This window comes from Micromys minutus (genome assembly GCF_963924665.1).
Source record: "Micromys minutus genome assembly, chromosome: 9".
In the NCBI taxonomy this organism is placed as follows: Eukaryota; Metazoa; Chordata; class Mammalia; order Rodentia; family Muridae; genus Micromys; species Micromys minutus.
Window position 1 is genome coordinate 8,759,073 of NC_137978.1, and position 72,089 is coordinate 8,831,161.

The window sequence follows — 72,089 nt, forward strand, 5'->3', positions numbered from 1 at the left end:
TTGCTTTAACCATGAAAGTTTGATTAGAAAGTGGTGCCTACATAGATTATTACTTTAAGTTACATAATGATTATCAGACTTGTTTTAACAACAAATATTTGAATCTGCTTATAAACTTTGGTCCATTAGATTAACAAGATGACACACAATATTATAAAATACTTAACTGTAATTTAAAATTACAGTCATTTTCAAAGGATAAAAATTTATTTCAACAAAGTAGAAAAGAAAGAAAACATCACATCACAGCAAAGACTCTATACTGTTTAAAAATAAGGATTCTATCTCCTAATTCTGATGTACTCTTAAGAGGTGTTGGGCTTCCACACGTCATCTGAGAGCATGTTCAAATAGACTTTCAACACGCTGGATGACACTCATAATAAACACCACCAATGACCAGGTACCCAGAACAATGAAACTTTTCTCTCATTGTTTGTTTCTTACAGACTTTTGTGATTCAAATTTAAAAATTGTTCATGAAATGTAATATTCCTCCTGGTGCATTTCTGACTGCCAGCTCACTCCTCTGGTGCACGCATTGCTCCTTCAATGCATCCCTGCAGTGCCATCCTTGCATCCCTACAGTACCATCCCTGCATCCCTGCAGTGACATCCCTGCATCCTTGCACTGCCATCCCTGCATCCCTGCAGTAACATCCCTGCATTCCTACAGTGCCATCCCTGCATTCCTGCAGTGCCATCCCTGCATCCCTGCAGTGCTATCCCTGCATCCCTGAACGGCCATCCCTGCATTCCTGCATCCCTGCAGTGACATCCCTGCATTGATGGGTTCTACATTGAAACATTGAGCCTACATAAATCAATCTTTCCTTCCTTCCTCTCTCTCCCTCCATCCCTGAATTCTTCCCTCCCTTGTTCCCTTTTTCCCTCCCTCCCTTCTTCCTTTCTTCTTTATATCTGCTTTAAATCAGGTACTTTGTTACAGGAGCAACAGAAGTAGTTAATAGAGAAAGAAGCTCTAAAGATCACCCTTACATTCTAAGGATTAGATTAATGAGTCATAAATTCATCACTAATTTTGTAAAATTAGAAAAACTAACATCCCTAAATACAAAATATAATGTACCTACAAGTTTCCATAAAATTTTGTAGAATTACATGACACCTTAAAAACCACTGACCTAATGAAACATCTACATAAAACAACAAATAAAGTAAAACAGTAACCTAAACAATAGCAGTTCAATCTGATTCAGATTGGATTCACTGAGAATGATTGTCATCCAGGGGCTGCATCCCCTTTGAATGGGTGGGGGTTGGTTTCATCACACAATTTTAAGGTCCAAAAAGCTTTATGTGAGTTATAAAGCATATTCTTAGTGATTAATGAAATAGTTGAAAGTCTTAAAGCTGATATAAAATAGGGTCTAGGGAGCAAGTCACTGAGATCGCTAACCATTCCAGAAAGAAGTGATTTATTAATATGAACACATCTATTTAATGTATGTATGTATCTATATATCTATCTATTTATCTATTTAGTACATGTGCTATATATAAATGATATAATGTATACATTCCTCTAATATATATATATGTATATGTATGTATGTATATATATGTATATGTGTGTGTAGTGGTGGTATGTGTGTGTATGTATGTGTGTTTTGTCATTTACATTTTGATTTCCTTGTTTCCTATGGCTCTCAAACAATTGAGATGCTCTAGACAAATGTGTTAGACATAGCTTTGTCTCACAATGTCTCTTCTACTTTTCATACAGGCTTTCTCTTCTAACTTCTCACTCAACACATATTCATTCGGAGTCTTTAGTGATAGGTGCTGGTGATAGAATTTGGAGGTGGAATGATAAAGCAATATGATCTAGGTTAAAGCCCACTGGGGGGTGGATTTGGACACATAAAATGTGTAAACCCTGTTGTAGAACCCACTTTTTAAAAACTTTAGTATTTGTCTTTAAGTATGAATGCCACCATTTAAAACAAAGAAGAAACAAAAATGACCACCAATAGGGTAATGATAAGAATTGGGCGCAGAGTCTGAGTTAACATATTTTACAATTTAGTTTCTGGTGTTGCCTGCATTTGAGGTAAATTTGCTGGTCGTGTTGCTGGTCTGGAAGCCCCTGATTTAGCTGTGGTAGGTTACTTTCATACATCAGCTCCTGTTCATGAGAACATCTTCCCTCAGCTATTTCAGGCTTTTCTTCATCTCCCTTCAGGACACTCACTGAAGGGCATAGTAAAATGTATTTTGTACTATTACAAGCAAAAAAATCCTTTGCCAAGAATTTAGCTCTGATTTGCTTGGCACAGCAAAGCAACCGAGGGAGAAATGAAGGATTGCAGCAATTATAAATGGGCGAACATTCCACTGTACTCCAGAAGAATAGATCTCAGGCCAGGCTGCAATGAAAGATCTGGGGGGAGGGGGAAGTTGCACAAGTGACTCCATTCAAACATGGGAACAAACCCTCCTAAGAATGACTACAGAAAGAAACACCTGCCACCCAATTCTTCACATGAGAGCTTGGCAGAAATACAGTGGGCAATTTGGAACAACTTTTATTTTCCAAATTAAAGGGACCGAACAAGAGAACTATACAAATTAATTCCTGAAAATGAACTCTTACAGTTCCAACTGCTATCTAATCTGATAGATCAGAAGTCAGAGGTCAGAGGTCACTTTTTGTTTTTTGCGTCTCAAACATATGTGTTTTTTTTTTTTTTTTTTTTTTTTTAATTCGGGATTTTTTTTTTTTTTTTTTTTTTGGCATCTTTAAATAGCTTCAGGGGTCTGAAATGGTCTGACCCTTCCAGAGTCTACTCTTTTTCTTTTTCAGCAGTTGCCTCAGATATTCTTGAATTTATGGGACTGTTTTTCTCTTCCTTTATCCCTCTTCCTCTCTGTGTCCATTTTGCTGGTTTTTGTCTTTTCATTCGAATCACACATAGATTTCATGAAATGAAGTGTATACAAATTTGACAGGGGCAGTAGGCAGCTGGTGTAAGCGCAGACGCCTGTGTAGACACACCTCTGTACAATTCAGAATGCTGAAGTCATCTGCACCTACAACTCCCATTTCTACTCCAATCCATAGCTGTTACAGACAGAGGATGACAACTAGTTTTCTATTTTATTTATTTTTACATATCATCTTTTATGGAACTAGAATTTTGAATAAATATATTACGTATTTATATATTACATATGCTTTCTACATGGCTGATTTTCAAAGTTCAACCAGGTTGTTGTGTGTGTCTGAAATTTATGGTCTTGTGAGTGATCCTACATTGGGTAAATATTATTTATTGTTAAGCTGCTTGCTGGGAATATGGGGTAGGTAGCATTCAGGTTTGTGTTCTTATGAATAAAATAGTTATAAAATCCCTTAAATATATTTAGTTTGCAATCATAAATAATATTATTGCACACTTTTATTAAGTTTATTTTTATTATATATATGTGTGTGTGTGTGTTTGTATACATATATGTACACAGAGAAAAGATACTTTTTCAATACGGAAATTTTGTATATTACCTTAATATCCACTACAGCTACATTATCAATTCCTAAAACTCCTATATAGCTAAGTATTGTTTATAAATAAAGATGATTTTACTTACTATATTCCTACATAGACATTTTATTATTTTCCCTTGTTTCACTGTATAACTACAACCCCTTCTGACAATTGTAAATGTAATTATTTACTCTAGCTAGCCCACATAACAGATGCAGAATTCAGATATTTAATTTATAAGCTCTAAGCCTACATTGGGCAGGTTTGGGGGTCATTGTAACTTACATTCCAGCCACATGGCCCTGGTAAGCTGTTTTTCTCCTGCCCATGTGGTTATGGTCCATCTCTTCCCATGATGGTCTCCTCCTATCTTGGTTTCATTTCTTCTTTTCCTCTTCTCTATACTAGGGAGAAAAATTCACACTTGAAGTGTACATGAGAATCCATCCTGGGGATACAGAATTTAGTATCTAAATACAAGCAGCACCAGACCAAACTCCTATAGACAACACTAAAAACATTTCACTGTATTCATTAAATGTGTCTTCTCCAATATTTCCTTTTATAACCATTAGAGTGTTTCTAGGAAACTTAAATTTTAGAGAGTTCTAATACAGATTAAAGTTCTGTTGAATGCCATGTCTTTACCTATTAAGACTAATGTAAACATATTCTTATTTAAAAAAGAAATAGATGTTTTATCTATATACTATATGCTGATTATGTTTTACCCTTTCCCAACTCTTCAAAGACTGTGTGGCATAAAGTTTTTTTTCAGAAGTTTACTGCATTATTAAATTTTGATATCATTTTATAATTGTGAGAATAATGGTGAGTAGGTATGTTAGACTATTTACTATGTGTTAAGCATCTAATTTTTATTCAGTATTATTTCATTAACTAACACTTCAGCTAACTCCTGCCATTATGTAAAAACCTAGTAGAAATATTCTCCTACATATAACTGTAGTTAGGAGCAAGGGGATTTGTTTCTGAATCCCCCAGCCTTGGTTCTGTATACACCCATGCCTATCATTTTTTGTATACTTTGAATCCTCTGGGGAGGTTTGTGACAAGTAAACACATTAGAAATAGAAGTTGTACTGTGTTGTTTAGTGACTAGTCATAGCAAAGAAGTGTTTGTAGATTACAGCACACATGAATTGTATTTCCCATGAATAATATAGACTGCCCCAATCATCAGCACAGACCTCTCCTAACTCAGGTTGTAAATCACAAGACTATACAACCTCAGATACTAATGTGGGGCCAGAGATCCTCCCTCCACGGAGAACTAGAATCTCTGTGTTTTCTGCCAGGCGAATCTATTTTCTCTTTCATACTTACTTATAGTAAGTGTATGGCTTACTAGCCAATACTCACGATCACTTACATTTGTGGGGTTGTTTTTGCCTGTTATCAGTGCTTCAAGTCTCATCACTGGAATGTTATCCATCTCTCTAACTTTATTTTTATATGTGCATATTTTAAAACTTTTTTCTTAGGACTGTCTTACCACAGTTGGTTTTTTTTTTTTTTTTTTTTTTTTTTTTTTTTTTTTTGTTGCTGTTTTTATTTCTCTATGCTAATATATTTTTCTTGTAGTATTTAGTATAATAAAACTAGTTTTATTGACTATTTGCTTTGTATTCTTTAACATAATATGACTATGGGGATATATCAAAAGTTCATGTCTACTTCTTTATCTAAATTTGGGGAATTCTTTTCCATAATGTATTTCAATAGTAAGCTTGGTTTGTTCAATTTGTCATAGACCTCTTGAGACATTCTGGCCATATTTATGAATGTTTTTCTTTATATATGTCTGTGTGTATAGATGCTGATTTTGACCTTGACATACACTCATGAGATTCATTTTTCTTTTTGGTCTTGTATGTTGATGTTGTTCTTGTCTATTGCTGTTTGTTTATGAAGGGTTGTTGGATTCTCTCAGCATTTTTTCATTTTTTCTTTGTCTCAGCTTTCTTCCTGAAATTTTCCTTCATATATTTTAAATATTACTTTCCATGATACTGATTCATCCACTTTGTCGAATTTCTTGGCCATGTTTTGAGTTGATTAAATAACGTTCTTGTCTAGACAATGAATTAAGTTTTTTTACCTGCATATTCAAGTCTTCTATTGAACAGTTTGTCATTTTTAAAGTAAGACTCTAAAATCTTTTCTGGCATTCTATTATCTTTATCTTCCAGTATTTGAAGCTTTATAGTTTGTGGGACTGTCATGATGGAATGTTTTTATGTAGATTGCTTTCCTTCTTTATACTCTGACTCTTGTTCCTCCTCCCACAGCTCTTCCAAGAACCTCTGCACCACTGCTCCCATACAAAGTCACAGCTTTTTTTTTCTCTCTCATTAGAAAACATACAGAAATATAGCATTGTAAAAAAGTAAAATATCATCAAATAAACACAAAGCAGAGTAACATAAATCAAACAGAAGAAAGAGAGCCAAATAAAAAAGCAGAAGAAACATCTAGGTTCAGAGACACATGTGTTATCACACACAGAAATCACATAAAATCACCAAAACATGAAAACATGATATGTATGCAAAGTACCTGTAAGAGAAAAAAAGTAGCCTGGCAAAGCAATATGAGACAAATATCTACAAACAAACAAACAACAACAACAAAAAAAATGTCTTCCTATGTGTTGGTCAGATACTGCTGAAAATAGAAGTTGCCCTTAACAAGATCTGCCCATAAAAGTGTTTGTATGCCCAATATGACTTCATTTGTGGAAAACTATTTTTTGTGGTTATCAAGTGGAGATATCTTCTAGGTTGGGGATGGAAGCATGTATCCAACTTCCCCTTTCATCATTGGGACTCCATCTGGATTATTCTGTTCAGGACTATTCATGCTACCAGTCCGTGTGACTTCATATAAACTGCTAGTCCTGCTGTTGTGAAAAGGTCTTCTTATTCCACACAGTTCCCTCCTTTCATCCATCTAGGATACCTAGTTTCTTTCTTCTTTGAGAAAGATCAAACAGGCTTCTTTGTTCCCTGTTATTTGGCTTCTTTAGGTATGCTGATTATAGTATGGCCATGCTGTACTTTTTGGCTAGAATCCACTTATCAGTGAGTACATACCATGCATGTCCTTTTGAGTCTGACTTACCTCACTCAGGATGATACTTTCTAGTTTTATCCATTTGCCTGTGAAATTCATAATATCCTGAGTAATATTCAATTGTGTAGATATACCACATTTTCTGTATTCATTCTTTAGTTGGGAGTCATCTAGGGTGTTTCCAGTTTCTAGCTATTATGAATAAAGCTGTTAAGAACATAGTTATCAAGAATCCATGTGGGATGGCGAAACAACTTTTGGGCATATGCCCAGTAGTGCTATAGCTGGGTCTAGAGGTAGAACTATTCCCAATATTCTGAGAAACTGGCAAGTTGATTTCTAGAGTAGTTTGGACAAACTTGTACTCTCACCAGCAACAGAAGAGAGTTCCTTTTGCTCCACATCCTTGCCAGCATGTGCTGTCCCTCAAGGTTTTAATCTTAGCCATTCTGGTAGCTATAAAGTGGAATCTCATAGTTGTTTTGATTGGCATTTTTTTCTGATGTCTAAGAACAATGAACATTTATTCAGGTGGTTCTTGCCTATTTGAGATTCCTCTGTTGAAAATTCCTCTGTTTAGTTCTGTATCCTACTTTTAATTGGGTTATGTGGATTGTTGGTGTCTGACGTCTTGAGTTCTTTATTTTGAATATTAATCCTCTGTCAGATGTAGGGTTAGTGAAGATCTTTTCCCAACCTGTAGGCTATTGTTTTGTCCTGATGACAGTTTCATTTGACTCAGAAACTTTTCAGTCTCATGAGATCACATTTATTAATGCTTGGCCATAGTACCTGAGACATTGGTATTGAGAGGAATGGATGGAAGAGGAACATGTGCAGGGATAGCAGGGGAGAGAAAAGGGAGATTGGCTGTGGCAGCAGTTTTTAGGACATGCCAGAGACCTGAGATGAGGAGAGACTCCAGAGGCTATAAAAAGGTGACTCTTTCTGAGATCCCCAGCAGTGGGGGATCTGAGGTTGATTCTGAAGTGTCCATTGGCAGGACTCATGATGGAAGGACAAGGACATACAAAGCTTACAACCCAAAATGTGTCCTGCCTACAAGATGTGCATGGACAGAGAGAACAGAGACTGGGAGAATGGCCAACCAATGACAGCCCCAAATTGAGACCTATCTCAGGGCAAGAACCAACCCTGACACTATTATTGATACTCTATTATGCTTTTAGATAGGAACCTAGTATAACTATCCTCTGAGAGACTTCACTCAGTACCCAATGGAGAGAGATGTAGATATTCATACTCACTTAGACAGAGCTTAAGAGTCTTATAGACGAATTTGGAGAAAAACGGAGGGACCCAAAGAAGGTAGGATTCCCACGGGAAGACCAACAACTAACCTGGAGCCTCGGGAGCTTCTAGAGACTGAATCACCATCCAAATAGCCATCACAAGTTGGACCTAGGTCCCCTGTACATATGTAGCAAATGAGCAGCTTGGTCTTCATGTGGGCCCCCAAAACAACTGGAGCAGAAGTTGTTTCTGAGCCTGCCTGCCTATGGATCCTACATCCCTATATGGACAATCTTGTCTGGCACAGTGGGAGAGGATGTGCCTCATTCTGCAGTGACTTGATGTGTACATGGCTGGGTAGAGGTTGACAGCCAGAGTGGGCTTCTCCTTCTCAGGAGTCAAAGGGAAGGGGAACTGGGGGGAGGACTTGTGTGAGGAGGTACTGGTTGAGTAGAAGAACTGATATTGGTTTGTAAAGGGAATAAATAAATATTTTAATACAAATTTTAAAAAGGTCTGTTTCCTTTATGTCTCCTATGCATTCTTGCAATCATTTTGTCTCCTCTTCTGCAAAATTTCCTGAGGTCTGAGACATGATAGACTTGATGGAGACATCTTGACTTTTTCATTCAAACTTTGGTCACACAGGAGATTTTCTTGAATCTGCCATGTGTCAACTGCAACTTTCTTCACATAGACCTTCAGCTTACTGACTCTTGCATTCATGTTGTTTAATTTTAAATCATTTCAGGAATTTTAAACTGACCATAAATCAAGAAAGCCTAAATGTGGGACAATGGAAACCCATGAAAAGAAAGAGTTTGAATCTATCTGCTTCATCAACAAGAAGTGGATTCTGAAAATTTAGGCTCTAACAGTGAGTTATAGTAGTCTCTCACTACAACTTTTTGTTTAAATAAAATTTAGTTTGATCTTTAATTTTAAAGAACATTAACTTTCAATCTAAGACCTTAGAGTTGTTTCTTCATGATCTTTCATTGTCCAACTCTTCTAAAGTCATACTTCAGCTCACACTATGCCCAGGTTTTAAATTGATGGTATTCCCATTTTCTATTATTACAACCAGTTTGATTCATCTTTTAACATCATTAATGTGAAAGTCTAGGGAGCAGACTTTTACATGTTCTAGGAATGAGAGGGGCATGAAGAAAACTGATTAAAGAACTCTGTTTAACAAAAAGACTCACTAGTATAAACAAACACATCCAGACATCATGAGATGGACACAGATCCGTCAACAGGTAACTTTAGGTTAGTTGCTGCATATTTCCAAGCCTTCATTTTGATATGTCTTCCCATCTTTACGATGGAGAGGGATCTTGCAGCATTGTTGTCGAAATAACTGATGGCATAGAGAAGTGCTGAAGCCACTGCCTGAACTGAGTGAATCATGTTCAGTAGGATCAATGGGAAAATGCCAGAGGACTTTGTTAAGCACAAGTGACAAAGTTATCTTCACACTGACTAATAATATTGAATGGGAATTTGCAACTAGCTCAGGAAAAGTAAAAAGGATTTGAAAATATTAATGTTATACAGATTCCTAGTAGGGAAGGAATGTAGATGATAATGCTGGGGAATTTTATTCAACATCTCATCCAATTCAATTAAATTACTTTCAATTTTATCTGAGTTTCTTTCAAGTATTTAATGTTATTGATTCATAACTTTAAAAAATGTAAAAATTTTCCATGAAAAACCTCATAGCTTAATGAAAAACAAGGCCAATTAGCAAGGTAGCATGGGATTTGTTTAGATGTCCAAAATCTGGTACTGAATGAATTAACTGATCTGGAATCTTTATGTCAGCACTCAGTTATTTTATAACCCTTGACAACTCTGTAATTTCACTATGAGCTTTTATGTTGATGATATTAATTCTGCGTGAGATAAAATATCCATGGCTTGATGTGTGAATAGTTTATTTTTGTTTATACATATTCCAAATGATGCTACCTGTGGGATGCTGTGACTGTACTTCACTACAAATTGACTCAAGGACAGAGATAGCACAGGAAATCGGCACCCAGGAAACAGATAGGGAAGAGACAGGTAAGACAAATGTGCACATCACGGATCTTTGTGGACTGACTTAAGATTATATCTATATCTGTGTTCTCATAGAGAACAGAACAAGTTGTCTAGACATGTACCAAGTCAGAAGGGTCAGTAAGTTCAGCAAAATACCCACCACCCTCTACTATATCGTTTCCCATGTGTAAAATCCAGGTAATAAAATATGTGTCTAACTGTTATTGTAAGCATTCAATGAAATAATGCCACACTGTGCCCAGCCCAGACCCTGATCCGTGATCTGCACTTATTACCTTTGCTGCTTATATTTTAAGTGCGATGATAAAGATTTGGAGTTATTTCATGCAGTGACTATTTGTAAGGCTTGACTCTTCTATTATCAGAAATATATATTACCAGAAATTTCACACACACACACACACACACACATTGTGGTCCAGATCTGTATCTTTAGGATTATCTTCATATCAGCCAATCTGTCCTCCTGAATCTTGCTATCATTTTTACTGCAGCTTCTCCTCCCTCCTCTCCTTGCAGGCCTTCTCTCCTCCTCCTCCTCCTCCTCCTCCCTTTATTCCATGAAAAGGGGAGGCCTTTCATGGATATTAATCTGCCTTGGTATGTCAAGTTACAGTAGGGCTAGTCCATCTTTTTCTACTGAGGCTGAGCAAGGCAGCCCAGTTAAAGGAAAGAATCCAAAGGGATTCAGTGTATTCCAAAATAGCCCTTGCTCCTGCTTTAGGAATCCCACATGGAGACCCAGATACACAACTCTTACATATGTACAGAGGACATCATGCATGTTCAGTCTTGTGCATGTTGTATGGTTGGCAGTTTAGTCTCTGGGAGCCCCTATGGGCCAAGCTTAGTGGATTCAGTAGTGTGCTTTGGCCCCTCTGTCTCCTTCAACTCTGAAAGTAGGATACTTTATTTCATCTCTATGAAACACATTTTCTTTGTTATTAATTTTGTGTTTACATACTTTCCATGCAGGTTAAAACTAAGTAGTTAACAAATGCAAAGCACACAGGACACATCAGGTAAGTGGTATTCTCCTGTTCATTACAAAGGGTTTTAAATGATAAGGGCAGGCTAGGCAAACCCCTAATAGCTTTTCAGACAAACGATAACTAGTTTTTACTCCCTCAACTGTGTGTGTAAAATAGTCAACCAGTGTCTGCAAGATATCCAAGTAGGTTTGTGGGGGTAAATTAAAAGGACATCCTTCTCTGTGTACCCCAATTGTGGTTCTGGACATGTATATGATGTTGGAAATTTTTGCTTTCATGTCAAATGCAGCCTTAGATTGTGAACACATTTTTCATTCTATAGCCCTTTGACACTCTGACATTTGGAGATCATTACAATATAATCTTTATCTCATAGGTTTTCTGAAAGAGTTGCATTATATATATGAAACTAACGTTTGACTCAGAGCTTAGAGGACAACTGATCATCCTTTAATTGTTACAAAAAATACCTGAGTTAAGAAGCAGTAGAATCCACATAAATTTAAGAGTAGAGGGAGTTGGTTTCTAATTTCCCTGAAAGTACCCCTTGTACTTTATTTTATATGTGTTTCATCAATGTGATCAACCTAAAAATGTCAGCTCTTAAAGTATTGAGTATATATTGCTAACAGGAAATTTTTGGGCCCCTCCTTGAATTTCTATTTGATCATGTCCTATCCTGACAGTAATGCAATATTGTTTAAAAATACCATTAATGTCAGCCATTTGATTGAATAGGAAAGACTTTTGTAGTCACACTACCATGTAGTGGCTATATGGAAACATACACACACACACACACACACACACACACACACACACACACACACACACACATATATATAACTGATTAGAAGAAAGAAAACAGGAAGAAATGCTGCCTGCTTAGTAAGACCGGGTTTTTGAACAACCTTTTCGTTGCAACTCAATTCTCTTTTGAATCAGAGATATTAGTTGAATTCCCTTGGCCCTCTTGCTAGAGTTACTATTATCAGGTCCAAGCTAATCATTCCTCAGTGTTTCATCTTTATCCTTTTAAAGTTCCTTCTCTATCCTATGTGATGTTTTGAATAGAGGTATAACTTGTGGTATCCTGTAAAATATCTTCAGGACTTTTCTGTCACTTTCAAAATAAAATATCTGTGTATGTGATGATGGCGTCCAAAGAGTATTCCTCTTCTGCTTCTTTTCCATTGTTATGCACATGACTTATGGTATTCATCCTGTGCTCTACAGTCATTTATTTAAAAACTCTCTCTCTCTCTCTCTCTCTCTCTCTCTCTCTCTCTCTCTCTCTCTCTCTCTCTCTCACCCTTCACCTTTTACTGTTTAACCTCCAGGGTGAATCACCCAAACCTGAGCTGATTCTGCTACCAATAGTTTGAGTCAGGACTCATCTCATGAACAAGATTTGCCAAGTAGATTCAGTGTATAATCAGAGAGTAGACCCTCTCCTTTATTTTTACTGACTGCACCAGAAGAGTTTGCAGCCATGCAAGGGCACTGAGAGAGCATCTGCACCTAAATTCAGATTAGTCCCCTCTGTACAAAAAGATCCCCAGGCTGCACAAGTGTCTATGGTCAAAAAGAGAGTTGCTGTCACTCCAGTATCACAGACAATAACGAATTCTAATGAAAATCAGTAGAAACTGGGTTTGTTTGACTTTCTTCATACAAAATAATAAACAGCACGTTGTTGGAGTTATGAACCATATCTAACATTCACTGATTACACAGAGGCAGTTGGAATTCCAACAAAAGAGTTAGCCCCTTTCTGCCTGAGCGAATAGAAAGGTTAATGTGTGAAATGAAAGCAGTGATTTCAAAAGTTAACCTGGATTAAAGTAGGTTTGGAGAGATGACAGACATATGATAAAGTGAGTAGTGCAACATGCTAATTGTGTGACTTGAATGACAGGAATCTAGGTCTTCAAATGAAAACATTGTCAGGTTTCCTATAAATTTGAATTTTTTAACAGTGCGGTGTTGGCAGAGGGTCTGGACAGATGGCTCAGCGGATAATAACACCAGCTATACTTGCACAGGGCCTGAGTTCCATTTGAGATGTTGGAGCAAATGTCATTCCAGGCCTTAGCACCAAACCACTCTGTAAAAGATGCTGAGCAGATGATAAGGGTGTTGACAATTTGCCAGTTGGTTCTGATGCTAAGATGAAGATCGATCATGATGCTCTGAGGTGCTCCTTCTTCCTCTGAAGAGTATTGTGCTACATGAGTGATCCTCTGCTTGGTGGCACTCAGGGGCAGACAGAACAGTGGCTGCAAAAAGCTAGTAGATGAGCAGCTTGTGCACATCCAGACACAGCAATTTTTGCTATTGTTAAACATGGTCAGTAAAGCATCAGGTGCCACATCTAGAGTCTTCCAGGAGCCCTGAGTTTACTGTGTGTTACAAAAGGTGGATGTTATCCAGTTATGTATATGGTTCTCCAATGGAAAGAGAATGGGTGGGGATCTAGTTCAGAGGCGGGCAAGTCCAATTATGAACATTAAACCATATGGTTTGTTAATGACCTGTCTATGAAAAGTAAATAGACTTCTTGGCAGAAAGCAATCCAATAATTGCTTTAGCTAGTTGTTTAACAAACATTTTCTAAGCACCTACTACAACTAGAACCTGGGCAAAAAATCAGGCTCTTTCTGGAAATAAGTTAGCAGATTAGTGGGTTTGTATTTTATAATATAGTATATTATATTATTTTTTAACAAACAAAACTAATATTGTAAAAACTTACAGTAATCTCTTGGAAGATAGGCCCTCCTCCAAGTCCAAGTCCACAGGCAAGAAGATCAAAAAAAAGTTTCTGTTCAAAGCAAAATAGATATTTTAGAGAATGAAGTCACCACAGAGAGTCACAACAATTTAGATGAAGGTAGCTAATCATAGATCCACCTTGCATGTCATTTTCTAGTCTGCCCAACTAAGAAAGTATAATCTTGGAAATTGCTTTTGCTTTGAAAAGATACTGCAACAAGAAGAGTCTGAAGAATGCCTAAAAAAGAATAGTATGTAGCCATCTGGATATAAAGTATGGGTAGAGAATAGAACATGAAAAAAAAGAGGTTTCATTTAGGTAACACTATTGTCCAGTTGAAGATTGTATAAGTATTCTGGCTCACCATGGGTCTTGTAATAAATAGGAACATAATTTTAAATATACACACCTCCTCACTGTTACATATCCTTTGAATAGAAGGAGTCTCTATAGAGACCAACAATCTAGCCAACAGACCAGTATTTGCCAACTATTCTCCCAGTAGATATCTTGTACTTGGCTCAATTCAAGGGTACAGATACATCTTATATGTAGCTCTTCAATCCAAATGTAATATATGTGCCTTCATGACCACAAATCACACTCATTACCCTTGATTGTGCAATTTTACATTTTAGGATCTCTTTGGTTTTGGCTGTTGAGCTAGGTAATTATTCTTGACGTCCCTGATTATTCTCAAGGTCCAATACAGGGACATATGGCTATGAGTATTTCTAATGGACATAATTTCCAGGACCTTTAAGAAGGCAATAATGCAGACTGGTACCAGAAGAGTAGGATAGTGACTAATAGCATTGATATTCTTATTTATAGTCTTTAAAGCCACCATTGTCAAAGAGCTGTTTCTAAACTTTCTGTTTTCTCACTTAAGAAAGACCAGACCAGAGAATCAAACAACTCTATTCAAAAATGGGGTACAGAGCTAAACAAAAAGTTCTCAATTGAGGAATATTGAATGGCTTACAAGCATCTAAGGAAGTGCTCAACATTCCTAGTAATCAGGGACATGCAAATCAAATCACCATGAGATTCCACCTCACACCAGTCAGAATGGCTAAGATCAAAAATTCAGATGACAGCAGATACTGGAGAGAATGTGGAAAAAGAGGAATACTCCTCCACTGTTGGTGGGGTTGTAAACTGGTACAACCACTTTGGAAATCAGTCTGGGGGTTCCTCAGAAGATTGGACATAGTCCTACCTGAAGACCCAGTTATTTTACTTTTGGGCATATACCACAGAAACACTCCAACATTCAATAAAGACACATGCACCACAATGTTCATAGCAGCCCTATTTATAATAACCAGAAGCTGGAAAGAACCCAGGTGTCCTTCAGTAGATGAATGGATACAAAAATTGTGGTATATTTACACAATGGAGTACTACTCAGCTATTAGAAACAATGACTTTATGAAATTCCTAGGAAAATGGATGCATCTAGAGAATATCATCCTGAGTGAGGAAACCCAGTCACAAAAGAACAGACATAATATGCAGTCACTGATAATTGTATACTAGCCCCAGAAAGTTCTGAATACCCCAGAAACAACATACAGGCCATATGAAGCTCAAGAAAAACAAAGGCCAAAAAATGAAAGCCTCAGTCCTTCTTAGGAAAAGAAAAATATGTGTATAGCACCTATTCAGAGTGTGGTACACCTAGACTTTAAATAAATAATAATCCAAGAGTTAGGAATAAAGCCTTGAGGCAATTTTTGATATTCAAAGATCATTATGTTTAATCTATATAACCCAAGAAAACTGACTGTTTCCATGTTACATTCTGTTCTATATGTGCTTTATGCTTATGGTAACTAGTAGGATTTCAATGCAGGCTATCAAACCTCTAAAAGAATTAAGCACTGACACAAATATATTCATACAGTGTTATGCCAAAGTGCTTTTTAAAATATGTACATGTATCTCTCTTTTTTAAAGTTGTATGAAAAAAAAGACCACATAAATTCAGAAGGTAAAGACTTTTCCCCATTCTGTAGGCTTACTCTTTGTTTGAATGATTATATCCTTTCTGTAAAGAAGTATTTTTATTTCATGAGGTTCCATTTATGAATTATTAGTCTTAGTGCCTGTGCCAATGAGTTTCAGTATATTTCTCTACTATCAGACTCAAGGTATGCTGAGGTTAAAGATGTTTTCTTTACTCCAGTGTATAGTTTTTATTTATTTCTAACAAGAAAACTCAAAAGCAAACAAAACCAAATAAAGGTAGTCCAGGTATCTGTAGATGTGCAAAATTATATCTGTGTCTTTAATTTTATTACACAGTGCTTTGATTCTGTAGATTGTTTTGGTAGGATAGCCATTTTCATAATATTAATCCTCCTGATCTATGAGCATGGTAAATCTTTCAATCTTCTGGTGCCTTTCTCAGTTAGTGTCTTAATTCTTTTATTGTACAAGCCTTTCCCTTGGTTGTTCAGATTTATTTTAAGAAATGTTTGAAGATAATGTGAAAGGTGTAGTACAAATGGTAAGAGAAGACTTTAAAAACTGATCAACCTCTTTAACAATTAAGGAAATATAAACTATAAGTACATTGAGATTGCATCTTACCCTAATCAGAATCATCAAGATTAATAAAACAAATTATAGCAAGTTCTGGTAAGAATGTGAAAGTGGAAATATTTATTCATGAACGGTGAAATTACAAAATGGTACAGCCATGGACATATACTCAAAGGAATCTACAGTTGATTATAGAGACATTTGCACACCCATACTCATTGATGCTCAATTCACAGTTGCTAGAAGTTAGAAAAATCTTGGATATTCATCAACTTTTGGATTATTTCATCAATAATGAAAGTGTAGAACATTTCCACAATAAAATATTAGTCATTTATTAATGAAAATGAAGTTATACATTTTCAGGTAAATGGATGGAGTCAAAAACAATTGTGGCAACTCAGACTCAGAAAGACAAACATTGTATTTTTTCCTTTTTATGTGGACATTAGCTTTTAAGCTTTATATATGTATGGTTCATTCAGAATGTCCATGGATCTAAATAGGTAGTAAGATACTAGGGTGAGAAGATGATCTTCCTAAGAAGAATAAATAGTATATAGTGTATAAAGAGGTAAAGGATAAATTAAAAGAGGAAAAGTAAATGAGAGAGGGAGCTACAAGGGCCATATAGAATATATGAAAAGGGATAATTAACATTAAATGAATTTTGAAAGTCTGTATCAAAACTACTATGGTATTTTCCTAAATTCACATGTATGTGAAATACTTAAATGAAGTCACCATATAATGCAGAAGACAATACCTTAACTAGATATCATGTGCTACCAAATCAAACCCATAGAACAGAAAAAAATGAATTATATCATTTTGAGCTATCAGCCAAAGGAATATTATAGACTAACACCATCTCAAAACATAACAGGTGGTTTCTAATGCTATTGGTTACCTGATAGTAAGGCCCTATGGTGGAATACATCAATTACTTATGCTATCCAACATGGAGAAATTTAACAGGTACTCAACGATAAGTTTCACTCCTATGACTAGCATTAAGGGTGCTGAAAGTACAATCCCTGTTACCAAAGGAGAATCACATTGTTACAAACACTATGAACTATAATACAAGCTTGCCTGCAAGACATATCCACTAGTATAATAGTAGCACAAGTGTCATAAAAAATAGCCAATTACTTTGTATAAGTTGAATTTAAGGCATGTTCATGTGATTGATCCCATACCTGATTCTGTTAATAAGGCTAGAATAAGACTAGATAGTGCATGGACCATGGGGTAAGACCCACCATTATTACATTAAATTAACATAGCAATGCGACAAGTCCAACTGACATATTGGTATTTCCATAGATTAAAGCAATGCTTGACCCTCAAAGAAGCTTATTGCAGTAGACAATTAACATAGACTCTCACAATTGAACGACATTTAGAGAGTGAGAAACATTGGAACATTAATCCCTAAATAGAGTGATTTATTACAACCCTCCCCTCAAGGCTCAAATAAATTTATGCACAAGAGGAGGAGGAAAATTGTAAGAGCCAGTGGTCATGGAGGATTTTAAGGAAACAGCATTTTTTAAGACACAACAGGCTGGTACCCATATGAACTCAGAGACTGTTACAATATGCTCAAAACTTTCACAAATAGAGGCCAGAAAAAATCATCACACAGAGAAGGGGAAATGACTCAAAGTCCCATGCTGAACAGTGGGTAACCATCACAATTCAGTACAAGACCCATCCATGCTCAAGGGAAGTTGCTCAACACAAAAGGTGTGTGTGTGTGTGTGTGTGTGTGTGAGTATGTGTGTGTGTGTGCTTTCTTTGTAGAACACATGCTCGGCAGTAGATGGTTAACAACAACAACAACAACAACAGCAAAAACTTAGTTTTATAAAGTTCATATCTCATATTGTTTTGTTTCTGCATTTTTATTTACTTATATATTATGATTTACACTTTTGTGTTTCTGTAGAGGTTTTGTGTGTATGTGTGTTTCTTGTAATTTTCATTTTTAAGTTCTCTTTTGTTGCCTGTATTTTTTTTCCTAGAGAGACAGTAAAATAAAGGTTGTGGAGCTGGGCAAGTGTAATATTAAGTAAGATCTAGGAGGGGTTGGAAGAGAAGACACTATGATCAGAATATATTTTATGAAAAATATTTCCCATTTTAAAAAATGAATGAGAGAGAGAGGGGCAAGAACATGATGTTGGGTAGGGAGGGAGTGGGGCAGATCTAGAAGGAGCTGGGAGAGAGGAAAATGATTAAAATATACTGCATAAAAATTGTTATGAAGACACTATCTCCTGTACAGAAAAACTCAAGGAGCTAAGGCTGAATGAAGAAATCAGGTCTCAAAGATGATGGCATTTCTGAGACCTGTTGTCTGTCTGTCTGTCTTTTTATCTATGTATCTATCATCTATGTATCTATCTATCTATCTATTATCTATCTATCTATCTATTATCTATCTATATCTATCTATCTATCATCTATCTATCTATCTATTATCTATCTATTATCTATCTATATCTATCTATCATCTATCTATCTATCTATCTATTATCTCTATCTATCTATCTATCTATCTATCTATCTATCTATCTATCTATCTATCTATCTATCTATCTATCTATCTATCTATCTATCTATCTAATCTATATCCATGCTAACACAGGCTATCACCAGCAGACAGCCTTGGTCTGTTTCCAGGTCTGTGGACAGGTGGAGAGTGCATTTTTTCCTTTTAACCTGCCTCACTAAATTCCCATGGCCGGCTGTTGCTGTGCACACCCCTTGCTTCCAAATTTCTGTGGCTGGATGCCATGCTCTGCCCTACCTTTCTCTGGAACTCCGTTGGGTCGCCAGGTGAAGAAAACACCATATAATCTTAGTTTAGAATCAACAGGTAACACAATCACTGGGCCTAGAATCTAGCATCTTAATTTTACAAATTATTCTGTTAGAGATCCTCTGGCTCCTCGAAACAACAGCCTCTGGCTTTCTATATTCTGTCTGCGTTTTGTTCTCCCTCCAGAACCAGCGCTGTCCCCTCCTCCTGCCTTCTCTTCTGCTTTCAGACCCAGAAGTCCCGCCTACTTGCCCAGTGATTGGTCCCTTAAAAAAATGTTTATTAGGGGAAGATCCTACCACAGAGACCAACACTTGACACCTTAAATCTGAGAATATTCTTCAATATACTATAGAAGTCTTTGACTTTACTCTGTTGGTGTGGACAATTGTGTTCAGTAACAACACTAGTGGGTTCATGAATTGCTTTGAGAGAAACACTTTTTGTGTTCAGGTCAGAGGTTGACCGTCACCACTACGGACCGTCCCAAGAGGATGATTCTGTTCTCTGTTTAATACATCAACTCCCAACTTAATATGTGATATGCCTATGGTGACAGGAAACCATTCCTTACATCAAGTCTAGTGCAGAGGTTACTTTGGGGCCAGTGCTTATCCAAGCAGTTTATCAACGCAGAGTTGCAAGAACTCCATTGCAAGTGGAAACAGTAGCTCAGGAACCTCTTTAAATTTACTATTGGATTTATTTCCAATTTCTTTGTAATCTCTTCCTTAGAGCAGTAAATTCTGAGCTCACAGGGCTTTGCATTTAATTCCAGTATTTGGATTGAGAGAGCTTTTAATACCTGCAGACTTGGCTATTGGGGTAGAGAAATGTATTCCCATTAATCAGAACTGGACTGAGTCATGTTACACAAACCACAGATTTCTGCAAGAAAATTAAAAAGCAATATCATTTCAATTCTGCTAAATGTTTTCTTATGATTCCAGAGAAAAACTCAGGACACCCTATATTGTGTCTAGCAGTGTTGCCAGAGACAGGACAAATGAATGTATAAATAGGAACTGCTCAGAATAGGATAGTCATAAATCACGGCATGAGCCGGAAACTGCCTTCTATTTGTGTGTGTGTGTGTGTGTGTGTGTGTGTGTGTGTGTGTGTGTGTGTGTGTGTGAGAGTGTGTTGCTTAAAATGTGAAACATTATTGGTGACTTCCAGAAAAACAATTTGATTTTTGTATGGATACATTAGAAGACTGTGGGAAATAGGCTAGTATAATTTCCCTAGGTGAGACCAGGAGCAAGAAATTAAATTTTCTGGTAACTCTACGATTGTAAAATCTACATTGAAAAAGTGGAGTGGAGTTTGGTAAGAACATCAGTAGTTTGTAGAATCTGAAGATTTCATCTTGAACCTTTTATACATCTGCAGTATGATGATGGACTGGCTACAGGTCAAGAATGCACTGTAATAAATTGAATTGTAGAAGCAGTGGCTAAAATCATGGACTGTTCTGCTGGGGTCCTGTAATTCTCTCATAGTACTATAGAAGAACATTCTGCATGTTTTAAAAAGAAATCCTTTTTGGCTTCCCGAATTATAGCCGAATAATTATTTTTCCAAAAGAATAAAGAAGGTAATTTATTTTTTCTCATTCCCTAAAAGTTCTTTGAGACTATAGGACCATAAAAATGACTTTAAAATACACAGAAGTGGTAAGCATTTTAATCAAACTTTCAATGTTGTCAAACAATTTAATTTTTATTGCAAATGTTCTCTGACATTTTGTGATAGGTGTCATTTTAATTAAAATGGTATATATACATATATATATATATATATATATATATATATATATATATATATATATAGCTTAAGAGTGTAGTGATCAGGATGAGCATTTTAATTATTCAAACAACCTACAAAGAAATTTGAATGGGAGTCATACCTTTTTTTTCAATGATATGTTCCCTGTAGAATAGATTTATACATATTATAGTCCTATTTCTTAATAGCTGTGTGATTTTGGAAATTTCCTTAGTTTATCTGGCCTCATGTTATCATTACTTTGTGGGACTAATAATAGTATGCATCTCATAGGTTTACATTTAGATTAATTGAGCTAAAAATCATGAGACATGAAACAATGTTTCCGATGTAATATGAAGTCAGTAATAATAATGATAGTTGATAACACGTTAGGTCACAAACATCTGTATCATCAGTTCCCTGTAACTGTGCTAACAAGTAACCGCAGACTTGGTTGAGTGAAACAACATACATCTTGTTCTTCATGAGTTCACAGTGGTCTTTAACTTTCTCTGGGATAAAGTAGTCCTGGTGAAAGTCGATTTTCTCCATCTTTATCAAGCTCTAATAATTCAACCACGTTCTTCAGTTCCTGTGTCCTTTTATTCTCACCATTATGGATATGCAACAATGTCTTTCTCCCAACCTATCACTGTAATTTCTTCCTTTGTAAAAGATTTCTCTATGATATGCTCTCTTGTATCACCTTCTTTTACTTAAAGAGATTACTTTGAAATTCAACTTACTGTAATAATCCAGGTTACATCATTCCCTCTTCAATTCTTAAATTTAAACATACACTCAACATCCTTATGAAAAATGAATAATTCTGGTGATTAGATCATGAATGTGATTGAGGACCTTCATTCTCTCTGTCCTGCAAGTTTGCCTTTTGGGGTTTAATTGATTAATTATGAAGCATACAAAGCATACAAGGCAGTTCTGGGTGAGCATCGTTCTTCAGGGAAATGCTTCAGTACAAATGCAAAACCTGATTAGGTTTGGACAGGGTTGAGGAGTGAAGCCTTGAGGGCCAGCATAATGAACGAAAATATACAAAATTAGAAAGTGGGAGATGGGGAACACTCTAGAATGTACCAGAAACCTGGGAGGTGAGAGAATCTCAATAATCAAAGGGAGGGGCCTAAAAATAAAATGTCCAACAATGAGGAGAGGAATCTTGTTGAATCCACCTCCAGTAGAAAAACAGAGCATCTAGTGGAGGGAGGTGGTTGCTATCCCACAATTAAAACTTCTGATCCAGAATTGTTCTTATCTAAAAGAACTGCAGGAACAAAAATGGAGAAGAGACTGAAGGAAAGGAAGTCTAATGACTAGCCTAACATGGCCCAACATCTCAAGTGGAGGCTCCAAGACCTGACAATATTACTGATTTTATAATGTGCTTACAGAGAGGAGCCTAATGTGCTTGCCCTCTGAACAAGCAGACGACTGAGATAGAAGGAGACACTTACACCCAAACAATGGTCTGAAGTTGGGGACCCCTCTGGTTGAAGTAGGGAAAGGCTGGAAGAAGTTGAGGAGGAGGGTGACTGATAGGAAGACCAGCAGTCTCAACAAACCCGAAACCCCAAGAGCTCTCAGATACTGAGCTACCAACCAGGCAGCATCCACCAGCCGGTCTGATGTCTCAGATACATAGACAGCAGAGACTGCCTTGTCTGGCCTCCATGAGAAAAATCACACACCTGACTCGTGCAAAACTTGAAGCCCCAGGAAATGGAGGGGCCTGGCAGAATGAGGGGGTGTATGGGGACATCCTGTTGAAGATGAAGAGGGAGGAGGAATGGGATGAGGAACTGTTGGAGAGCAGAATGGGAGGCAGATAATGACTGGACTGTAAAAAATAAAAATTACAAAAAAAAAAAAAAAAAAAAAAAAGGAAAAGGAGCCACAGTATCTGAGCCCACTTCCCTGCTCAATGCCTGGGGTACCAGAGAGATCTTAGTTTCAGTTTTAAAAAGGTGTGGGTGATAGTCTCTCTAAAAATCTTCTTCAAACATGTCTCTTCCACTCTTTTCGTGAATAGAGAGCTCGATTTTCTGTACAGTTTAATGTTTCTTTCTGTGTATCCCCTAGACCTTCGTGACAAATGAGATTTCCTCCGTGAATCCTATTAGACTGACTGACGATGATACTGAATTACAATAGTGAAATAAAGATTGAGGCCTTGCTCAGTGCACTGAAGCAGATTCCTACAAATGGCTAGTAATATCGGCCATGGCCCAAAAGTTAGAAAGTATGAGATGCGTGTTCTGTGCTAATGGAGTCTACTCTCTTCTTTACTAGAATAAAATCTTCAGTGGAGGAACAATAGATATTTATCTACTGCCAAGGTTATAAAAGAAGAAAACTGCACAAAACTGTTAAATTGAGTTGAAATTTTCATATAAGGATTAATTTATGTCAATGCTAAAAACATATCTATTCTTCACGAATTTACTTTCCTTCTTTTATATTGTTGTTTTAGGAGTGTCATGTGCCTCTGTAGTTAATTTATATGTAACAATGTGTCTCTTGGAAATATTTTCTTCAAAATACTGATTGTCTTTCTCTTTTCTATTATTGACAGAGCAAAATGGTTTAAAATTAATGTATTGTTTTTTCTAAAGCACAACAGAAGTATTAGCCTAAAATGCTGCTGTAGTGTGACGTTCAGAAACTTCTTCTGTCAATGGCAATCAAATATCCTGGCCAATGTGCTGAGTAATAACTGTCCTTAAAAAAAAGAACACAGTATCAAAAAAAAAAAAAAAAATGAAAGGTGGTAGGGATGTGAGAAAGTAAAAATAACCAACTGGTAATGCTTTAAGTAGGCTAAATAAAACATTCCAACCACACTTACAAACAACAACAACAGCAACAAAGAGAAACAAGACATGCATTGTCTGAGTTTAACAATCTTTATTAATCAGTATAGAAAAACTTTTATAGCAGTCTCAGATTCATATGCTTTCCCCAGAAAGTGTAAATTATTGGTGAGCTTGTTCTTCTCTAAACATTTGGCCAAGAGAGGAACTGACTTAAAGGCCCAGGACAGGAAGGTAATAGTTTATAATGATATAAACCTATTCTGACTGTCCATTTAAAGTTTGAAGTGGAAACTGGCCTGCATTTTCTGGGGTTCAGGAATTTTAACTGGTGCCTTAGCACTGAGATGTTACTCTTGCATCTGCCTTTGAAGTCTGAAAGCTTATGTCCATTTGCATGATCCATCTCTGGTCCTCAAGGCATGTGGGAAAATGTCACTATGGTTTTTCTATCCCATTAACAATAGCCTCTCCAATAGATCCCTATAAATACCTCCTAAGGTATCTGAAATGGTCGGGGTTTTCCGCTCTGCCCATGCCCTTGTATAATATAATCTCAGACATCCAAATACCAATCCTGGAACTTGCCTTGAGCTCTCCTTTTCCTCTTCCTGATTCACACTCATTGAGAAGATAAGTCTCACCTGCCTTACCTCTAACACATAATAGTAGAAGTTCTGAAGCTCATGAAATTGCAGTCTTGCCTTCCAAATAATAAACAAACAAACAAACAAACAAACAAACAAATAAGATTTTGGTGACTCTGTAGACTTTGGGGTTGGAATCTCTCACAGAAGGGTCTATCTTATAGATGATCCAGGCCTTATGTGATTTAGTATATGCCTATCAGAAGTCTCAATAAGTTGTCATTATAATTACTCCTAATCTACTTGTATTGTTCATTCTACCACAACTGTCCTTCCTGAATTGTGTTTGCTTTTGCTATTACTCTCATTCAGGATCTCATACCTGCAATCTTACAACAATGTGTTTTTCTGGTTTCTTTCCCACAACTCTGTTGTTCTGACCATTTTCCATACAGCCTTCAGTGTTTATTCTTGGAATACAGCTCTGATGATGTAATCTATCATCAAGTAGCTTCTATGATTTTCAGTCAAATAGTTTTTTGTTCTCCAGTTTACTTTAGTCCCTACAATGGAGGAGAGGACATTTTATATTATACTTCTTTTCACCCATACTACCACTAGGAGAAATTTCTAATATGTGGAAAATAAAAATCAGTATTTTATTCAAATTTTTGTCTCAGTTTCTTGAAAGAAAAATGTGTACTTGAGACCAAGTTCATATAAAGATATACACATACATAATGTTCATATAAAGATATATACATACACACATTACATACATACACGTGTATGTTGCAGTAAATATTTTTAAAAGGTCGCACTCAGTTTCTGTACATTCTGTTTCACGTGTCCCACCTGCTCGCTCTGGCCTAGCCAGGTACTGTTCTGCACCCCCACCTTCTCCTGCCCTTGGTTGTCTCTGACCAAGCAGGCCACAGGCCACTCCAGTGCGCCACCCCACCACACAGCTTTCTCTTGAACTAAATTAAGTTGCCACATGAAAAGACACGCCACACAATATCCAATTGATAAGATGTAATTTGTCCATCCAGACAGCACAAAATCCTGTAAAAACCATCCTTTTAAAATACTCATAACAATGTGTATGTATGCAGAGACACTCAGAGGGTCATCCTCTTCTTCCTTCATCTTGCCTCTCTTTTTCTGGCTCTATTCTCCCCCCCCCCCCTTCTAAAACTTTGTTGCCGCCAATCTTTTCATCTTGTCCAATGTAAGGCCTTGCTTTATCTTGAACCTGTCTTCCTGCATAATGACATCATCTTCACATGTATTTATTTATTTATTTATTTATTTATTTATTTATTTATTTACCCTTTGAGAGGAACAACAGTAAGTTGACCATTACAAACACATCTTTTGTGTTTTGGTCCATTTTCTACAAATTGCCTCAGTGAGGACACAACAGTAGAAACAAGAGAACTTGATTAAATCTAGGATAAAGACACTCACCTCTCTGAATGTACTGAGCCTAAAATACCAAGAACAGGTTGTACAGGCCAAAGCTCTATATTGTTAGCCAATGTAGATTTTGCCAAGGGTAAAGATACTCTCAGTCACTTTGAGGCATCTTCTATACTGGCAGTAACTAGTTATAGGTTCTTGGCTTCAGGGTTTATTCAGATATCATCCTGATTTATCACAAGCAACAAAACGTATTCTTAATTCAAAGGGCACTCCATTTGGGGCAAAAATAATACAAGGTCTACAATATAAAGGACCAGTCCTTTCCTTGGAGCCTGAAAGCTTAGCTAAAATTGGCAAAAACCAAAGAAACAACACTGACAGCATCACCAAAAAGGAGAATATAAATTTGTATGAAACAGTGGAGAATAGGCTATGATTCCCAAAAAAATGTTTCCGGGTAGGAAAGAGAGAAGAATGGAAATGTGAGGCTGAAAGAACAAGGTGAAGGTCAGTAATTGGGAGGACATTTTTGGAACAGTCAGTGATGGAAGAGGCTGATTAAAAATTAAATAGAGGTAATATGTTCTCTGGTTCACATGGGAGTTTTTAGTTTTACTTTACCAGTGTCTGTTGGGCTGAATGCTGCAAAGAAATTTTCCATTAACAATAACTTTGGACAACTTCTATATAGGAGTTTAATTTTAGCAAGGTGAGATTGGGGGCACAGTGGGAATGGACCAGGAAACTGCTTCCCCTGCACTAGAGGAGATGAGACGTAGAGGAGATGAGACAGTAGAGGTTGGGTGGGAGGGAATGATAGCAGGTGAGAAGCTAGGGATGATATGGCAGGTGTTTTAGTTCTATTATTACAAATACCTGCTTTGATAGCCTATGACCATGATACCACAGACACTATGGAATTTGTTCATGAACACTTTGGTGAGTAGAGAGCACATCAGCTACACAGCAAAGCAGAATAATAAAGTTTGAGGACAGTTGTGCTCTGTATTGAATTTAATTAGCTTTTGTCAACTGACTTAAGTGAAAACCTAGTGAAAAGTAGGAAACTCGAGAAGAGGCTGAGATTGTTTGGCTTAGAGTAGACATTTGAAAGTGTGGGGGTGATGACTTTAAGCAGCAGGAATGTGGAAAACAGGATTTAAAGAGGAAAGTCTGAGAAATGCTCTAAGAAACTCACCCTTTCTCAAGTGGGTGCTCTCTCCACAGCCTGTAAACTCATGGCTCCCAGAGTGAAATTCCACTTTGCTTCTCCATGTATTTCATTTTTGGCATGTTCCTTTAATTTGTCATTTCAAGGTAAGTGATAGTTGTCTTTTAAATCGTTCTTTGAATGATGTATTTCCTTGCTTCCTTATGAAAGAGTCAGTGACTTATGTGGGGAGAGTTGGAACAGAATGTGAACTCAACAATGATTCTCATACACTCAAGCTTCAGACGGGTTACACCCACAGGCAATTCTATTACAATATGAAAATTGCTGGCTACAAAATGTGAGTGTTGTGCACATATAAAGGATGCTTTAGTGGTTTGTCCAACAAAGGATTCAGATAGGATCTTCTCAGTGCTCAGCTCTCTGCATGATTTTCCTGGCATCGAAATACAAAGAAAATGGAGGCCTTTGCTCTCCAGTTCTCTCAAGTGAGCATAGGAAAGGTTTACTATGCTCATACACCTAGGTTGTATGAGGCACCATAGTCCTGTAGTGGACTGGGTAAAACCGAGTTCCACCACAGATTAAGGGAGGTTCTTCAGAAGGAGAGGCAGCTTCTGAGAACTGCACATCAGCATCTAGAAATGTCATAATGACTCAACACTGTCATCTCCCAACAGGGCAAAACTCCCGTGGGGAATTGGAGGTTCTCCTTAAATCTGAATTCTGGGGTTTTAGTATCTCAGGATTTGAAAGGAGCAAGTATTCATTTGGAAACATTGGGTTATTTTGAGGAACAGCTAAATGCTAAATTCAAAGCAAACAAATGCCTCCTCTTTCTAGTGGATTTGGATGGAGGCACAGAAGCAAAAGAGCTTGAAGTGAGATTTCCTGCAACTCTAGCCAAAAGCCACAGGCTTCTCTCATTTATTCTAAGTTATTTGCTCCAAATGAACCTCACAGTTCGCATTGCCCAAAGCTCTAGCCCCAGCGTTCTCCTTTCCTTTTCTCAAACTCTTCTCAAATCCACTGTTTAATCTCTGGCAAAAGACTGACCACAGGAGAAATTTAAAAATGAAGTCAGTCTGCAGTTTATAAGTATAAAGGAAAAGCTCCAATCTATAATTCTGTTTTACCCTACCTAGGCCAGTGAATGTGTCTGTTCACCCAAATTACATCTCTGTACCAACAGAGAGATGGTAAATGGTTAAGGAAAAGACTTAAATGCCATCCAGAAATTACTGCCATAATCCTAAAATTATGACAGGCTTTGTTGCTTTTAAGATGTGTTTTCTTGGAATTGTCCTAACTTTTATTTATTTATTTTTTTGATATATGCTGATTGTTTCTATCTATATATTTCCCTGGGTATTGAGAACTATAAAGTCTTTTCCCATCTCATTTTTATATTTCTTAGCTATCTTCACTTACAAATGATTTCTAACTCCACAAAGGTTGGATGGCCCATGTATGTCCCACAGCTAACATACAATGTGCCTGGATTCTTAAGGTAGGTCTCCTGTCTTTATTTTACAAATGTCTCCACTGCCAGGTAGCATGGCTGCAACATTTTGTGGCTGCCATTGTTCCTGGTATTAGTTTCCTAAGTTTCAGGTGGCATGTCGTTGGATAACAGAATCTAAACACATTGGTATGCGCAGGGGTTGAGACTCCATAATAAATTCTGGCTGCTTTGTCCACTGCAAACTTTTTTTCCCCAGAGTGTTATCCTCATGTCCTGGCAGGAGTTAACTCTGTCCTTCAGACTCTGGTTCCCATGTGTGAGCTGCTAAAACACTTTCATTGGGAATTCAAATGCAAACTGAATACAATACTCACAGTAAATCTTACAAATAGGTTGGAAACAGCCAAAAGATTTTTTTATATGCTGTAGGTTGTACAAATTTAATTCTAGATCTTGCTGATTTTTTTTTCAGTCAGCAGGCTGAAAAGTACTACTATCAGACAGTTGATTTATGTTAGAGAGTTTGCTCTTAGCCCTACTCTTTGCTAAATATTAGTAATCTTTGAATTTGTGACAATTAGCAGCAAATTCGAAAGCCATAAATAAAATTTGCTTATTTACTTTTCAAAATTAAAGTGCTTCCAGGCCAAGATTTGGTCTCCCATTCCAAGTTCTAGTCAAATCTACCTTGGTGAAATGGAATTCTGAGTCCACAATGGCTGGATTTTAGAAACTACTCTTCCACATCACAAACCACTTATACATTTCCCCAGAAAAGAAGTTAATTGTCTTCATCCTTCCCAGGATGTCATGGAGGACCTCAGCATCACTCATTAGGGCCCTGGGAAAGCACTGAAGAGACAGTGGGCTGGCTGTGTCACAGCCTGTACTACCTCAGCCATTCACTGAGAACCAAAGCTGTAGCTGAAAATGTACTTCTGTCAAGCATCGCTGGTCTGTGTTGTGCAGAAGTGCTGGTGTCTCCTGTGCGCCTTTGGAATGAACTCAAGGAGAAGAAGACATCAAGAGACTTCTCACTCTGCATCTTTGTCATTATGTGCTCAGTTACATCTTTTCCCAGAAACATGAATTTATTCAAACTGTGCTATAGGTAAAGTAATAGATCATTTTGTCCAACTTTCAAGATTTTTCATACATTAGGTTTTTTTAGATTGAATAAATCTTTTACTTCTTAAACTTTCAACCTCATAGTTTCCACGATCAATGTCCTGAATATAAATCATACATAGAAAATTATATGTCTAAAGCAATAACAAATCTTAATAATTTTTCTAACTTAAAAATTGAGAAATATTTATATTGCCTAAGGAGAAATATTGATAACCTGGCATTCACATGTGTTTATTCTTAGTTTTGTGTTTGTGCTGTATGTACATTTACTAAACTGCAAGGTTTCATATAAGTGTTCACATCCTGTGAGCTATTTTTAATCCATAAACTGTATAACCAATTATAGTTAGTCTAATTACAGACATAATTTACTTAACTGTTTTCTTCTGATGTTTCTTATTTAAAGTTTTGACATTTAGAAAAAAAATTACACTATGGAAATTTATAACTAAATATAAGCAGTATTAGTAGTTTGTGGTCGGATTTGTTTATGCTAATGAATATTGGACTGGTTATTGTTTTAACAAGATGAAAAAAAAATAATGTTTGACAAAACTCACTTGTTCATGTTTCTTTTAGTTTTGATCTCTATCTATCCAGAGACAAGACTCGGAAATTGAATTTAAAGTAAAAATGTTTTTGATCATGATCTTTGTTCAGATATTGGTCTTTTATATTTCAGTTATAAGATGACTAAGAGGATGTAAAGTTTTCCAAGAGTCTAAGGAAATATGTATTTGGCAAAGAAGCCGTGACAGTTAGTAAGATAGTGTGGTGGGAACTTTGATGTCTTTTTGTTGTGCCCACAGAAAATTACAGAGGAATTTTATATTTTTTTCTGTGCCCACAGAAAAGTACAGAGGAATTTTATATTATACTAAGACTGTTACTGGTGTTACAGTAACTAATACTGTTACTACATGTAGATTTTGATATTTAGGGGACATTTTCCAAAACTTTCTATGTTTTTATCATTCTATGTATTTAATGTGGAGTGTTTTCCAAATTCATGTTACACTGAAAAACATATCTTCATATATCTTTCCAACATCACATATAAAGATTTACAGAATCACAAATAGAGATTTACAGAAACATATATATGATATTTTTTTAAACTTCTAAGACTAAAATAGCAGCTGTAAGCACCTTTATCATCTTTATTCACATTTTATATGAATTTATATGATCTACCTCTTGTGTTAGATTTAAGGATCTGGAACATCTTATGATTGGTGAGGTTGAATTTAATGATCCCAGAGTCCTGCCTGTCTCTCCTCATCCTATATTTGAGATGTGCCATGCTACGAATCCCTTAGCTTACCATGTCCCAACTGTCTCACTTTAAGTGCACTGCACACCTCTGCTTTACTTTCCCCAATATCAGAATGCTACATTCTTGACCTATGTACACACACACACACACATACATACACACCACATAACTCCAAATTAGGGATATAACCTCTCTAAAGGCAACCAGGGACCAAACATTTGATGTAGATTGAAATAATTGTCATTTATACAAATAACCTTTGGACAAACGACTTAGAGTAGCAGTTTAAATAACACTGGAAGGGCAAGCACTTGGGGGAGAGTCAATTTTCTTCAAGGCTGTGGTCCCTAGTGCATTGCTCAAATTCTAGTAGATGGTTCTGTACTTACACACATATTCAATTTTCTTGTTTTCTATTTAGGCCCTACTATCAAATAAGGATATTGAAGATCAACTTGGAGTGTCCCTGGAGCCCTTTGTGCCCCTTCACATGGTGAATAAAACTTCTTGTTTACCTTCTCACTATTAAAACCCATAGGACATAAAACCGGTCTAGGAACACAACATAAGGAGGTCTAGGAGAAGTTGGAGAGGGGCACTGCATGCATGTTTGAAATCACTAAAAAAATAAATGAAATGTATATTTGAAAATTCTTGAATTGCTGGCTTCTGCTATGATGAAGTTCATATTTAAAATTGGCACTTTGGGTAATTTATGAGTAATGAATGCCCATTTTCTTTTACACAAATACCAATAGTTTGTTGTAACCAGGTATAGGGAAGTGAGAATCAATACAAGTGGCTTTTTAGGGACATCCCTCCGTGTGTTATGAAACCTGCAGTCTCTGTGACCATGGCTATAGTTTGTTTGCATTAGAACAATGCAATGTCTTTGCAAGGACAGGGCTCAGAAACCTGGCTTGCCTCATGCTTTGTCCTCTTTTCTCCATCTTATATTCTTTTAATTTTTTGAAAAATTTTGAAATTAAAATATAACTAAGTCATTTTTTTCCTATTACTACTTGTAACTCAAACCCTTTTCATATCCCCTACCTCTATTCTTTCTCAGACTTAAGGTTCCTGGCTTCTTAGGCTTTAATGGCTGTTTCTACCCCCACCTCACTTAGCTCTGTCCTTATTTTCACGTTTTATTCAATGCTTGCTTCTGCTCTACTTTTAGAAATCTAAGCCTTAGAAGAAAGCTAACATGTTTTCTGTTCTGCATGCTCCAGTTTCTTCCAGATGCAACCTCTGGGCAGTTCCTTACTTTTGAGATCCCCAGAATGACTTCAGTCACACCATTTTAATCCAGGGCTTTTGCCAGTCCTGATCTAGGAAACCTGTTATTGACATCAACTTGGTTGGAACTGCATTGACTTATGTGAAACTCATTAAGCACAAGCTCAGAATCTTTCTAAAGATTTCTAAAGGAAGTTCATAAATAAATATGTGATATGATTTACTGCATAGAATTTTACCTCACAAAACTATGCTAATGCACAATAATAATCCAAATGTTCACTTAACACTAGATCAGACTGAATTATTAGAAGATACATGTGAAAATTCCATATTTTCAGTGGGTTGGTCCAGTTGAGATTCACTTCCTAATATTTAACAGTTTAATGTTTCCATTCTGTGATAGTTTTCTATGTAGTCATCAGAGACAAAGGAGTCTTCGCTGTTATTGTTCCACTAATGTTAGCTATCAGGCTATGAGTGATTCTTCTGCAGAGTAGTAGTCTCTTTGTTTGGATGGCAACCCTAGAATTATATGCAACAAACCTTCATTTCAAAACTGAGCTGAAATTATACAGCTGTTATTGCTAATCCATTTTAACATTTTACTTTTCAAGAAAACTCAGTGGTACTCCATGTTTTAGAAGCAATGTAAACTGCAATACAGTCTAGAATTACAACATTGGATCACACTACATTCCTTGTGACCCTACAGCATCTTTATATAACCAGAAGTGTTACTAAAATATCACAAACAGGGTACTGACAGAATTTGCTGCTCTTACAGAGGACCACACTTCAGTTCCCAGCACCCACAGAAAGTAACTCAGAACCTATTAAAACTTGAGGTCTAGAGGATATGATAGCCTCATCTACATTTACATTCTAAAATATCATCATACACACAGAATCACCCCCAAATATAAAAGCAAACACACAAACAAATGCAGGTAAATAGAAAGAGAAAATTGTGAATTTGTACTACCAGCTTAATTGTGCTATAATGCTAAAATTTCTCTACAAATGGTAAAAATATATTTTAATAAGCAAAACAAGAGGCCAAATGGATGGCAGGACTGTAGGTAGAGGTGCTGGATAAGCAAGACAGAGTTTGATTCCTGGAATCCATGGAAGGAATCCAGAGGAAGGAGAGAGCAGATGCCACAAAATTATCCTATAAAGTATACCTGTCCAGAATGACATAGGCAACCATGCATAAACATCGTGCAAGCATAACAATGATTAATCCTTTTTAAAACTTTAGAAATGCAAAACAAAGCAAGCATCATGTGAAAATCTATTTGAAGCCGGAAATGAGACTGGGATTCTATGGAAATGAAATAAAATGCTATCTATGCATGTATTGTTATTTGTCAAAACATCCCATTATCTGGGATATTAATAATTGACATTCTTTGTGGTTAGATATAAGACAATAACACTAGAAATCGCATGAGTCAAAAGCATTTAGAAGATATCTGAGCAGTATTAGTTCAACATTAAAAGTCAGCATTGCATGGTCTTTTAAATCTTTCTAGCCTTTGAAGTTTGTATTTTAACTGTTTATGACTGCTTTGTCTAAACAAAACCCACCAGTATTATTCAGGAAAAGTATGGTATAGCCTGCATGGTCTTTACAAGACAGGACTTAAGTTTATATTTACAATGGTCTGGTTTCTTTGGCTCTCTCTCTCTCTCTCTCTCTCTCTCTCTCTCTCTCTCTCTCTCTCTCTGTCTGTCTCTCTGTCCCTCTCCTTCCCCCTCCCCCTCTCTTTCTTGCATTTTCACATTTTCCATCTCTATTTATATTGAATAATCTCAGCACTCACAGAGGCAACATGGTCTTGTATATCTAGTTTTCTCTAAATGTAGCAAAAGTAGATTATGTATAGTGGTTGGTGAAAGAGGAGTTGTTTAGAAAACTCTTAAGTAGCTAGATTATGAATAGATTCTAAGTTTTCTATTTCTCACATATTTGTGGCATTTTTCAAATACAACATTCTCCCTCTTCAGTAGCTTCTATTCCAAGATTCTTCCTAAAACTATAGACAGATATCACAACTTTTGGATTTCCTTACACATACAAATCTTATATATTGGGTACAGTACAATAGAGTAATAATGTTAACATAACTAAAACTATGGTTGAAATGTTTTATAAGGAATTGCGTACAGGTGTTCACAGATTTGGAGAATCTTACAGAGCCTTGTTGAGCGCCCTTATTTAAGAAAAAAGGGGGAGCAAGTTCTCCTTTTGTTCACTGGAGACACACCATGCCCTCATGCAAATGTTTCCCGTGTTCGAGGATGATCACCGCCTCGAGCATAAAATTTTTCGCGCGCCCCACGTCCCGCCGGCAGGAACGACAACGGGATTCTTCTGCGAACAACCTTTATTGTACAGTACTCTGAGCAGGGGACCACGTGGAAGAAAAATGCACTGCTTATATAAGCCCAGGAGACTCGTGTTGCTACCTGATTGGTGCGACCTCATTAGCATGCCCCTAGAGCGGGCTGTGAAGTCTGTGGTACATGCGCACTACGTCTCTCAGGCTGAGCAATAGCTCTGTTTGCTGAGTCATTGGCGGGAAGCCGGCGCCATCTTTGGGTGCGGCACAAAGGGCTCTCAACAGAGCCTCTTCCTTCTATGCATATGTGACAAAGTTGGCCCCATTTCTTTGTGCTGAGATCAAGCAAGATGGATGATGTGGGGGTGTACTTACACCACAGGACTACTACACTAGCGCTCTGAACCTGCTACAGTTTAACTCACAACTGAGGACTGCTGTACAAGCAACAGGAGGGTAAGTGCATACAGTCGTAGAGTGTGAGCACACAAGAGAGGAGAACATGTGTGTGTTTCCTTCAAATTAAAACACTTGATCTTGAGAAAAGAAGGAGGTTCAGGAGGCAAGAGGCTCAATTCCAGAAACAGTATAAGATTCACAAGCTGTTTCCATAACATTCTTTAAATAGTAAATAGTTTAAATAGTAAATAGTTTCTGGGAGGGAAGAGATTTTCTTAATCTCTGGATCTGCCCAAAAGTTGGGCAGAGAGGTGCATTGATGTATCATTTGTGAGGTTATCATCCAGAGAGGCAGGGCCTTTAGGTAAATGGCCCATCTTTCCCATGCTCCTGTAAGGAGCCGTGTATAATGTTATTGAAGTTTGTTTGTGTCTCCTCAGGACAAGTCATACTCTATACATTTCGGGTAAGCTTCCATGGGCTTCCATCACTTTTCTCAAAATAATAGCAAACTGTTTAAAACATAAGTTGATTTACTCTGAAAATTTCTGGTTTTTAGGGTTTTTGTTTTTAATCTCAGATAATCATGAGTATCTTAAACTTTGGAAATGAAGGTGGGAATCCATAGGGAATGCTTCAGACAGATTTTAGGGAGATACTTTGTTTGAAAACTACAGCTTGCAAACAACACCATTTTCACCTCTGTGCACAGAAGTATAGGGACTCCCTTGAGTGTGAAGGTTTGGGGTAGCTTCCTCAGAATTATTCCCAGAAATGCAGCCCACTTTATTTGGTGTCTTTATTGTGCCAAGCACTGTGCTACCTTTTTAAATTTATTATTATTTTATATATACCTTATAACTGTGCCAGAAAATAGTATTTCCTTTATTTCACAGAAAAGAAAATGGAAGTTCTATTTTGGACTTTTCTGGTGCCATAAAATGTTTTAAAATCCAAACTCAGGCTAAAATACCTATTTATTATATTTATCTCTATAGAGTTATAGAAGAGAGAGTAAGGAAATTAGATCCTGGTTTTCCAGGACTACAATTCAGGATTGGAATACTTGTTAATCGGATTAGAATAAATAGTGCTTACTGATGGATGTGAACTTCTGTTTGGGGTGTATCTGTGAATATACAAAAATTTGACAAATTGTGCACTATAAAAGCTTAATTTGTGTTTTGTAGATTCCATTTTAATAAAGTCATCTTAAAAGCCCCCAATATTTAGCTAAAAGAACATTTTGGCAATGAACATCTATCTATGTACAAAGTTATATTCAGAGAATTGGGGCATGTATGTATGCTACATGGAAGAATGCATTAACTGTGGAATTGATGGTCTTAGAAAAATGTGGTGCTGCCAGTCTCCAGAACTACAACTTAAAGCCCTGGGTAATGTTGTCAAGACCAGGTGAGGATGTTATTCGCTCTAGTCATCCCAGATCTAGTGTAAGGCTAAGGCATGATCTCCCTCCACAGTCCTGTATAAGGTTAAAAGCATGGTGCATTCCTAGAAAAGATGAAAGATGAGCACCCACCCTGAGGAGGACTCTTCTGAGGATGCACTGGTTTTCTCAGGAAGAGCTGAAACCTTCTGGGTTTCAAGTTGCTGGGAATCCTTTCTCATAATTGTTTGATTACCATGGAACCTCTAATCCAGGCCAGAAATTTCTCACTGTCCACATTTCTTTCTACTTCAGAATGCGTAGCTAATAGCAACCAATTGGTTTTCCTACTTTCTCACTTGGAATCTGTTTTGGGAGCTGGGAATTGCTATCTTAGAAAATCGGTAACATCTGTGACAAGAGGCCAAACAGAGCTGGTACAAGGCTGCTAGAGAGCTTTCCCACACTAAGGCACTCTGGGATACATATGAGTAATGATTCCTCTGACTTATCACATCTTTCCATACCCCTTCCTTTGTTAAGAGAGCAAAGATAACTTTGGGTTTAAGAAGTCAAGCTACAGAGAGAAACCTGAACAGCTTTCTGGGAACTTTCCATTCAAACACAGGAACATCCCTCTGAATGTACCCTAACTCTGCTTCCTGACCAATTTTATATATTGTACACATTTGCCTCTCAGTGTTTGAACTGGTCTTTCAAGAAGAGGAGCTCAGCACCTGAATGCTGTAGCCTTAAACATATCACACAGACTTAATTGCATTAGAGATGTAACCCTAAAGGTTAGAAAGCAGTCACTTTTGTGTCCTATACCCATGTCAAAAAGTTGTCTGCCATGCTCAGAGGCATGGATTTGCATGAGGAACTTATGCACAGTACAAGGTCGGGTAACTCTGTGGAAGCCAAGAGGAGAAAGTGAGCCTTTCCATTCTGCTGCATGTTTTGCTTTGGATTGTTTCCCTCTTGTTTGTTTAATCAGAAATCTCTGTATTCTTGGGTTGGACTGGTGCTCTAAAATATCTGCCATTCAGACCAGGAAAGTTCAAAGGTGAAAGAGACAGTTTTGTTTCTAGGGAACTAATTTTGTTGTTGCTGAACAACCCTTCTGCCCTTTCAGCAGATAACAAAAGTGTCATTATCTGGGTTTAAGAATGGCTGATGAATTATTCATGCTACTAGCTATGACTCCAAATCTCTAAGCAGGAGGCAGTGACTTGTTTTTCTTTCTCATAAAGGTTGAAAGTGCTTTTGTAGACATTTCTGATACACCTGTATGCTTGAGGCAATCAGGTGTGATGTACTCTTGACACAGATCCCTTTCCTTCTCCAGGCTGAGATTTTAAGATAGAATCCTCTGGATAGCTGTTTTTGGCCTTCTTTTGTATGACAGACACAATTTTTAGTGAATGCACTAGGTTAATGGGGGAAACTTACTTGTAAGCTCTGTGTATGATTAAAGATCTGACACTAAGGATCACAGTAATATTTAAATCATTAGTTGCAGGTGCTCATGCTATTGAAATGAGGAACTGTTAAGAGTTGAGACAGTATTCATGAGGCTCCTGTGTTATATAGATGAAACTCAATGATAAGCATTTACTGAGAGTTTGCTCTGTGTTTAAACTCTTGCTCCATGAGGTCTGTCTTAGTGACACCAACATCTTGCTAACAAGGAAACCAAGTCTTCAACAGAACAAATACAATTCTGTAACTGTTACATCTACAAACTGTGTAACATCACTCTAAAACCTATGTTCGTCAGGATACAACTGTCTTTGAAACTTCTATACTGTGGCAATCAGGAAGCTCAGTGTCTGGAACATACAGGCATATCACCATTGCTCTTGCCCTGTTGAAATGAGCACTTGGAACTTACTGACTTTAATTGTATTTTTATTCGGTTACTAGAAGAGAATCAGAGAGACACCAGGCAGTGTACTCCATTGTTTGATGGCTCTAACTTCAGAAACAAAGTGGAGACCATGGCACATGCCACCTACCACGGAATCTGAATAATGAAGTAGGGCATAAAGGATGAGAAAATTGCATTGTGTTGATTTGACACTGCATGTAGAGTGTAAAGGGGAAAAAAGGAGGCAAAAACAAATTCTCAAGAAAAGGGGAGCTTTGCAAATTACAAACAATTAACAAATGTGACTTAAGCATTTTCATTGTTAAGAACACTTGCTATGTGAAAACATTAAAGAGCCTGTCATCTGTTCGCCTTCCTGTAAATTCTTGGTTTTAGGGCAATATTGTGCGGAAGTGAGAACAGAGCGTGTAGCCTGGCTAAATGCTTTGAATTCCTGGAAAACTTATATTTGATAAGTAACAAACCAGAGCAGAGGAAAAAACGGGAGCTCCCTTCTTGCTTGGAGTATCTGTAGACTTCGGGAGTGAGGCAGAGTGACACGGAGTGAGAGCTCATCAGCTCCTTTTCCACATGAAAATAGTAAAAGCAGAATTAAAAGAATTAGAAGCATTCATTTCACACAAATGGAGGCAACTTTAACTCCAAAACAATCAAATTTATTTTCACATTGTCCTTGTTAGATAGGTCTCTGGAAAAACATTAGTGGAACTATTAAACTTATTTTTTATAGAAAGGTTTAATTTTAGTTTTTTTTACTATGTCTTGCTCTTTCCCCCTTTGTGTATATGTATACATGTGTGCACACACAAGCACATGCCCATGAAGGCCAAAAGAGGTTTTCTGATTGGCTGCATTAGAGTTCCAGGCAATCATGAGTCTGTAATGTGAGTACTGGGAACTAAAGTAAAGGCCTTTGCAAAAGCAACAGTTGCTTTTAATCAGTGGACCATCTATCCAGTCCCTCATTAAACTTCTTTGGTTGCCTACTTGATGTTGCATGTAACAAAGTAACAAAGAATCTTTAAATCTCAGGGAACTGCCCTTAGATACCTATCTCACACTCAAAGTATCTGTTCCAGTACAGGTTAGCAGAATACATATTACTCCCCTCAATCTCCAGTCTCCTCCTCCTCATCTCTCAGGATCCAGCCCCACAAAAGGTACACCTGGCTATCATCAACACCTGCTATGACCTTCAGTGTGGAAATGAAGAAGACTGGATCTGGACCTGTAAGCTTTGCCCACAGGCCAGTTCTCCTCCCGAGGCTCTTCAGAGCAGGCATACTAGCTTCAAGGGTCTGGAGATCTAAAATCATCCAAGGTGACTGGATAGATAGACAGTTTACCAATCACCATCATGAGCAAACTTTAGGAGGCAGCCATCCTCACTTTCTCATGGAAAACTCACATCAGCTCTAAAGTGATGGGAGTAGCTAGCAGGAGAGATGGGTTGTATCGGTTCATCTAGAAGAAAAGGTGACTGGGACTTAGGAGAGAAGAATGCACCAAAAGAGAACATAATGATTTTGTGGGCAGTACCTTCAGGAAACACAAATGAAAGCTTCAACTGATGTACTTGTTCCTTATGTAGGGAACATGCTATATAGTTGCAACACTATTGCTTCAAAGTTGTTACTCACTTTGAATGGTGTATTTGTCCTTTTGTTTATTACTTATTTCCTATCAGTAAGGACTCACACATTCCCCCTTTCCTTCAGTTCTCTGTTTCTGTTTTATTACTTGCCCAGCTTAGTCTCAGGGAAATCACTTCAGGATAATGCCATAGAACTTTTATTTTTAGTCACCTCAGCATGTATAAAAGGTTTTTATTCTAACTGCATACTTAGGAAAGTGTTTTTTTTTCCTTCCTTCCTTAAATATTTTTTTCTTTCTTTCTATCTCTCTCCCTCTCTCTCTCCCTCCCTCCCTCCCTTCCTTTCTCTTCCTTCCTTCCTTCATTTCTTTCTTTCTCCATACAAAGGATGAATAACATTTTTTATATGCCCAAACCAAGCAATGCGAGATTTTAAAATATACAAAACCACCACTGAGTTTGTTTTGTTTTGGATACTACTGCCAGAAATGAAACCTGTTCCAAAATATAGTTAAAATATGTCAATGGCATTCCATTGAGAGAAAAAGCTATTTTTTCCTTTGAAAGCAGTTATCAATTGAAGATAGTTTCAGGGTTAGAGATGGAAGCGCATCCACTCCCCCTCCCAGTTTTGGGACCCCACCTGGCTTGAATGTGTACAGACCTGTGTATGTTTCCATACTCTCTGTGAGTTCACATGTGGATCGGCCCTGTTGTATCTGGAACACAGTGTTCCTTGGTGTCATCCATCACTCTGGTTCTTAAAATTTTCCACATCCACTTTCAGAGTTTGATGAAAGACACCCTATTTAGGATTGAGTGTCTCACTTTATGCACATTAACCAAAAAAATTTTGTTGAAAAACAACAGTAAAGCTCTATACAACTGGAAAGTTATATGGTTTTAATTTCCTTTTTCGACAAATTGTTTTACTTTATTTTTCTCATTTATCAAGGTTTTTTTTTGTGTACAGTATATTTTGATAATTTACTGTGATAAACACCATGACATAAAGGAACGTGGGAAGAAAGGGGTTTATTTTAACTTACTTCTTAACGAACATCATGAAGTGAAGGCAATGCAGGAACTCAGGCAGGAACTGAAGCAAAGAGCATGGCGAAGTAGTGGTCACTGTCTTGCTCAGGGGGATTCTTTACCTCCTCCTCCCTGCCAAGTGTTGGCACTATCCACAGTGAGTTCAGCTCATCCACGTCAGTCACTGATCTGGAAAAGGGCCCAACTCACCTACATTCCAATCTGATGAAGCAATTTTAACTGAGTTTCCCGTTTCCAAAATGACTTCACTAACTAGCACAGCATTTAGGTTAGCACCATCTTTTTTTTTTTTTTTTTTTTTTTTTTTTTTTTTTTTTTTTTTTTTGTAAACCCATCAGGTATAGCTTCTAATGGTTGTATTGTTTGAAATGTGTGACCTTTTTCCTGGAGTGTAGTTTGACCTAATAGAGGCCATATCCATAAAGAAAGCTGACTCTCCTCATCTCCTGTGGCATCTATCAAGTGCCCAGAGATCCTCGTCTACAGGTGGGACTTTGAGCCTATCATGCCTCTCCATGCTAGGATTATGTCTGGTCTTGAGCTCATATACATATTGTGTATACTGTCTCAAGTTCTGTGAGTTTATATAGTCAAAACACTGTTTTCTGTATATCTACCAATTATGTATCTTACAATATTTCTGTACCATCATCTACTGTGATCATTTGAAAATGGTATATGGCATATATGTCTTGTTTAAAGCTTAAAATTCTGAGGTCTTTTATTCTGTGCACCTTGACCATCTGTTCATTTTTGTGTTAATCATCAAATACTATAAAAAGAATTTTCTCTAGTGATGTTTAAGAGATATGCTACTATATTATTAATATAAGTCATAAGAGTCAGTTTAACACTATGTCTATTTAGCAGAGTGATACTAGGTTTTCCTCTACCCTGTCTAGCCATAGGAATTTGGATCCAATAAATTTGTAATGTATATGTTTCATTATGTGAAGCAGGCTTTAACCAAATCAGGATATTGTTGGATACACACCTATAACTTCCCTTCTATGATTGTACCCATCTTGTTAGTTATTCACTATAGGTTGCAGGATTCATGACAATATAACATTGATATTACCCCCCCCCACTTTGGTAGAGTATATACCATCTTCTATAAATGCTAGCCAGTACAAATGATGCTGCCAACTGAGATCCAACTGTATTTCTCTATGTTCTGTGCTTCAGAACGTATGTTGTATGTTGTATCTTCTACAATAGGGTGTTACTGGAAAGTTCTAGAAGGTGTCCAAGGGTAAAACCAAGAGTTTAAATGAAGTTATAATATAATTGAATGGCAAAACCCCTATAGAGAACTTTGGGTATCAGTTCTTATCTTCTAGCTCAATTTAGAGAATGCCTATTTGCTCCTTTTCTACTGTGTGCACTTGGGTAGTTGGCCTATGAGCTTTGGGGAATTCTCATAGTTGCCTCCTATCTTTCAACAGAAGCACAGCAATGACAAAATAGTGCTCCTGCATTCAACTTAGCTATTGCTTCTGGGATTCCAGGTCTTTTTAGCAAGCACCTTTACTCAAAAAGAATTTTCTCAACTTCTGAACTCTTCTCATGTATATACTCACATAGTCCCAGCCACAATCAATATCCATATGGTTTCAAACACCCCACATTTCCAGCAGAATCTTTGTTCTTCTATTTTAGTGAAACATTAAGATTTCAGAAAAAAAGGCCAATTACTCCCCTTTTTATTCCAATTTTTATTGTATATTCTCTGCATTTGCATTTCAAATGTTATTGCCTTTCCCCAATCCATTCCCCCTCGCCCTCCCTCTCACATTGCTTTCATGAGAATGCTTCATCACCCAACAACCCTCTCCCACCTATGCACATTGGCATTCCCCTACACTGGGAAAATGAGCCGTTGCCAGAACAAAGGCCACTCCTCCCACTGATGTCAGAAAATGCTGTCCTCTGCTGCATATGCACCTGGGGCCATGGGTCTCTCCGTGCGAACTCATTGGTTGATGTTTTAGTCCCTGGAAGCTGTGGCAGGTTTGGTTGGTTGATAATTTTGTTCATTACATGGGGTTGCAGACCTTTACAGCTCCTTCAGTTCTTTCTATGGCTCCTTCATTGGGGTCCCTGTGTTCAGTCTAATAGATAGCTTCAAGCATCCTCCTCTGCATCAGTATGGCTCTGGCAGAGCCTCTGAGGAGGCATCCATAACATGTTTCTGCCAGTAAGCAGTATTTGGCCTTAGCAACAGTATATTCATGTCAGGCATAATCTTGCTTCTGGGAGTACATAGAGGAAAAGACCTGGCTCTGTCTCCCCAAATACCTGGTACACTTAGAAATTCATTATAAAGGGTATTTCAGAAGAATGTGGTTCTTGAAAATTATAATACTGAATGATGGGAAATAAATCTTATTATAAATGCTAGAAATTCTGGACAGAATCATACAAAAAATCTTTTGGAGACAAGTGGGTTTTGTTTTACCTTTTTTTTTTTGTTCTTGTTTTGTTTTTTGTTTGGTTCGGTTTAGTTTGGTTTCTGTGTGTGCTTAGGGGTTACTCATAGATTGTTATGCAAATGGCATTAAATATTCAAGAGACTATGGTACTGAGGAACTGGGCATATGATCTCCATCACTAAGTAAACACTATTGGCACCCACAGAACATGTGTACAAGAAAATAGACACACCTTTTACCTCTTCATCCTTACAGAATAGATCAAGGGTTCAAGGATTCTTCATTTCTTCCATCCAAGCCTGATAGTACATGTTACTGCCTTCCTGCTTTCAGAAATAATTAAATGTTGAAAGCTCTGACTAGAAGGATTAGAGATATGAATAACAACTTGACAGATCAAATCAAATACATTCTGATTTGATTACATTACTAAGTCAATTATTACTTCTTGTCACATTAATTATGGCAAGAGTTATAAAAAGTGTCTTCCAATAATTTCCCAGCTGAATCATGATGTCCATATCTTCTTTGTCAATCTGTGTGAGATCAAGGCTGCATATCTGTGTTGAAAGTAAAGAAGGCAAAAGAAGGGAAGCAAGTTTTCATGTTTATTCATTCATTTGTATATTGTTTCCTAAGCGCACTGCCAGGCAATAGACTTAGGTATAGATGCTGACAAATCAAAACTAGATAGATTTATCCTCTGGTCCTCATAAAAACTAGAATGTCAGAGGGTGAAGCTGATCAGTTATTCATGTCCATGAAGACATAGAGGGGTATGGAAGGTACAAAAGATGAGATAATACAGTAAGAATCCTCAGAAGAATGTTTGCATATTATCTCTCAAGTTATTTTGCATCAATTTTATATTGAGACTAGGAAGTACTTAAGATTATTTAGAATTATGTTTGAAAAAAGTCTTTGTTGAATGCCAAGAAGAAGATTTTTTGCTGAGTAGGAGACAGCATTGCTTCTAGAACAAATGTTCCAGGAGATACGGAAGGTATGCACTATAGCCAAATGAATACTCCCATTATCACTCTGCCCACACCAAACATATACTTGAAGGTTGCCTTTTCTGTTTATTTACTCTTCTCTCGTATAATAAATCCCAACCACAGCCTCCCTTTCCTCCACTCCTTTCAGTACTTACACCTCCTCCCTTCCTCTGAACTTTTTCCTTGTCAGAAAGGAGCAGTTGTTTCAAGGATACCAACCAATCGCAGCATCACAAAATACAATAAGAGAAGGTACAAGCTCTCATATGTAGTCAGGACAAGGCAACCCAGTAGGAGGAAAAGGGTCCCAAGAGCAGGCAAAACAGTCAGAGATACCCATACTCTCACTGTTATCAGTACCACAAAATCTCCAAACTAAACGAATACAACATGTATTCAGAGAAGAACAAAACACTCAATGCAAGATAAAATACAGGAACAGGGATTGAAAAAAAAGATCATTCAGAAGTTGCCTCACCCAGGGATCCACCACATATGCAGTCACTAAATCTAAGCACTATAGCTGATGCAAGAAGTACTTACTGGAGGAACCAGATAGAGATGCCTCTTCAGGCACTGTGTCAGTGTCATATAGATACAGCTGAGCATGCTTAAAGCTAACCATCGGAATGAACTCGGGGACTCCAGTGAAGGTGCTAAAGAAAGAACTGATGGAGCTGAAAGGGCTGCAACCTAATGGGAAGAACAACATTATTAACCAACCAAACCCCCCATAACTCCCATGGACTAAAACACCAACCTTTGAGCACAGATTGAGAGACCTATTGATCCAATTTCATATGTAGCTGAAGATAGCAGTGTCTGGCATCAATGTGAGAAAAGGCTTTTGGTCCCGGGAGTACATGTTTTCCCAATGTAGGGGAATGCCAAGGCAATGGGGTGGAGAGGGTGATTAGGAGGGAGTGCACCTTCCTGAAGACAAGTGGAGGGGGTGGAGGGATGGGAGTGGGGAAGGGGGAAAGGGATAACATCTCAAATGTAAATACAGAGCATTTAATAAAAAATAAAGATAAAAAAGAGAGAATGTAACAGAGAAACATGCAGGCTCCGTGAGTCTCTGCATCTATTTCCATCAGCTGGCAGAGAGAACCACTCTGATAAAAATTGTGCTGGGCACTGATCTATGGTATAGCAGAATATCATTAGAAAACATTTCACAGACTTGTTATGCTGCTGCTGCTGCTGCTGCTGCTGCCAGTCCTGTTTGGCTCTACCTTAGGTCTCTGGACTATTCAGCTTCAGGTTCTGAGCTCCCAGGCAGCGGCATGGTAGAGACATGGAAGTCAGCTTCTCTGCTTGTAGTACCTACAAATTAGTTGTATCATTAGTTTAGTATGTTTCTAACTCATTTCTGCCTTAAAGATCGATATTCATTTCAATTGATGAGTCTCACCTGTCATCTAAAATATCCTTAACCAAGCATCCTTTGAGGCAGTCTTTTAGTGATCACGTCAGACACTGAACTCCCTCTTACTCCATCCATGAGGCAGTCACAGTGTGAATACTACCCACTCAACCTAAGTAAGTATGAATACATCATTTTAGCATTAAGTAATACAATATATACTATATATTACAATATAATTATTAATATAATTACTAACATATATTTGACATATACATTAGACAATATGACAAACAATAAAATATTTCTAAGTGCTAAAATAAAACAACTAAGAAAGTATGTTCAGTTCTGATCTGCTACATCACTATCTGTGTAACCCCGGCAAAGCATTGTTCCTTTACACATGACATGAAGAAGATGCAGACAGAGTTCTCCTCCTATGGCTGTCTTCAAGAGGACATATGTGGTAAACCATGGGAAGTTCCTGCAGTCTGTCAGACTGCACCTTCTGCTTTAAGAAACAGATATGTGCCTTTCTTTGGTGTTTATCAATGTGAAGGTTGAGGTACCCTTCTAGTCATAGTCAAACCCTGGGTTGACCCACCCCCAGACTTCATGTAGAACTATAGTTAACCCTTGTACCTTTTCTGGCTCAAACCTTGTTATCCTTGTATCTGGACCATGACTATCATACTGAATTTCTCATCTGAAGCAATAATAGAATACCACTGTGACTTCAAGAATCATATAATCTCCATCTGCATAAATATCAAAACAAGAAAAGATAAAATATGGTCACATATTACTGAGCAGCATCTGCTAATTTTACATTACACTCTGAAAAAAACCCTCCCAAGAAAAGGACCACTTCAGCCCTTGTCTTGACTAACGTGTATTCCTTTCCTTTAATCCAATCTGCTACAAGGTACAAATGTTATTCACATACAAAACTGTATATATCTATGGTGTATAGCATGGTATTTTCAAACATGACTATACTGGAATGACTAATTCACTTTGTGTGTTTTAATATCTGCTTACAGACTTAGCGTAGTTCAGAATATGTGCTTCTTTGGTAAATGTTTACTCGTTTTTTACCATTTGTATAGGAAGTGCCTAAAGAGTTCATTTTAGCTCTAATTTTCCAGGTTTCATACAGTAATTATATAATTTATCAGAAGTTGAAATTGTAATGTTCTCTACTGGTAAGGGTGATCAAGTACCCTATGTGGAGCGCCTGAAACCATTCAGTCCAAATAGTTCTTGCCATAAGCAAAATATCCAAAGATTGTTTATTTGAAAATTATGACCCCTTTTCAGGATTTTACATTGCATTATTTGTTTTATGGTCTATTCAGAATGCATGACATCAGTACTAATTACTGCACTAACAAGTCAGTGTGTTACCAAGATGCTTTGCCATTATAATTACAGCCACATGTCATTGTCCTTCCTCAAATACTCCAGACTTAATTGCATCATTTCTTTTTCAGGAAACTTTATGTGGTGCAGCTTCTTTCAAAATTGGTGCATGAATAAATAAAGTACAAACCATTTTCTGTACTGCTTACATATAGAATAACTGTTCTAAAAAGAAGAGTAACAGAAATTCTATGCCCCCCCCATGTCTAGTAAATAATATGGCTTTCTGACTCTAAGGATCCCAAAACTAATTGGTATATCTGCCATATAACACCTATACCTAAAGAACAGGAGGATTCATTGAAGGGGGGATTGAAAACTGTATGAGTCAGATGGACTTTTTAAACATGGTGCCTATTCTTAAAATGTGCCTTCTAGTCAGTATAGGAACACTGAACTATCAATAATACACATGAAATATCAGTAATATGCTTGTGTAAACAATATGTGAACAATGACACCTTGAGGTGTCATGCCAGTGGGGATGGTGAAAAATTTATAAGGCCCCACACTTATATGAGGAACTGCAGATAGTCAATGGCTGCTGAGAGAAGAATCAGAGTCTTTTTCTTTTTCCAGGGAGGAGCTTGCTAGTAATTATTCATTACAAAAAGCCAGCCCCAAACATGTGTATGTCTGTGTAACATTAAACAAAATTTGTACTGTGTGTGGAGGTGTTGTGAGGATGTGTGTGTGTGTGTGTGTGTGTGTGTGTGTGTGTGTGTGTGTGTGTATGTACATGTGCACATATGGTTATGTGTGTGTGTGTCAATAATTAAATAAAAAGAGGTCCTACTTTAGAGTGGAGAAAGCATAAAAGAAGTTGGAAGTGGGAAATACAGGATTAGAAATGATGTTTATACAGAACTTATCTATAAATATCTCAAAAAATTGTTTAAATTTAAAAAGTTGTTGCTTCCAGTGGTGATTTACACAATGGAGCTCATGAGATGACCAGAGACACTGGATGGACAGTTTGAGAGAATGTAGTAGTCACCTAAAGCATGTGGAATATTTACTCTTGCATATTCTTGAAAGGTAGAGTGTTGTTTTCCTTTCCTAAGCCTTGATTTGGCCAGATGATCTCTGATTCTCTCTCGCACTCTTATTTCATAGTGTTTGGCTTCTACCAATATCATTATATGAATGCTGTATTAATAGACTGTTAGCACTGGATTAACCAGCTTCAAATCACTGAAACAAATAGCCAAATTAACCAACTTAAAGTTATTTTGAGAAGGAAAAAGGAAACTCAGTAGAGGAAATAAAAGGGGAAATGTTATAATTCTATTTTAATTTTTAATAGAAAAATATTTATTTTCAGATCAAACTTCTTCAAGTTTTATTTAATACATAAATGGTATCTTTGCTTTTGGGTTAGTGGCAAGACTGACCATCAGAGGGGAAGCATATGTCAGACAATAGTCTTCCTTTTGTGATTGTGAGCCGAGAGAGAGAGAGAGAGAGACAGACAGACAGAGAGAGAGAGAGAGACAGAGACAGAGACAGAGACAGACAGAGAGACAGAGAGAGACAGACAGAGACAGAGACAGAGAGAGAAGATATAACTGCTTCACATTCTCCCCTTGAAGATCACACGCTCTAAAATGTTCACATATTTTTGTAGGCTACCACTTATCAATGACATCATGATAGGACCAAGAATTTAATATAGAGAGGTCGTTTCAGATCCAGAAGGCCACAATTCAAAACAACATATGTCATGGAATAAACATGGTCATCTAAGTTCTGTACTTAATAACTGATACTTTCCCAACATTTACATGCACAAAGTCTTTTTACAGTTCCATTGCTTATCTCTCCTCCCTTTTTCCTCCTCCCCTTCCTATCAATAAAATTAAATCTGCGTTTAAATATCCATACACATTTCTGTCTTGGTCTTTGGAAGTTAGGGTTTTAGTGCTAATGTACTTTTAGATTATTATTCATTCTGTGAGTTTTAAGATCCAATGGTGGTATTGTAATAATATAGGGGAATTATCCAGAAGGCGATTTCTTCTTTCCCACACAGAACAGTAGGCTGGAAGGATAGGGCAAATCAAGTCAGGCATGTCCAAGAGTTTCTGTTAAACAGGCACTTTTCATTCCTTCAAAGAACCTGGGTTTAAAGAAGACCTCTTGCCCCACAAAGATCATGGGAGGAAGAAAAGAATAATGGAGCAAGGGAAGCAACACTTAATGCATGTACTGCTTCAGGACAAAAGTACTTGATTCTATCCCTTTGGGACAAGTCTCTGAAATCTGTTTCCATAATTGTCAATGATAGATAATTCTACCCTTAAGATGAAATATACTACATCTAAAGCTTGCATTTTGTAAGTCCCCTAAAACATGCTGTATTCAATGTCCTCATAACATGACAACTCTACCCATTACCTACTCAAATACTTTTTACAAATTATAATTATTCTCAGAACACTTTTTGCAGTGATCAGAAGTTAATTTTCATGAAAAAACACATCTCAATACTGCCCATAATATTAAGTGTGCCATCAGAAACAGGACGTCCTCACTGCTGACTTCCTCATAGGACCTACACATGGAGAACCACTGAACTGTGGAATGATAGAAATTTTAGAATTTTATGAAGACTTTTGATTCAACAGGTCTCTTTTCAGTGTCACACAGAATGTTAAACAAAGAGAATGTAGAAAATTTTAAAAAGACACTTGTTAATATTGGTTGGCAGTGAGTCAAAATTATTCTGAAAAACTACAATTAGCTGCTGGCAGGGCTGTGTTGAGAGTGACCCTGAGCCTGCAATTTATCTGTGCAGAATAAGATGCCTTGGTGGGCCTTATCTTTATTCACCCTATCTTAGGTAAAAATCTGATATATTTGTTTCAAAGCAATGACTCTTAACAAGGGTATATTTTTAAATATTTGGAAACATTTCCAGTTGTCATCATTGGGTACGCTGCTAGCATTAAGTGGTAGATGGTATCAATATTGCTGAAGATGTTGCAGTACACAGAGCAGGACAATTGTGTTGGTTCAAAATATTGGTAGTTTTAATCTTGAGAAGCTTTTGTCTGGATAAGTGTCAATGCTGCTACTGTAAAAGTGTGAGGTGGTGATAAGATTTGAAGTATATTTTGTTATTATAGTAAGTAGAAAAAGTACATGAATAAAATAATGGGATTTCAAGAAAACATAATCTAGCAATGGAAAACACAGGTACAAGAAGGGAGAGGGAAAACATGCTTAAGAATGAAAGTTTGGTTATAAGAAGAATGTTAACATTGATCATGCTGTCCTGGGTTAATATGGGTAGTTGTGGATGCAGGCTGTGGGACAAGGGGGTAATTATTCGGATGGAATTTTGTATGTGCATGTTTGAATGTATGTAGTGTATATGTGAGTGCAAATTTTGTATGTGTACATATGGGTGATTGTGTATGTGGCAGTCGGCGGTCAACATTGATGTGTACTTTATTCTGTTCCCTTTAATTTAGAGACAGAAGCTATTACTCACTCCAAAGATCACTACTTTGAATCAATTACCTATCCACCAGGAATAAGGATTCCCCCTGCTGAGCTGGAGAGATGGTTCAGTGGTTAAGAGCACCGCCTGTTCTTCTAAAGGTTCTGAGTTCAAATCCCAGCAAACACATGGTGGCTTACAACAATCTTTAATGAGATCTGAAGCCCTCTGTGTCTGAAGACAGCTACAGTGTACTTATATAGAATAAATAAATAAATCGTTAAAACGTATCTGAGCTCCAGTGCTAGGATTAGAGATGATCAACACCATACAAGATTATTTTTTGTGGGCACCAGGGATCCAGATTCACATCATTGTGCTTGAATGGTAGGCACTGTATCTTCTCAGCCCCTCACCAGCCTCTGATTAGAGTTTTGATACGTTGTGCTGATGTTGAGAAAGTCATGTGAACACATCTAGGAGAGGATTTATATATAACCCCACTGTGCATGGGGATATTCCAACACTTAAAGATGTGACACTTGACTACACCTTCTGACAGCCATTCTGTCCATGGAACAAAGGAAAGAAATGCCTCACAGACATTGGCTTTCAACTCTGCAGTGATGTGTCCCCACTTTTGGCCTCAGAGAAGCACAACTCATTCCTTTCTGCACCCATATTTACTTCTTTACAAGCTACATTCCTCTGCGGCGAATAGGTCTGATGGATTGTGTAGAGGTGGAACTGACCCACACTTGTGCCATTTTCATTAATTAACATGATCTTGAAAGATAGAAGGGAAAGGTCTAGAGTAAAAATACAGTTTTGTGTTTCCCTAAGCCACATTTTCAGTTTCTTAAACCAGAGATTGCATATTCTTGTCATTCTGCTGAGACTAGAAAGAAAAATGGCTTGAACCAACTTAATAAAATCAGTGCCCCTCAAGACCATGTCTCTTCATGGAAAGGCTGTGGAATTTACATTCTATGAAAGCTTTTCCATTTAGAGGATCAGAACCTTAAGGTGAAAAGGCAGAATCAGAAGAGAGCCTTCTTTCTCTACTCCCCCTTCAACATATATTTATTATGTAATATTTATAGATCATTTTCCTGACAACAAAGACAGAATAAAGATGGCAGCATATAGTAGTCAAAGAAATTCTCCTAGTTTCCTCCTCTCTTCCTCACAATCACTCTACATAGAAGTCAGCCACTTCCATCACTTTCAGGGTGTACCTTGCTTAAAGTTGTGCAGTGAATGTTTACACTGCTATAAAAGCAAGAAATGCTTACTGGCCAGAACATGATATGGATACTTCCTCAGAGGCTCTGAAAGAGCTATACAGATAAAATTGAGGATGCTTGCAGCTAACCATTGCCCTGAACACGAGAACCACAATGAAGGATCTAAGGAAAGGACTGAAGGAGCTGAAAGGGTGTGCAACCACATGGGAAGAACAACATGATCAACCAACCAAACCCTCCAGAGTTCCCAGGGACTAAAACACCAACCAGTGAGTACACAAGGAGAGACTCATAGCTCCTGTGGTATATGTGGCAGAGGACAGAACTCTCTGGCATCAACTGGGGGAGAGGCCTTTGGTCAGTGAAGGCACGTTTTTCCAGTGTAGGGTAATGCCAAGGTGCTGAGGTGGGAGAGGGTAGTTGGGAGAGTGAGCACCTTCATAAAAGCAAGGGTAGGGGTAGGAAGATGCAACTGGGAAAAGGGGGATAACATTTGAAATATGAATACAGAGAACATCCAATTTAAAAAAAAATAATGCCAGACAAAATAAGTAACAGTTCATGACAGTGAGGATAAAGATTAAAAAGAACAGTTATCCATTGTTTATGGGACTGTAAACTTGCACAGACACTTTGAAAATCTATGCGATGGTTCCTCTGGAAGTTGAAAATAGATCTAACTCAAGACCCATTATATGATTCTTTTGCATATACCTATAGAATGCTTCATTTTACCCGAGATATTCGCTCAGTCATGTCAACTGCTGCTCTATTCATAATACACATAAACTGGAAACAACCTAGATGCATATCAAGAGATAAATGGATAAGAAAATGTGGTATGCTTACATAATAAAATTTAACTCGGGTTTTAAAAAATGAAATTTGTAGATAAATAGATGGAAGTAGAAGTCATCCAGATTAATATACCCAGACCCAGAAAGACAATTATGAAATGTATCCATTTATATGTAGATATTAACTGTTAAGCCAATGATAACCAAACTGCAATCCATAAAACCTCAGAGGTTGTGTATAGAGTTAGTGATTCACAGGGGTGAGGAGAATGCAGTTAAAACTCCCCAGGGAAGAGAAATAGATTAGATAGTCATAAAGGGGTGGGGAGGGGGAGAATGTCGAGATCAAGTGAGAAAACAGAAGGGAGGAGATCAAGGAGGGAATATGAAGAGAGAAAGCAAAAGTTAAGGACTATTTGAGGGGTAGTATGAAAGCCTAATACAGTAGAATCTTTAAAATGTGTGTGTGTGTGTGTGTGTGTGTGTGTGTGTGTGTGTGTGTTTAAAGGGTACTTAAATAACATTGTTAAGTAATGGAGAAGCTGAAGCCCTGGCAGAATATTTCTTGTCACCAAAATGATGCTTTCAGTGCTGAGATTTGCTCTATCTATTCTGTTGTTGGTCTTAGGAGTCCTATGGAAACCCCAAACAACCCAGGCAGTTCTCAAGACTAGGTTGCTAGCCAGAGACCAATATCAAGGCCTTATTATAGGAGACTACACTTATAAAACTCATAGCTATGGAGTACGATTATCACTATGTTGTAGCTTCTTGGTACAGGATGATACTCTGTGTACTACCAAAAGAGAAATATAAAGACCAACCTTTCTCCTTTGATCTACAATGGTGCTCTACCTGCAAGATATGCTAGTGCAACAGTGGCACAAAGCTGAAAGTAACCAAGCAATACTTGGTGTAACTTATGGCCCAGTTTACAAGAAATAACCCATTCCTGACATTGACTGGGCAGCCATGTACCTGACACCAAATAGTCCAGGGACCAAAGGTGAAAGCAAATACTACTGTTCTAAATACAAACAAACTAAAATCACAAATACTTAATGCTGAAATGATTTCTAATGGTATTTTTCTATACTCATAGATCAATGAATACTCTGCCATCATCAAAAAAAAGGAGATCCTTCCTTTGGCAGTTGGGAACAAATACAGAAACTGATGGTCAGATAGTATGCAAGGAATGAGAGATTGGTATACTCAGAGGGAAACAGGATGTCTCCATCTAATATCTCCTTTTGGGATTTAGGTAATCCTTCAGAAGAGAAGGCAGAAAGAGGGTGGAGCCAGAACAGAAGGAGGACTCCAAGAAAACAATGTCCTCTAAACCAACAGGATTGATGCACACGTGAACTCAGAGATGAAGGCATTAGTTTCGGTCCCAGAGCTGAAAGAGAAGAAGATATTTTGTGAGAATTTACAGCATGAAAAACAAATAGAAAGCAGAAAAAGCTTCTGCCTGGGAAAGCAACATTTTAGACTATAGAGCAAGGAAGGTAGGGGCTTATTCAATGATTGAAAAGGTAAGTTGTATGTGGGAGGGTGTATACACAGGAAACATTGAAAGTTGACATTGTATTATTTTTGAACCTAACATATGTTTTATGTGAAGTAAAACATGAAGACCTTTTGGGTTTATTTCCAGGAATGGTAGAGCTGAGTCTTGAGTTAAAACTATTCCCAGTTTTCTGAGAATCTACCATATTGATTTCCAAAGTTGTTGTACAAGTGTGCACTCCCACCAGCAGTGAAGAAGTGTTCTCTTGATCCACATCCTCACCAGCATTAGCTATCCCTTGAGATTTTTTTTAATCAGCCATTCTTATGAGTATACAATGGAACTTCACAGTTTTTTGGATTTTCATTTCTCTGATGACTAAGGACTTTGAACATTTCTTTAGGTGCTTCTCAGCCATTTGTGATTCCTACTAGGAATTCTCTGTTTAGCTTTGTACCCCATTTTTATATTTCAGGTTGTTAGGCTCTAACTTATTTAGTTCTTTGTAATTTTTGAATATTAGTCCTCTCTCAGATGTATGGTTGGTGAAGATCCTTTCCTAATCTGTAGGCTGATTTCATTTCCTATTCAGTGTCCTTTACCTTACAAAAGCTTTGTAGTTTCATGAGGCCCCATTTATCAATTGTTGATCTTAGAACCTAAGCTATTTGTATTCTGTCCAGGAAACAGTCTCTTAGAGCCTGAGGCATTGGTGTTCTGCTCAGGAAACTGTCTCCTATACCAATTTGTTCCAGCCTATTTTCCTCTTCATTTTCTTTTTCTTTTTTTTTAACAACTTTATTTTACAAAAAAAAAAATAAATGTACAGATTTTAAGCATTTTTGCATAAAATTATACAATACATTTTTGTCAGTACTTTTTTTCAGATTTTAAAATAATTTTTACATAAAACTATGAATATATTTTTTAGTCAGTACTTGATTTTTTTAAAGGTTTGATAGTATGCATTGAAAACTTAATAGTTACAATGAGCATAAAGTACATGTAAAACAAAATGTAACATGGAAATAGTCAAAGTTTTCTTGTTGTATAAAGATTTTTTTTTTGTTTTGTTTTGTTTTGTTTTCTTTATTTCTTGGACTTCATACAGTCTGTGAGTTGTTTCTGAGGCAGTGCGTGCCTCTGGGGTTAGCATCCCACTATCAGTGACTGCATATTATGTCTGTTCTTTTGTGACTGAGTTATCTCACTCAGAATGATATTCTCTGGATGCAGCCATTTTCTTAAGAATTTGGTCAAGTCATTGTTTGCTTGCTCCTTTGTCAAAAATCAGGTGACCATATATGTGAGGGCTCATTTCTGGATCTTCTATTCTATTCCATTGATTCACATGCCTATTTCTGTACCAGTACCATGCAGTTTTCAACATAATTGCCTTGTAATATAGCTTGAGGTCAGGGATAGTGATTCCCGCAGATGTTTTCTTGTTGTTGAGGATGGATTTCGCTATTCTAGGTCTTTTGTTGTTCCATATGAAATTGCACATTGATCTTTCCAATTCCATGAAGAACTGTGTTGGAATTTTGATGGGGATTGCGTTGAATCTGTAGATTTCTTTTGGTAGGATGGCCATTTTTAAAATGTTGATCCTTCCAATCCATGAGCATGGGAGATCTTTCCATTTTCTGAGATCCTCCTCAATTTCCTTCTTTGGAGGTTTAGATTTCTTGTTGTACAGGTCCTTCACTTGCTTAGTTAGAGTCACACCAAAGTATTTCATAGTTTTTGTGAGAATTGTGAAGGGTACCTTTTCCCTAATTTATTTCTCCACATGTTTGTCCTTTGAGTATAGGAAGGATACTGATTTGTTTGAGTTGATTTTGTATCCAGCCACTTTAGTGAACTTGTTTATCAGCTGTAGGAGTTCTCTGGTGGAGTTTTTGGGGTCATTTAAGTACACTATCATGTCATCAGCAAAGAGTGATGTTTTTATCTCTTCCTTTCCGATTTGTATCCCCTTGATCTCCTTTTGCTGTCTAATTGCTCCAGCAAGGACTTCCAGTACTATGTTGAATAGGTAGGAGGAAAGTGGGCAGCCTTGTCGAGTCCCTGATTTTAGTGGGATTGCTTCAAGTTTCCCACCGTTAAGTTTGATGTTGGCTGTTGGTTTGCTGTATATTTCTTTTATTATGTTTAAGTATGGACCTTGGATTCCTGTTCTTTCCAAGACTTTTAACATGAAAGGGTGTTGAATTTTGTCAAATGCTTTCTCAGCATCTAGTGAGATGACCATGTGATTTTGATCTTTGAGTTTGTTTATATGGTAGATTACATTGATGGATTTCGTTATATTAAACCATCCCTGCATCCCAGGGATGAAGCCTACTTGGTCATGATGAATGATCGTTTTGATGTGTTCTTGGATTCGGTTTGCAAGGATATTGTTCAGTATTTTTGTGACAATGTTCATAAGTGAGATTGGTCTGAAGTTCTCTTTCCTTGTAGGGTCTTTGTGTAGTTTAGGTACAAGGGTTATTGTAGCCTCAAAAAATGAGTTAGATAGTATTCCATCTGATACTATCTTTTGGAATAGTTTGGAGAATATTGGTGTTATATCCGCAATAAATATCTGATAAAATTCTCCACTGAACCCATCTGGACCTGGGCTTTTTTTGGTTGGGAGGCTTTTGATGACTTCTTCTATTTCTTAAGGTGTTATAGGGTTATTTAGATGGTTTACGTGGTCCTGGTTTAACTTTGGGATCTTGTACCTGTCTAGGAATTTGTCCATTTCCTCTAGATTTTCCAATTTTGTGTAGTATAAGTTTTTGTAGTAGGATGTGATGATTTCTTGAATTTCCTCAGTTTCAGTTGTTATGTCTCCACTTTCCTTTCTGATTTTGTTAATTTGTATACTTTCTCTTTGCCCTCTAGTTAGTCTGGCTAGCGGTTTATCAATCTTGTTGATTTTCTCAAAGAACCAACTCTTGGTTTTGTTGATTTTTTCAATGGACTGAAGTTTCCAATAAAGAGACATAGGCTATCAGACTGGATATATAAACAAAATCCAGCTTTTTGCTGCATACAGGAAACTCATCTCAGCGACAAAGACAGACACTATCTCAGAGTAAAGGGGTGGGAAAAAAAACTTGCAAGCAAACAGCCCCAAGAAGCAAGCTGGAGTGGCTATTCTAATATCGAATAAAGTAAATTTCCAACCAAAAGTTATCAAAAAAGATAAGGAAGGACACTTTTTACTCATTACCGGGGAAATCTGTCAGGAGGAACTTTCAATCCTTAACATATATGCTCCAAATAAAAAAGCACCCACATTCATAAAAGAAACTCTACTAAAGCTCAAAAAATACATTTCACCCCACACAATAATAGTGGGAGACTTTAATACCCCACTCTCACCAATTGACAGATCAGGGAAACAGAAACTGAACAAGGACACTGCAAAATTAGCAGAGACTTTGAACCAACTAGAATTAATAGATATATACAGAACATATTATCCTAAAGTAAAAGAATACACCTTCTTCTCAGCACCCCATGGCACCTTCTCGAAAATTGACCACATAATTGGACACAGAACGAGCCTCAATCGATATAAGAAGATTGAAATACTCCCATGCATCCTCTCAGATCACCATGGTCTAAGGCTGGTCTTTAACAACAACAAAGACAACAAAAAGCCTACGTACACATGGAAACTAAACAACGCTCTGTTAAACGATAGCAGGGTCAAAGAAGAAATAAAGAAAGAAATTAAGGACTTTCTAGAATTCAATGAAAACGAAAACACAACATACCCAAACCTATGGGATGCAATGAAAGCAGTACTGAGAGGAAAACTCATAGCCCTAAGTGCTTCCAAAAAGAAACTGGAGAGAGCTTACATCAGCACCCTGACAGCACAGCTAAAAGCCCTAGAACAAAAGGAAGCAGATATACCCAAGAAGAGTAGATGGCAAGAAATAATCAAAATTAGGGCAGAAATAGACCAAATAGAAACAAAAAGATCCACTTCATTTTCTATGAGAGTTAATGTATCCAAATTTATGTGAGATCCTTGAACCACTTAAACTTAAACTTTATGCAGGGTGATAAATGTGGATCTATTTTCATTTTTACATGTAGACATCCAGTTAGACCAACACTGTTTATTGAAAATGCTTTAATTTTTACATTGTTTGCTTTTGGCTTCTTTATCAAAAAATCAAGTGTCCAAAGGTCTGTGGAATTAACTATTTGATTTGATTTCATTGACCAGCATGTCTGTCTTTGTGTCAATACCATGCAGTTTTTATCACAATTGCTCTGTACTACAGCTTGAGGTCAGTACAGTGATTGCTCCTGAAGTTCTTTCGTTGTTCAGGATTGTTTTGACTATCCTGGGTTTTTTTTGGTTTTTCATATAACGTTCAAAATTGCTCTTTTAGAGTCTATCAAAATTGTGTTAGAATTGTGATAATGATTACATTGAATCTGTAGAATGCTTTTGGTAAGATGGACAATTTCACTATGTTACTCCTACCTATCTGTAAGCACAGGAAAACTTTCCATCTTCTGATATATTCTTCGATTTCTTCTTGTCATTCAGATCTTTCACTTGCCTGGTTAGAGTTACATCAAGTTATTTGTGGCTATTTATAAATGGTATTATTTTCTTAATTTCTGTCTCAGTCCATTTATCATTTGTATAAAGGAGGGCTACTGATTTCTTTGAGTTAGTCTTGTATCCAGCCACTTTGCTGAAGATGTTTATCTGCTGTGAGAGTTCTCTGGTGGATTTTTGGGGTCACTTATTATGCTATCATATTATCAGCAAATAGTGATAGTTTGACTTCTTTTCCAATTTGTGTCCCCTTGATCTTTGTTAGTTGTCTTATTGCTTTGACTAGAAATTCAAGTACTATACTGAATACATAAAATGGGCAGTCTTTTCCTTGATTTTAGTTGAAATGCTTTAAGTTTCTATTTAGTTTGATATTAGCTGTTGACTTGCTCTATATTGCTTTGACTATTTTTAGGTATGTTTCCACGATGGCTTATTTTTTTAATACCATTAATATGAAGGAGGCTAAATTTTTTCAAAGGCTTTTTCAGCGTCTAATGAGATAATCATGTGATGTTTTTCTTTCAGTTTATTTACATGGTGTATTGTGTTGATAGATTTCCACATACTGAACCATCCCTGCATCTCAGGGATGAAGCCTACTTGGCCTTGATGGATGATACCTTTGACGTGTTCCTGGATCTGGTCCGTGGGTATTTTTGCATTATTGTTCATAAAAAAATACTGTCTGAAGTTCCCCCTCTTTTTTGAGTCTTTTTGTGGTTTAGATATTAGGGTGACTGTGTCCTCATAGAAAGAGTTTGGCAGTGTCGCTTCTGTTTCCATCTGTGGATATTTTAAGTAGTCCTGGTAGTAGCTTTTCTTTGAAAGTCTAGTAGAATTCTGCACTAAAGCCATCTGGTCCTGGGCTGTTTTTGTTTGGGAGATTTTTAATGACTACTTCTAATTCTTTAGGGGTTACAGGGTTATTTAAATTGATTACTTAATCTTGATTAAACTTTGGTATGTGGTATCTGTAAAGAAAATTGTCCAATTTTATGGAGTACAGGTTTTTGAAGTAAGACTTAATACCAGTTCTATTCATAGATTCAAAATATGCTCCAACATTCTGCAAGGACATGGGCTCAATGATGTTGACAGCAGCTTTATTCATAATATCCAGGAACTGGAAACAACCTAGACATCCGTCAATTGAATAATTAATAAAGAAAATGTGGTACAAATACACCACAGAATGCTATCCAGCTATTAAAAAATCAAGACATGGTGAATTTTTCAGTCATGTGTTGGAACTTTAATCCAGCCCCAAGAGTATATACAAGGTATATACTCACTTATAAGTGGATATTAGCCATAAAATACAGGCACCATGTACACTCCACAGACCCAAAGAAGCTAATCAAAAAGGAAAGCACAATCAATGAATCCTGGATCTCCCTTAGAAGGGGGAACAAAATAGTTAGAAGAGGTGCATGAAGGAAGGTTAATGGGGGGAGGAGGAGAATTGTGATTCAGGATTAGGTATGGGAAAGGACAGTAAAGATGAAAGTAAATGGAAATCTGCAGCTGACAGGTTGAGGAGGTAGGGAGCATCTCCAGAATGAGACAGAGACCTGAGATAAGGAAGACCCCAAGAATCAATGGGGGTGACCTTAATTTTATCTGACTACATTGGACATATGGAACCTGAAGAGGTTACCTCCTGTAACCATACAGAAACCCAAGTAGACCAATAGAAACACCAACCCACTCAGAAAACTTTCAACCCAAAATTTATCATGTCTACAGTACAGGAACAGGAGATGAAGCAGAGACTAAGAGAATGGCCAATGAATAACTGGCCCAACTTGAAACCCATGCCATGAGAAAGCACCAATTCTTAATACTATTAATGATACTCTGTTATGCTTGCAGACAGGAACTTTTTGTCTTCTGGGAGGCTCCACCTTGCAGCTGACTCAGACAGATACAAACACCCATAGAAAATAGTGGATGGAGCTTGGGGATGCTAATGGAAGAATAGGAAGAAGGATTGTGGGCCCTGAAGGGGATAGGAACTTTACAGGAAGACACACAGAGTCAAGAACCTGGACCATTTGGGCTTTCAAAATCTGACCACCAACTAAGAAACATACAATGGCTCGACCTAGGCTTTTCTGCTCATATGTAGCAAATGTGCAGTTTGGTCTTCATGTAGGTCACAAATGACTAAAAGAGGGCTAACCCAGAAGCTATCACCTGTAATTGGGATATGTCCTTCCAGCTGGGCTTCCTTGTCTGGCCTCAGTGGAGGAGAAAGCTCCTAGCCTTGAAAAGACTTGATGTGCCAGGGTGGGGACATTCCCAGGGGTTCCCCCACTGACTCAGAGGAGATGGAGATGGGTATTGAAAGTGACCAGAATGGGTCAGTGAGTGGGATATTAAAGTGAATATGTAAAATAATGAAATAAAATTTAAAACAAACCAAAAAAACACATAAAAACAAGCAAGAAGAAGGTTTTCAATTCAGTTCCAAAGTTGGTAGCTTTGAAAGCATAAATATGAAAAATACTGTATAAATTGAGCAGGATATATGTATGTATGTATACATATACATATATGCTTATATATGTACATAATAGTAGGTAATGAAAAAAGGTCATGAATTAGAAAAGAATATATGAGTATATGGTATGGTTTGGAAGGAGAAAGGGGAAGAAAGAAATAATTTAATATATTATAATATCAAAAAATAAAAGAAAAATAAATGCATTGGACCAATAACTTCATTTTATTTTCTTGTAGTTTGCTTATTTTCTGAAGTTCTCTTATACTTAGTTTACCTATAACAAACCTTATATTATAAAATATTTTATAGAAATACTCATAAGGACTAGATTCCAGGCCTATTTATTAATTCAATGAATTTTAAAGATTTATGTAGAACTTAAGTTTTAATTTCAGGGCTGATAACATTCTATGTTATCAGTAAGCTGAAGGTTTGTTTGATTCTGAAATACTTCAACAAGTAAACTGAATAGATGATTAAAATTGCTTACAGAGCTAAACAATGCTCCCTCGTGATAATTCTGTGCCTGAGAATATGTTCTCAGAGCAGACTGCTCAATGGGTCCCTTGGGTTGTACCTGTGGAACCTCTTTGGATACCTCCCATACAGGTGCCAACAGCACAAACCTGACAGTGTAGGCTCAGAGTAGACCAACATTTTTAGAAAGCCTCAAGTCCAAAGCTTTTACATAAATAACAATTTAGCTTAAGCTGGATACTGTGCTGACCCAGAAGAAATATATCCAGTGCTCACTTGACAGTTTTAGCCCACAGTCAGCCATTTCTAATGGTTAAAGGAGTCAGAGGTTGGACAGCTTAGACACCCGAAACAAAACCAAACACAAACAGCAAAAAAGTTAATGAAATAATTACTAATGATATTATGCTATATATACTCATAGATGCCCAGTTGTCATCAGAGAGACATTACCCAGGAACAAATGGAAGCAGATGCAGAAACCCACAGCCAAATATTAGGCTTGGGGAATCTCATGGATGAACAGGAGGAAGAATTGTAAAAGTCACAGGGTTCAAGGGCACCACAAGAAACCCCATAGAACCAACTAACCTGAGTCTATGTGGAGTCCTGGAGACTGAACCAGCAACCTGGGAGCCTGCACTGAACTAACCTAGGTCCTTTGCGCATATGTCATAGTTGTGTAGCCTTGTAGGAGACTCTTAAGAGTGGGATCAGATAATGTCTCTGATTTGTCGCCTGCCTTTAGGACCCTTTTCCCCTTTTGGGTTGCTTTACCTACCCATAATGGAAGATGAGGTACAACTTGATATGCCATGACTGTTGATATCCATTGAGGCTGGCCCCTTTTTAAAGAGAAATAGAGGAGGAACAGATGTGGTGTGCAGGAGAGAGGAGTAGGGGTGTGACCTCAAGGAGAGGAGAAAAGAGAAACTTCAGTTAGGATGTAATTCTTTTTAAAAAGGCTATTACTTTGACTACAAAAGTGTGTCAAGGCTAAAGTTTCCAGAATGGGTGTGCTTGGTGTTCTTTCTGGTTCCTTTCTCAAAGTCAACATAACCATCATAGGCATTGAATGTTACTTACTGACATTCATAGCTATGCCCATACTTACATAAAATCTGTTCTCTTTTTATGGAGGAAAACTTTAGAAAGTGAATAAATGACATAGTTGGTGCATTCTTAAAGAAGGAGCATCTCTTTGGTGTAATCACTGAATGCTAGTGTTTACCACAGGAATAATCCTAAACTACTCTCCACTTGTTATATTCTCCTTGGCTTTCCCCTTCTATATGCTGATACTCACCCCACTTTACTTCTGAGAATAAAGCATTCAACAAATCACTTACATAATAATCTCTCTTCTGTGTTCTGAGCTCATTAATACCACCTCTATAATTGGAAAATTAGCTAATTATTAACATTATGTGTTGGAATTAAATAGTGTAGAAAATAGGGTATTTCCCCCTAAATGTGGATGTAATGTGAAGTGAGATGAAGAAACCTTGACTATTGAGAGGCATTTATTGTACCAGGACCTTATCTGAAGACATGTACTGATGGGGCAGGTTGGTCAATGCAGTCCCAGTGAAGGGAGAGTATCAACACAGAGCGAGACCAGGGGAAACATTAGAGCACAAAGTCTGTGAGGTCAGGAGAATATTCATTGATGCCTGGAATCATTTTTCTTTGACCTCACTCTATTGTAGAGTCCAGGAGTTTCTATGGAAAAAGGGTTTTTGGTATTAATAACATGTGGAACTATTTCTTAAGCCTATCTTATAGAGAAAACCGGAACATACTGACACATCAAAACAGCTTTTACAACTATATTATAAGGTCCTCCCCACATTTTTTCTTATGATAAATGTAAACTTAAAAGAGATAAGTGAATGAATAGAACTCATCCACAAATTAAATACAGCCCAAATTTCATATCCCCTAGTTGAGTTTCTCCTATAACACTGTGTTGAAACTTTATTGTAGCAGCATTTGAGAAGCACATTTGGGACAGAAAAGGGGGTTTTTGAGATGAATCTGTCACACATTGAAAAAACTTCCCTGCTTCCTAAAACATGTCTATACCTTCCTTGGTCTCATGAATAGATTTCCTTGTATAACAGAGGTGTGTTTGTAAGTAATGGTTCTCATTCTGAGAAAGGATGTTAGTCTAAACTATCCCATGGGCTGTTAATGATTATAGAAATATTTATAGTAGAAAGAAAGGAGGTGTTTGTAGCCTGGAAGATCAAAGATAAAAACAAGAGTTGTGAATGTACACAGCCTGAGACTAAAGGGGAAATCAAACATATCTTCTACTACCATCAGAAGAAACACGGTCTTGATTACTGACTTTAGATTTCAGATCTCCAAAATTAGAAAATAATAAATTTTTGGTGAAAGTTGGTCTGTATTTGGCCATTTGTTTGAGCAGCAGGAAAATACTACACTATAGCCCACCAGGCATAGTAAGAAAAATTGGACATTCTCAATCTAATTCAAACACATATCGGCAGTAATTATATTTCAGCAGTAAAAAAACAATCTGGAACTTTGGCTTCTTTATAACACAACTGAAGGAAATTCCATTAGATACAGCATTTTTTCATTTCCAACTGTTGAAAAGTGGAACAATAATTGGCAGGAGAAAGGATGGCCTTAGTGAATGAAGTTCTGAGAGAGAATGTATCAAAGACCCCTGCACACAGACCCATAAGAAAATGCTAAAGCCCTTTCCATGAGGTGAGGCTCAGGAGATGGCAAAACCACTTCTGACTCTTAAGGTCTCTTTACCACCCCTGTATCAAAAACCCTTAAGTCTTAGAAGGGAGTTTATGACATAGGTGACCCTTTCAAGTATGATCATTCCATGTTCTCTCATTCTCTGCACATGGATCAGTAGGGTCTCTGTGTTAATCACCATCTATGACAAAAAGCTTTCCAATAAAGACTGAGAAATGCATTAATCCATAAATATATCAGTAAGTAATTAGAAGTCAGATTAATACTAGATCTATTCATTAGAATAATAAATAGTAGTATATTCTCCCCTAGAGCCATAAGTTCTTGATCTAAATACAGATTTTTGGCTCTGATAATAGCAATATGGCTTTCATTTTGTGAAGAGACCTTATATTGTGGGTTATCATTTCTATGACAAAATACCATAACCAAAGCAACTAGGGGAGGAAAGGGTTTATTTAACCCATACTTCATCACCGGGAATGTCAGAACAGGAACTCAAGAAGGGCAGACACCTGGAGGCAGGAGTTAATTCAGAGGCCATGAATGGTGCTGTTTACTGGTCTGCTATTCATGGAATGCTTAGCCTGCTTTCCTATAATGAACCAAGGACCACCAGCCCAGGGATTGTGCCATGTACCTGGTCTGGAGCCTTCACAATCAATTACTAATTTAGAAAATGCCCTACCTGATCCTATGGAGGCATTTTCTTAATGAGGTTACGTTGTGTCAGATGATATTTTTCAAGTTCTAAGATGCAAGCATGTGACATTTTCAGCAATAGACTCAGTACCCAATTCAGAGGGTCAATAAAAAACATTGGCTTTGTTGGATGTTATAGGGCAATAGCTCTTAAAGAAAAAAACCACTGTAGCACTGGAATTCTTGTTAGCTCAGTGGTAATATCTTCTGGGACATTGTTACCCCAGATTTTATGTTAAGTCTACTTCAAATTTTTATATGTGTGTGCAAACATATTTTAGGGAATACTTTTACTGTGGTAGGCTTCCTTATAACATTTGAAAAAGAAAAAAAGGTCCTTAATGTTAGTGTTAGTTACCTTTTCTGGTAATCCCTTCACCCTGCAGAATCAGCTTACAGTGGGTAAAGGACTTTAGTGTAAGACCTGGCATCCTGAATCAGACAAAGGAAAAAGCCGCAGTCTTATTTGAGCTTCCTTGCATAAGTGAAAACTTTCTGAATGAGACCCAGTAGCACAGGCATTAAGGCCAACAATTTACAATTAGGACCTCATGAAGTCAAAACAAACAAAAATATTCAAAGATGCAGCCTACAGAGTGGGGGAAAGTCTTTACCTGCTATACATCTGACAGAATGTTAATACAATACCTATAGAATGCAAAATACTTAGCATCGAGAAAACAAATAATCCAGTGTAAAAAAATCCCTATAACTAAGCAATTCTCAAAAGATGATTTATATATAGCTAAGAAAGAATTTAATATGCATAAAGTCCTTAGTTATAAGGGACATTATAATTAAAGTTAGTTTGAGATTTTTATCTTATTCCTGTCAGGAAGGCTAAGATAAAACAATCGATCAACCAAAAAATTGACAATAAATAATGACATTCATGTGAAAAAGAAAGCCAGTGGGATTGTAAACTGGTGCAGCCACTGTGTAAATCAGTGTGCAGTTCCCAAAGGTTAGAAATATATTTACCACTTGATCTAACTATATCATTTTTTCCATTATCCCCAAAGGACTCTGGATCCTAATCCAGAGATTCCTGTTTATAGTTGCTTTGTTCATAATAGCTGGAAAACGGAAACATCTCATATGTTCATCAACTAAAGAGTAGACAATGAGGATAGTAAATTTTCTCTCACAGTGTTTCCATTCACTTTTCTCACTGTTTCCCAACCCTTGAGTGTAGAAGTGATGCTGCTAATGCTGTAAATGTATTAACTAGGGGTGGGCTTTCCAGGGTCAGGACAGTTGACGTCTGGATTTTGATCAACCATGATTTTCTGTGATGGCCCTCTCTGTAGTAAAAAAAGAAGCATGTATGATACATGTGAGAACTACACTTATCTGTTAAGAAAATTAAACTTAGGAATTATACTAGTTTGGGAAATTGATGAGAGAGTATCTGTACCTTGTGGCTTCACCAACTACAAGTGATGGGTTTTCTTTACATTTTCAAACACTGTGTTTTATCTGAACTCTTTCCTGGCACCTTTTCATCCTCCCGATCTCCTGATCGTTTCCCCTTTGGTCCTTCATCTTCAAATCTTTCTTTTGTCTTTTAGAGTGTATTGTTTCTGTTCCTTAAAGGTATTGCAGCACAGAATAGTTAAGACTATGGGTTTAAAACTATGAGTACAATCTTGGCATCAACCTGATCAAATTATGTTTATGGTATTTAGCAATGCGCACAGTTGAGAATTTAGCAATTTTCCAGTTCATCTAGTTCCTCGTATGTAAAAGGTGGTACTTCTTTACTGTACTCCTGTCTAGTGTCAAGAGTATATGAAATTATAAAGTACCAAATGCAGTGACTGCCACATAGATAGCTCAGAACAAGCATTTGTCAGCATGACCACTGATGTAACCTTTCTGGTAATTCTCATCCTACGGCATACATGTCATCATCTGCATTACCTTTTCTTGAAAGTGATCACGACATCCCAGTCCTCAGTTAGTGGCATTCCAGATTCCTGTCTGTCAGCAGGACTCAATGAGCATTCCCGTCGATGAACTAATTCATATGCCTAATTCCTGGCTCATTCTTTGCCTCTGAAATTCTGCAGAAAATGAAGTTTAAAGATGTCTAGGGTAGCAATGACAAGGACCTCATAATAATGAAGGGAGAACCTAAAATGTGGTGTAGGTAAAGATGCCCACAGGAACTGAGGAAATATGGATATGCTGATGTAGGAAGGATGCGATTATCAAACAGGGTAAGGATTATGGATACAGTGGTGAAAGTACTGTATGGAAATCACTAGAAGCCTCTTCTGTAAACTGAATGACTAGGATACATGAGAATCTCTGTATATGACTTAATTCTGACAATAGACAAAGATACTGTAGCATCTCTCAGCACAGAATGGGGCTGGCAGGTGACAATACCAGCTTTTTCTCAGGTCTAAGGAGTAGCATTGAGCCTTGTTACATTTAGATGAAATTTCACCACAGAAATATCAGGTGAAAAATGAACCTGTGAGGCCAATGGCATTTCTTTGTCAACTTAGGAGATGTCCATTCTTGCTGACAAATGTGTTATCTTTCAAAGTAACCTGGACTTCATAAGATTCTCACAATGACAATTATATTGCATTCCTTTAAATTGATATTTTCCTTCCAATTTGAATTTTAAGTCATTACTGCTGCCTTTACATGGTGTTGTATATTTTTTTTCAACCAGAAAAGTTTAAAACAGTGCACTTAGGGAATGAGTGCATGGACTCTCATCTGAGGATGAATTTAATTAGTGAGTCTTTAAAAATCCTCAGTGATGTTTAAAGTGCTTGCAGACTGTGCCATGGAGCATGAATACAATTAATTACTGAATTATTTTTAAGAGATAAAATTGAGGAATGAAATAATGACCCAGTGTGTAACACCTCAGCTCTGCCCATATGTCCATGTCTTGGGGTCTTCAGTAGAATACTCTGATAAAGGTTTCAAAGTGACAAGGGAACTGGGACATGCTTGATAAAAGCGTGAAGAATCATAAACAATTGACTGAATGTTCTTCCCCACAAATGAGGTATGTGCAATGGAGACAATCCAGACTATGAAACTAAGATGATTAAAGTTCCCAAGTACCTGGTTTATTAGCTGATAAGCTTCCTATAACAAGTCGTAAGGAGATGATAGATACTGTGTATGTTGTGGAAGTATATTTTTCTTTTAATTTATTATCAATAATACATCGCACTGAGCACTTAAGAGTGTGTAATCCCTGGTTGCATTTGTTAGACACAGTTGAAAACCTCTGTCATCATAGATTATGGAACGAACACAGAAAATGGATCACCAAGCAGGCAGCATCCACAGCTGATATGAGGCCCCCATCCCATACACAGAAGAGGACTTTCTGGTCTGGGATTGTCAAAGAAGATGCACCTAACTCTCAGGAGACTAGAGGCCCCAGGGAGTTTAGAGATCCGGCAGGGTGAGTGGAGTGGAGACATCCTCCTGGAGACAGGGTGTGGGGAGGAGGTATGGGATGTGGAATGGTAGGAGGGTAGTGTTGGAGAGGAATAAAATCTTGAGTGTAAAAAGAAAAGGAAAGGAAAGGAAAAAAGAAAAGAGTGTATACAAATAAAGTATTGCTTGATTATTCTGTAAAATGAGATAGGCCCTTTTGGAAGCCATGGGACTTCCAGTTCCAGGAGCATTTTTGTGAAAATATGTATAAAAGAAATGCAAATGTAAAATCTGGGCTTTAACTGAATTCCATTGACCATTCATACACTAGGAATTAGACATAGGTGTCACTGAACACAATCATCACATTAACCCACTTAGAAAATGTGACCAAAATTTTTCTGGGGAGTTTTGTAACTTTAGAACTTCATTTTTCTTTTCTTCTGCTTAACACTATATGAAATCACTCTTTTAAAGTATAAGTTAATATGTAAATTCTATTGCTGTGTCCACTAAGAGTGCATTAAACTACTGAATGTCCACTTCTACCAACTGGTTGCCTCTCCAGTATCACCTGAGCCCAGGGAGCTTAGATGTAGTCATGGAATTGGAAACAGATACTTCATTCTCCTTGTCATTCCAAAGTAGTACAACAGAAGCCATGGGAAGTAATGGGCTCTTGTTTTCCAGAGTTTGCAGGTTTCTCCTCAATTAACTTTCAAAGATCAGTGGGTTTTGTTTGGTTTTCTATAGAACTGGAAAAATATAGCATATTTGTTCTTTCAAATAGTTTAAAATATTATTGTTTCAAGTCATAAAATGAATACATTTCAAGTTATGGGAGTGGCTCCGTGAGTAAAGTACTTGCTGTGGAATAATAAGAGCCTGTCTCTAAGGTATGTTGTAATCTGAGTGGTTTAGGAAATGGAGATTTACGGATTGCTGGGTCTTGTTAGCCACCAGATTAACTCCAGGTTCAGGTAAGTTCTCTAGGCAATACTGTGGAAATAGAGAGAACTGTCCTCTATCCTTCATGTATGTAAGTGTGTACATACATACACTCACACACACACACACACACACACATACACACACATACACACACATATACACCTCCCACACAATACACTCACACACACACATACACTCACAGACACACACACATATACACTCACACACATATACATTCTCACACACTCACATACACACATACACTCACACACACTCACACACACACATACACTCTCACACACACATACACTTATAGACACACAGACATACACTCTCACACACACACATATACTCTCACACACACACACACATACACTCACACACAAATATACAGTCACATACACAAAACTAATATGAGAACATTTAAGAAACTGGAACAATAAACAGAAAAGGCTGTAGAGAGAAAAGATATGACATGTGTTACAAAGTAAAAGCACAGTAGGAAAGATGGGACATGATAGGTTTTCTAGGTGCCTCTGAGGGCACCTGAAGGGAAGAACAAGGCATCTGGAAAATGTCAAAAACATGTTTCCTGGAAGAAAGAGACAAATCACTGGTTAGGAGACAAGCAGAAGTTGGTGAGGAAAGAAAGGCTAACTGCAACATCGTAACTGAGGACAAAAAGGACTAGGAATGAAGCTACAGCAGTGATGCTTTTGCTGTTTCTCCTTCTATTCCCAGTTCCGTCAGTAGACACAGTACTATAGTGGCCATTTGTTGGAAAATAAAGTAAAATAAAATAAATAAAATAAGCACCAGGCATTTTCCTAATGGTCTCAGCCAGTGTAACAAGAGATCTAAGTATGTACCATCTGTTAGACTCCCTTCAGGTGGTCCCATGCAGGTTCACACTGCTCTAATATATATATTTCTGTTGCAGCCAGTTAGTAATTGTAGAATGCACAGGGAAGAATACAATGTCACACAAGGGGACTGCAGCTTGGTGGAGGACCCCTGAAGAAGTGATCATAGTTGGGTGCTGTGCATTTCACATTCGAGACTACTAGAAGAATCACGCTAAATACTAGAAAAGAAAGCATGCACTGCTTCAACTTCAGATAAATTTAGCTCAGTAGAAATAACATGCATATCACACTTAGGGCTTAGACTAAATTTCATATAGCGAGACAGGTGCTTGTTAACTTAATGTGCGACTCTCAAAAATAATGATTCAAAACAACAACCATTCACTTGCGTATTCCATGGCAGTTCAGCTGTGTCACTCTGACTCAGGACAGGTCTGACTGTTTTCTGATTCTTTATCTAAACATCTAAAACATAGGACAGAATTGTGGAAATGTCTGAGCTATGTCTCCTTTCTTACCAAATAGACAAGAGATGTTGACATGGCATGGTCACAGAGGTGCCGGGGCAACACTGGGTAAGCCCTGGAATATAGGCCCTGCTCATGCCTCTGCATGCATCATAAGCAATGCTCATCTCCCTTGAGCCAGGGAAAGTCAGAAGGCCAATTGGGATTCAAAGTGGATGAACATTTTCATCTCACAATTAAAGGAGAACAATGATGGCCATTTCTTGCAATATATCAGAAGGATTTCATAAAGTACATACACACTCAGGCCAGCTGCACCAGTCAGCATCCCAGCTGGAAGTCAATTTACCGCAGATGGTTCCAATGAAGAGTCTAAGGAAAAGGCTGTTTGCTGAGATGTGGGAAGGGTTAGAGAAACAAACATGGAGTGATGAGGGACCCAGAGATCAGCAACAGTTAGAAGCCATTAACACCTCTAGAACTTTCAGGAATGGAGTTCCTGAAATTTCTAAAACGTGGCACACTCTGTAGCCCCTCACTTTTGCCCGAGAGAAAGTGACAAGTATGGAAGGAGAAATGTTCTTTGCACTTCATTTATGATTAAGGTCTAACAAAGGGGTCAGGATATTCAAGGCAACTTCTCAGGTGAAAAGGAGTATGAGTTATGGGATGAGTGTGGGAAAAGTGTAGTTTGGAGTCCATCTTTACCCTGATGTTCTAGAGTTGAAGAAGAGTTCCTGTTAGCTTGATGTATATGGTTTCCAGGTAAGCCACGTGTGTGGAATGAGCTCACTTGATTAGAACAGTGCTCTGCAGGAAGAAAAGCACGGGGTCATTGCCCAGTTCACACAGAGTTCTGTGGAAGGTTGTCCCAGGAATCAGACCAGTGTCTGTCGTCACCCAACAACAGCATCCTTCTACACTTGAGTTTGCTCTTGCACCTGGCTTCAGCTGAATCTGACACGGGCCAGATAACCTTGTCAGCATATCTTTGCACCTCAATCACACAAATTATCATATAATCCAGGTTTGAAGAATCTGTATATGAATTCAGGTGAGGTTTTGTGTTCTTCTCTGGTCTCTACACTTGTTTCAGCCAGGGTACTTTGGAAAACATGGTGTATGAAAGCTATCTCAATACAGAGCCTGGGATTTGAAAGGTAGGCTTGGAGGGGTTATGAATACATAAAACATTAGTGATAAAATGTGCCTTTCCTGGCCAAGGTAATCATTCTAGAAGAGACTAGAATCCAATTTACTATAAATTTAGAATGTTGGTAACAATCTACATATGGAGTACCAAAGCTTAGTTGGGGCTTTGGTTTGAAAAGAAAGGGTGTTTCAAACTTGTCTTTGCTTTGCATTGCCAGTATATTAAAAGAGACCTCATCACAGATGTAAAAGGATTTTGTGGGGTTAAATTAGAGGTGAGGGGATAATTTTTTAATTGGTATGAAGAACCCTGCTGCTATTGGACCAATTTAGTAGATTCTGTCTATC